Source organism: Chiloscyllium punctatum, chromosome 12 (assembly GCF_047496795.1).
Source record: "Chiloscyllium punctatum isolate Juve2018m chromosome 12, sChiPun1.3, whole genome shotgun sequence".
NCBI classification, from domain to species: Eukaryota; Metazoa; Chordata; class Chondrichthyes; order Orectolobiformes; family Hemiscylliidae; genus Chiloscyllium; species Chiloscyllium punctatum.
Genome location: NC_092750.1, coordinates 65,537,571 through 65,609,659, shown reverse-complemented (window position 1 = coordinate 65,609,659; position 72,089 = coordinate 65,537,571). Strand labels below are relative to the sequence as shown.

The 72,089-nt window shown below is 44.8% G+C and overlaps 2 protein-coding genes across 3 annotated transcripts; both read left to right on the top strand.

Moving 5' to 3' along the window:
- The first annotated feature begins 3,852 nt into the window (after positions 1–3,852).
- On the top strand, positions 3,853–24,132 carry LOC140483886 (caveolin-2-like). Its single transcript, XM_072582678.1, has 3 exons — positions 3,853–4,151; positions 14,311–14,498; positions 23,656–24,132. The coding sequence occupies exons 1-3, from the start codon at positions 4,008–4,010 to the stop codon at positions 23,804–23,806; spliced, it is 483 nt and encodes a 160-aa protein (XP_072438779.1). The 5' UTR covers positions 3,853–4,007; the 3' UTR covers positions 23,807–24,132.
- Positions 24,133–41,443: 17,311 nt separating this feature from the next.
- LOC140483486 (caveolin-1-like) lies at positions 41,444–71,621 on the top strand. Of its 2 annotated transcripts, none has more exons than XM_072581679.1 (3): positions 41,444–41,664; positions 58,421–58,531; positions 71,078–71,621. In XM_072581679.1, exons 1-3 carry the CDS (start codon positions 41,647–41,649, stop codon positions 71,417–71,419), a joined length of 471 nt encoding a protein of 156 aa, XP_072437780.1. In that variant the 5' UTR covers positions 41,444–41,646; the 3' UTR covers positions 71,420–71,621. The 2 variants fall into 2 exon arrangements, with proteins under 2 accessions (XP_072437780.1, XP_072437779.1); XM_072581678.1 differs by lacking the exon at positions 41,444–41,664 and adding an exon at positions 58,117–58,162.
- Positions 71,622–72,089: the final 468 nt, after the last annotated feature.

The window sequence follows — 72,089 nt, the reverse complement described above, 5'->3', positions numbered from 1 at the left end:
CCTTAGCAAATTCGTTGATGCAATGCCTGTGGCTGCATGAATCAAATAAGTACTGTGACAGCTTGGTGTCTGGCAAGACTGTGGACAGTCTATTCAAGCCAGCCTTCAGAGTTTGGACTGCTCTTTCTGCTAGACTATTGGATGATGGATGGAATGGAGTTGGCCTTACATGTTGAATCCCATTTGACTTTAGGAAACATCCAAATTCCCTGCTGTAAACAATGGCCCGTTACCGGTGACAAATATTTCTGGGACTCCGGGAAAAGGACGTGTGCAGTTTTTCTATCGCTGTCCCCGTGTTTGACAAATGAACACTATGCACATCCAGCCACTTTGAATGAGCGTGCACAATGACTAAGGACATTGAGCCCATGAAAGGATCTGCGTAGATTACTTTTAACTGAGTCCACGATTCACCCAGCCATTCCCACAAATGTCGGGGTGCTGCTGGTAACTTTTGCCCTTGTTGGCAATCTGGGCACTGCCCCACCCACACGGCTATGTCTGCATCCACGCATAGCTCCTTGCCAACATCTTTATTTTGTCGACCCCGGATCGCCCTGGTGGCCTTCAGCCATTACCTAGCGGAGACCTTCGCTTGGAACATTCATTCTTGCTCCCCATAACAAGATACTCTGTCCCCATCTTTCTGGGTCCAAAACAATTTTAATTCTGGGTGTGAAGACCTTTTGGTTTCCCCCATTAGTATCAGTTATTTTAGTTTTGAAAGGACTGGATCTTTCTGTGACCAAAGTGTGATATTGTCAGCTGTGACTGGGGGTGCATTCAGAAAATTTAATACCAATATAGACTGTTCCAACTGCGGCACCACCGGTGGTGTATCTGCCATTGGGAAGCAGCTTAGTGCATCTACATTCGCTATTTGGCCTCCTAGACTCTAAGGTGAGGTGTCACATGTCAGTACCAAATCTTTCTTGGGATCATAGTGTGCCAATACCTGAAAGCATGATCACTGCTTCTTTGCTTCATGGAAAGCTAGGGCTTGTTTATGTGACGATTTCCAAGGTTGATCATTTTTTAGGAGTTGATGCAAAGGAGCCAGGATGGAGACCATGTTCTGTAATAATTTACCAGGCCAAGAAATGACCTAAGCTCTTTGACAGATGTGGGAGCTTAGGTCAGTCACTTGCTTTCACTTTATCTTTCTCTGTAGTCCAAGTAGGTTACTTGGGGGCCTTGAACACACATCTTTCCCTTCTTAGGCAAAAGCTTGCCTTGGAAAAATGCTTTTGAACGATATCCCAATTCTCTCAGTGTTCCTCAACTATGTAAGTCAATTCTTGAAAGTTTTAGTATCCAGTGCCTCAGGGAAAGTTAGGCTCCTAATGACAGAAAAAGCTGCAGCTGCACAAGCAGTCAGGAAAATTATGTTGCTTTTCTGCCTTACTTATTGTCTGGCTGGAAAAAAAAAGCATTCTTTCCACATGCTGGGCTGAGTCCTCAATGGCAGGGTAGAATGTGTCGAGCTTCCCAAACAATGGCATGATGTAAGAAAATGCTTATCCCACTCAATTGTTGCAAGGGAGCTGTTTCAGGAGGGTGCTTTACTCTCGTCACCACTGAAATAACTCCACAGAGGCCAGTGTGCCATCACCAAGTCACCCTTTATTTACAGATGAACAATCCTTGACCATGCTGCCTCATACAGAGTCAGGCACCAGAGTATCAGTATCCCCGATGCTCCCCTTTTTATATCAGCCAGGGCTCCCTGATTGGACCAGATTAACAGCCCTAATCATGGAACTCATATTCTATGAGGTCCAGCTGGCTGACTGCATTCCAATCACGACAGGGACTTTGGATAATGAGGATGGAGGAGGTGAACAGACAAGTGGAGGAGTGGACCAGGATGTCGCAGAAGGAATGGTTCCTGAGGAACACTGACAGTTGGGAGGGGAGGAGAGGAAGATGTATCTGGTGGTATCCTCATGCTGAAAGTGATGTTAATGGAAGAATACGATCCTCTGAATGCAGAGACTGGTGGGAATGGAACTGCGTAGAGAGCCAAAATAATCTGAAATGTGAGTGGGGAGAGACTGTGCAAGGGGAGAAAGAAAACGGTCAAGAAAGGAAGAAATAGGTTCACTGGGACAGGGACAGGCTGGAGCAATGGGTCAGTCCCGTGTGGGGGTTTTGGAAAAGAAGTAGAAGTGGGATATAAAGGATTGGGGAGCTATGAGATGGAAGCTGTGGAGGGGATATGTCCAGAGGAGATGAGGCCAGTGATAGTCCTGGAAACTACAGCCTGATGTTCAATAGTGGGTGGGGGGTGGGAGGGGGGGGGGGGGGGGCTGTGGTCCAAGGGGACATAGGAGGATGGATCTGAGAGTTGGATCCCAGCCTCTTTCAGTTGGAGGTTAGTATGGCAGACAATAACAGCAAACCTCTTTATCAGCAGGTTTGAGAATGAAGTCAGGGCTGGGCAAGTTAAAGGAAGGGTTTTCGAATCATCCAGCATGGAAGCTGGCTCTTCGGTCCATCCAGTCTATGCCAACCATAATCCCAAACTAAACTAGTCTCTGTGCTTGGCCTGTATCCCTCCAAGTATCTGTACCTGCATCCATCAGTTCATCTGGAAGTTTATTCCACTCACCAACCACTCTCTGTGTAAAATAATTACCTCTCGTATATTTTTAAAATCTTTCTCCTCTCATCTTAAAAATATCTCCTTTGGTCTTGAAATCCCTCCAGGGAAAAAACCTCTGCCATTCATCCTTTCTATGCCCCTCATTACCATATAAACCTCGATAAGGTAACATCTCAATCTCCTGTGCTCCAGTAAAAAAAGTTTTGGCCTCTCCTTATGAGTTAAAACCTTCATTCCTGGGAACGTGCTGGCAAATCTTAAAGTTCAAAGTGATAATAAGTTCAATTCAGAGCATGAATACTGTTTTGCATTTTGATTTTAACAACCTCTCCAAAACTACCGCCCCCACACACACAAACATTCATGCACGGGCAGGCATACACACACACACACGCACATGCCATCCTCTTGTGTCTTGTTGGCTTTACTTTTGCAAAGCTGTGCTGCTATTTTAAATCTCAATCCATCCTTTACCACCAGTACCACTACCTTTGTATTTTACCCTGAGCGCCCCCACTGTTCCTCCTGTCCCTTTTATCAACAGCATAAAAACCATTTTATTCCACCTCCTTCGATTCCAAATAAGAGCCTTTGGACTCAAAACGTTATCTGTTTCTCTTACCACAGATGCTGTCAGAGCTGCTGAGTTTCTCCAGCACTTCTGTTTTTATTTCAGGGTCTATCATCCACATTATTTTGCTTCAATCCTACCTTAAAGACTGTGCCCCTTTAAGCTCAATATCTCTTTAAAGACAGTGTCCCTTTGAACTCAGTCCAACTTTAAAGACAGCGTCGCTTTAAAAACAGTACTCCTTTAAAAGCATTGCCCTTCAAACTTAGCACCCCTTTAAGTGCAGAACCCGTTTAAACTGAATGCCCCTTTAAAGGTAATAAATAGGGCAACAGCCAATAAATAGAATCAGTGGTGGGGTGGGACTGAGAAACTATGGGAAAGTTATAAGCCGGGTGTAATGTTACAGGAGTGTTTAACTGTTGGAATATTGCACCCTGTCACAATTTGCTCCGAGTTTCATTAGCATCTGAAGGAAGATGTCTATATTTAGTGAGAGAATTTGTTCACCTCTCAAAACAATTGGGATTTATTCAGCGCTGGTCTGAAAGTGCAAAAGCTGGCTGCCATTGGTGCAGAGGCAATCAGGCATTCCTTTCCCCGGTATGTCAGAGGCAGAATATTCTTCACTGCTTTTGAGAACAGCTGATGCCAGTGTCAGGCCGATCACATAGCGCAGGCTGTCTGCGGGAGCGATAGATTTACATGGGCTGGGTCTGCAGCATCTGCAACTTCAATCAGACCTCTGGCCACACCCGTGCCGCTGCCGCTGTTGCTCTGTAGCCCTCCTGCCCTGACAGCCCCAGCTCTGCCGTCGGATGTGTAAGCATGCTCGCGGGTGAACACTTGAATGAGACCAAAGTCGACCTCGGTGAGGGGCAAGGGGAGCCAGATCAAAGTGTTCAGGTGCCCAAGGGGCAGCCCTCGTCGCTGGAAGACCGGGACCCCAGAGGCATCAATGCCCACTTAAAGGTAAAAGGCTCTTACCCCGTATCGTAAGCAACGTTCAGGCAGAGCTGAAACGTTTCAATCAACAGAGTGCAGGACCCTTGCAGAAACCTGGAGCAGATGACTGTATGTTTACAAAACAAAACCCCTCTGCATGGCTTGTCAATGAAGGGTGCATTTTCTGAAACCCCACCTCCCGCCCCCAGTTGTGGTCTATTTTTAACAGAAGCAAAATCGAGCACAGAGCTTCATCCAGCTCATCCAGGTCCTCCCTCTTGCCTGGGCACCATGTTTCATATTGAACATTTCCGACATCTCTCCAGTTGATCTCTGAGCCTAGTCCTCTCATTGTGCCTTGCAACTAAAATAACAATTCACTGGACAATTGTCCTTTGCTCACTGGGGAGGGCAGAAGAGGTTTGGCAGGAGCTCCACCCAGCATCAACAATTTGGTGCTGTCATTCAGTGACACAGTCCATATTGTGTGCAGGAAACAATCCATAAAGACCCACTCAATGCAATCGTTTATGTATGCAGCCAGATACTGCACTTTAAATCCCCTTGTGGAGTTATGGAGGAAGGGTTTTGGCAATCAGGTGTCAGTTTGTAGGACCAAGGTGAATGGGAAGTAGCCAATCACTGTGCTGTGACTCAGTGGGACCTGCCCGGGTAAGATCTGAGGTCCCAGTCTCGTTTTAGGTCTGAGCACAAAAGGCAAGGCTGACCTTGCACTGCAGGGCCAAAGGGAGACGTTGTCTTTCCGATGAGATGTGAACATGTTTTGGGGCAGGAGGAAGCTGAATCATTTTTGCAGCTAGGACCAGAGGGTGGTGAGCCTGTGGAATTCACTACCACAGGAAGTGGTTCTGGCCAAAACATTTTGTGTTCTCAAGGAGAGGTCTTACTGCTAAAGGGATATGGAAAGTTGGCAGAATAAGTATATGGTGCTAAATGATCATCCATAATCATATTGAATGCTGGAGCAGGCTTGAGGGGTTGAATGGCCTACTCAAACTTCTATGTTTTTATGTTTCTATGTTTTACAGAGATTTTTGAGTTTGTATTTCTAAAACTTGTGTCTATGAGATTCATGTTATGAGGTATTTCATACAATGAGCATGATAAAGTTGCCCTTATCAACTCCAGGTTTATAAGTCTTTCATTTAATTAAAATCAGATCGGAAAATAAGATTAAACCACCCCACAATGAGGTGAGACTCAGGAATTCCCACCCTTTAAATCATTTATGCCATCAACTTCTATTTCCACCTTGAGAAACAGCCTCAAAAGCTCTCTAATAAATTTATCTGAGTCTTCCATCCCTATTCTTGTATAGGGCTCCTTCCTCTACTGTGAAGTTGCTTACTCCATGAAAGGGATTAAACAAAGTGCTAAGGTAGTGAGGCAGAGCAGTGTAGTGGGTATGTCACTATGAGGGTCATCGTGAGGACTGGTTTTATAATCCAGAGAGTTTCAGTTCAAACCTCATTGGAGGATTGTTCTCCACAAATAACCCCATATTCAATGATCTGATAGTCCAGCCCATCAGTGCAAAGGACAAGACTGAAATATTTGCATTCATTTGCAGCCAGGAGTGCTGGGTGGATGATCTGTTTCAGCCTCCTCCTGAGATCACAGAATCATAGATGCCAGTCTTCAGTGAATTCGATTCACTCCCAGGGATATCAAGGAACGCCTGAAGGCCCCAGATATTGGAAAGACCATGGGGCCCCGGCAACATTCATTGAGTCACAGAAGCCTACAGTGTAGATGGAGGCCATTTGTCCCATCGTATCTGCACCAGCTCTTCAAATAAGCATCATTACCTAGTGCCAATCTCCTGCTTTCTCCCGAGATCTTTGCATATTACTTTTGTTCAAATAATCATCCAACCCTCTTGAATGCCTCAATTTGATCTGCCTCCACCACACTTCTCGGCATTGTATTCCATATTTCAACTACTAACCAACTGACAACATTTTTTCCCACATCACCCTTGCTTCATTTGCACACTGTTTTAAAGCTATTCTCCCTTATATTGTTTGTTTGAACAGGTGGGAAATATTTCTCCCTAAGTACTCTGGGTGGCACGGTGGCTCAGTGGCTAGCACTGCTGCCTTACAGTGCCAGAGACCTGGGTTTGATTCCAGCCTTAATGACTGTCTGTATGGAATTGGCATTTTCTCCCTGTGTTCGCCTCCTGGTGCTCTGGTTTCCTCCCACAGTCCAAAGATGTGGAGATTGGGTGGATTGGCTATGGGAAATACAAGTTTATAGGTCTGAGTAGAATGTACTTTGGAGATGTGTGTGACTCAATGGGCTGAATGGCCTGCTTCCACACTGTAGTAATACTGTGATATTCTGCCTAGTCCATTCATTATTTTTGAAAATCTCAATCAGTACCCCTCCTAGCCTTCTGCTCTCCAAGGAGAATGGACCCAAGTTTATCAATTTGTCCTCAGAGCTGAAGTTTCTCATCCTTGGAACCATGCTTGCAAACTGCTCCTATACTTTTTCCAATGCGTTAACATCCTTGTTACAATATGGTGCCCACAACTGTACACAAAACTCAAACTGAGGTCTTATCTGGCAATAGTACTCCAGAACTAACCACGCCCCTGTTTAGCTATTCCAGGAGCCCTAGCAAAACTGGAGTCAATAGGAATTGGGCGAAAACGCTACACTGGTTGGAGTTATAAGTCGCACAAAATAAAGTGGCTGGAGATCAATCATCACAGACTCAGGCAATGGCCATCTCAACAAGAGCAAATCTAACTCGATGTTAAATAGCATTACGATCGCTGAATCCTCCACTAACAACATCCAAGCAATGGGCAATAAATGCTGGTGCAGCCAGCAATGCCTACATCTAATGAGTATAATAAAAATATTCAGGAGTGGGATGGAATACTGTCCACTTGCCTGGATGCTCCAATGACACTCAAGAAGCTTGATGTCCTCCAGGATAAAGCCTGCTGGATTGTCATCCTATCCATCAACAACATTCACTCCCTTCACCAGCAAGGCACTGTGGTAGCGGTATGTACCATCTGCAAGGTTCACTACAGTAAGTCACCAACTGCAGATTCCAAATTTGCAACTTCTACCATGCAGAAGGACAGGGCAGCAGAAACATCAGAACACGACCATCTTAAAGAACCATTTCCAAGGCATTCACCATCCTGACTTGGAAGTATATCATTGTTCCTTAAATGTTGTTGGGTCAAAATCCTGGAACTCCCTCGCTAATGGCACTGTGACCTGAAACTGAACTGGATTAGATATTATAAGTAGTGTAGAGACAAGAGCAGTTCAGAGGCTAGAGATTCTGCAGCATGTAACTGACCGCCTGACTCCCCAAACCTCGTGCATCATTTACAAGAAACATGTCTCATCGCTCCAAGCCACCCTCCATCCTGACTTGGAAACGTGTCACATCCCTTTACTGTTGCAGGGGGAGGGCTAAGCAGAGGTTTTTTTTAAAGTTCCCAGAACAAGTAAAAGGACAAAGGATGAGAAAAGGCTCAGAAATCTAACTTCAGGCACAGCAGTTAAGGGGACACCTATGAGGAGGGTTACAGTCAATGCAGGGTGTTGTACTTAAATGTACACAGTGTACGAAACAAGGTGATAGTACACATTGAAATTGATGTTGATGTTTGGGGTATCACAGATACATAGCTGAAAGGGGATCAAGGCTGCGAAATAAATATCCAAGGGTATACATTCTATGGAAAGGACAGACCGATGGACAGAGAAGGTGGACTTGTTAGTAAGAAATGAATTTAAATCGATTACAGGGAGTGATATAGAGTCAGAAAGTGTAGAATCTACGTGTGTCGACTTGAGGAACCGTGAAGCAATAAGATGCTGCTGTACAGGCCTCCTAGCAGTAGTTAGGATGTTGGGCAGAAACGAATCAAGAGATAGAAAAGGCATGTAAGAAAGGCACTATTATGATAATCATGGGGACCTTCTATATACAGGGGGACTGGAAAAATCAACTAGGAGAAAATGAGCACTGCTGGAGATAAGAGTCAAGAGTTGAGGTGCTGGAAAAGCACCGCAGGTCAGGCAGCATCAGAGGAGCAGGACAATCAACGTTTCGGGCATAAGCCCTTCATCAGGAAACACTACATCATTCCTGATGAAGGGCTTATGCCTGAAAAATTGAATCTCCTGCTCCTTGGATGCTGCCTGACTTGCTGTGCTTTTCCAGCACTACACTCTCGACTGGGAAAATCTGGTTGGTAGTGGATCCCAAGAAAAGGAATTTATGGAATGTCTGCATGATGGTTTCTTTGGAGCAGCTTGTGGCGGAGCTCACTAGGGAATAGGCAGTTCTGGATTTGGTGATGTGTAATGAGGCAGAGTTAATTGGGAGGTTAAGGTGAAGGAACCAATAGGGGGCAGTGACCATAATATGAGAGAACTCATCCTGCAGTTTCAGAGGGAGAAGCTGAAGATGTAATTGTATTACAATTGAGGAAAGGTAAGTACAAAGACATGAGGGAGGAGTTGGCCAGAGTTGATTGGAAGGGGACCCGAGCAGGGAAGGCGTTGAAGCAGCAATGGCAGGAGTTTTTTTGGGGTAATTTGGGAGGCACAAGAGAAATTCTTCCCAAGGAAGAAGGAAACATATAAAGGGGAGGTTGAGGCAACCGTGGCTGACAAGGGAAAGGAGGATCGGCATATAAGCAAAAGATAAAGGATACAGTGTGATGAAGATCAGTGGGAAGCCTTTAAGAACCAGCAGACAATAGCTAACAAAGCAATAAGGGGGAAGAAGATGAAATATGAGGGTAAGCTAGCCAGTAATATAAAAAGAAGATTGCATGAATATTTTTAGATTTATAAAAGTTAAGAGAAAGGCAAGAGTGGACATTAGACTGCCAAAATATGATTTGATTTGATATAATTTGTTATTGTCACAAAGATCTAAGTACAGAGGAACCTCAAATATCAGATTATCTGGCAAGACCGTAAGGTGTCGATGCTTGGCTAAACAATGTTATCTGGCCTTCGATTATGCGGAATTCGACTAACCGAACGAAATACACCCCGCCTGTGTCCTTCGGATAATTGAGGTTCCTCTGTAGAGTTAAAAACTTTGTTTTACATTCAGTATTGGCAGATCATAGGGTGATTGACCAGAGCGAGGAATACAAGGTCACGGTTGCAAAGGAGGTGCGCAAAAAGCAAGATCAATCTTAGATGAGGCTGGAGAAGTAGTAATAGGGGACAAAGAAATGGCAGAGGAACTGAATAGGTATTTTGCATCAGTCTTCATGTTGGAAGATAACAGCAGCATACCAGAACTTCAAGACAGTCAGCGAGCAGAGGTGATCCAGTGGCCATCACTAAGGAGAAGGTGCTGTGGAAGCTGAAAGGTCTAAAGGTGGATAAATCACCCAGACCAGATGGACTACACCCCAGAGTTCCAAAGGGGATAGTTCAGGACATCCTAGAGGCATCAGCGATGATCTTTCAGGAATCATTGGAGTTAAGGAGGGTCCCAGAGAACTAGAAAACGTGTAATATAACACCCCTGTTTAAAAAAGGGCAGGAAGTAGAAGACAAGACGTTATAGATTGGTTAGCTTGACATCAGTTGGTAAGATTTTCGCACCCATTATTAAGGATGAGATTGAGGAATACTTGTAAGTGCATAGTAAAATAGTGCTGAGTCAGCAAAGCTTTGTCAAGGGGAGGTCATGCCTGAATAATCTGTTAGAATTCTTCGAGGAGGTAATGAGCAAGTTAGACAAATGAGCAAGGAGCCAGTGGATGTGAGTTATTTGGATTTCCATAAGGCCTTTGACGCTGTGCCGCACAGGAGGCTGCTAAATAAAATAAGAACCCATGGTGCTCAGAGCAAGGTACTGGCATGGATAGAGGATTAGCTGACTGGCAGAAGGCAGAGAGTAGGGCTAAGGTTGGTCTTTTTCATGATGGCAGCCAGTGACTAGTGGAGTTCCATAGGAGTCAGTGTTGAGACCGCAACTATTCACATTATATAGTCACGATCTGGATGAAGGAACTGCAGGCATTGTTGCTAAGTTTGTGGATGAAACAAAGGAAGGTGGAGGACCAGGTAGTGTTGGGGAGGTGGGGAGGCTGCAGAAGGACTTAAACAGGTGAGGAGAGTTGACAAAGAAGTGACAGATGGAACACAGTGTGGGCAGGTGTGAGGTACATGAGGTTATGTACGTTGGCAGGAAGAATAGAAATGTGGGCTAGTTTCTAACTGGGGAAAGGCTTCAGAAATCTGAAGCATAAAGTGACTTGGTAGTCCTAGTTCAGGATTCTTTTACTGTTAGGAGGCTTGTACATAATTCCCAACAGAATCTTTTTTTACTTCACATTTCCTCAACTCTACCCTCTCCTCTAACATACAGGTTAGGCAGTTAGGAAGGTAAATGTAATATTACCATTCATTTCAAGTGGGCTAGAATCCAAGAGCAGAGATGTATTGCTGAGGCTGTTTCAGGTTCTAGTCAGACTGTATTTTGATTATTTTTTTAGCAGTTTTGGGCTCCGAATCTAAAGAAGGATGTACTGGCATTGGAGGGTGTCCAGAGTAGGTTTACAAGAATGATCCCAGGGATGAAAGGCTTGTTATATGAGGAGCAGTTAAGGACTCTAGGTGTATACTCAATGGAGTTCAGAAGAACGAGGGGGAATCTGATTAAAACCTATAGAATACTGAGAGCTCTGGATAGAGTAGATATGGAAAAGATATTTCCATTGGTAGGAGAGACTAGGGCCTGAGGGCACAGTCTCAGAGTTTACAGCTGAGTTTAGGAGGAATTTCTTCAGTCAGAGAGTGGTTAATCTGTGGAATGCATTGACACAGAGGGCTGTGGAGGCCAAGTCATTGAATGTATTTAAGACAGAGATAGATAGGTTCTTGATTGGTAAGGGGATCAAGGGTTATGAGGAGAGGCAGGTGAATGAGATTGAGAAACACATTAGTCATGATTGAGTGGTAGAGTAGACTTGATGAGTTCAATGGCCAAATTTTGGTCTTATGGTTTATGGTCTTAAATCCCACCATAATAGCATTATGGATCCACTTGTACTAAATAGACTGTAGTGTTCAGGAAAACAGCTCACACCACCTTCTCAAGTGTAACTACTGATGGGTAAGTGCTGGCCCAGCCAGCAATGCCTTCAATCATGGTTATATAAAAATAAATCAGGAGTGTGATATCAAACTCCCCACTTGCCTGGATGGATGCAGATCTGATAACACTCAAGAAGCTTGACGCCATCCACATCAAACCAGGTCACTTGATTGGCACCACATCCACCACCTTCAACATTCCCTCCCTTAACCACTAAGGCATTGTGGTAGCAGTGTGTACCATCTACAAGAAACACTACACCACAGTAACTCACCAACGCTCCTCCAACACTTCCTTCCAAACTTGCAATCTTTACTATGCAGAATGATAAGGGCAGCTGATACATGGGAACACTGCAACTTCCCCTCCCAGCCACCCGCCATCTTGATGTGTGGAAATATATCACCATTCCCTCACTGCTGCTGGATCAAAATCCTGGATCTTGCTTCCTAATGGAATTGTAGGTGTCCTTCCACCTTAAGTACTGCAGCAGTTTAAGAAGGCAGCTCACCACTATATTCTCAAGCTCATTTAGGGATGTGCAATTAATGCTGGCCTAGCTAGTGACTGCCATATTCCACGAATGAATAAAAACTCTGTATTTAACCCTTCTCACTCCTACTGCACCTTACAAAAAGTGAACAGAAATGCTTTCTGCTTGGGAGATAGAAAATACCATCAAAGCAGTGACACATGCCAAAACACTGTGGGGTTTTGTCCAGCATTTGGAATTACAGCAGCATTTTGCCCATTCCCTCTAAGCAGAATATTGAGTCTTTCCACCCAGAGCATACAGAAAGTCGAAGACTTGAGGTGGAAGTTGGTTTTGGTGATACTACAGGATGGGTACATAACAGGCTGGCGTGACATTTCTCTGCATGCTATTTTAATACAGCAGCAAAGCATGTATTTTAAATGGGGTAATGCTTCCCTCGAAAATAGCAGACCCTGGAATGCCATCTGAGCACATTAGCAGCAAATGATAATTTATGGATTGGTCGTGATACATTCCCGTGGGTGAATGGAAGCTCACCATGTAATCAGTGCTATAGCTTTGGAAGGACAGTTCATGCTGTAGCCTCTTGCATGGGATTCCATGACATTACACATGGCACAAGAACAATGTTTTTGGCTCAATCAGTCCAAGATAGTGTTTATATTGCACTCCTCTCCTCTTACCTTTTCTCACTTTTATCTGCCTTCATAAACCTTGATTCCCCTCTCTCTTAATTGTTTGCCAAACTTCCCCTTAAGTGCATCTGTACTATTCTCTTCAATTACTCCCAGTGTTAGTGATTTCCACATTCTTTTCACTTTTCAGGTTCATTTTGAATTTCTGATTGGGTTTTCTGGTGACTGGCCTGTATTTATGACCTTTCAGTTGTGACCTGGAAGTCTTGGGACATGGTGATACCTCTTAGTCAGAAACTTTGGGTTCAAGACCCCTTTAGAACTTGATGATATATTTTGAATGTGGCCAACTATTTGATTGTCAGCCTACACATCCTTCTAATATACTGACAGCAAACAGTATCCTGGTCAGACGTATTTGGTGTGCAGTGATATTCCTTGAAGATGTAAGCAAGTACACTATCTAGCTAAAACACTATAAGAGGGAAGGAGATGAAAGAAGTTATGGTGTCTCCCACAGAAAGATATGGTCATTGTCAGAATTTTCAGAATCTTAAAGACCACCCTAATCCAATCACTCCTTTCCTGATAAACTTACTCACACGTTCTGGTGCCATCCTTATTAATCATCGCTCCACCCTTCCAATGCCTCCACACCCTTTTCTTAATAACACAACAGCTCACGTTCATGTAACACATTTACTGACTTAAAAATGTCCCAATCTCACAAAAGATTAAGGTAAAATACTTGCTCACCAAAGAAGATGATACTCAAAGTGGTGGCTGAATCTTTAGTCATGAGTTGCAGGGGTTAAGATGATGAGGCTAAAGGGTTAATGGAGGGAATATGAGAGTGTTAGATTTTGATAAATAGCCAATGCTTGGGCAAACGAACGGGCAATATACAAAAGAGCCATGACCAGAGGGAACAGAGAGGCTGAAAGGGGTGTCGGCATGGAATAGGTTAGTAGATAAGGAAATCTTCAGATGGATTGAAATACAAGAATTGAAATGTTACTTTGAAGTATTGGGAAATTGGAAGCTAATGCAGATCAGAGAATGTGGGAGGGATCAGTGGAATGAGATTTGGTGCAAAGCGATGATCCGAAGAGTTTTGGATAAATTGTGGTTCCATGAGGGTGAAGGATGCAATACAGTCAAGGATGAATATTAGGTGTTGAAAATAGAGATATAAAAGATGTGCATGAAGATTACAATGTTAACTGGAAGGGTGTAAGTAAACAATATTAATGAGATGGATATAGGCAGTGTTGGTGTTAGGGAGCACATGGGGTCAGGAAAAAAACTGCACAGATTAGCCCTCTACCTGGGTTAGCCCTATACTGAGGGGGGGGGGGGGGGGGGGAGGAGGGCGGGAGGGTTTAGAAGAATGAGAGGTGATCTTATTGTAATAGATCCTGTGACTACTTGACAGGGTGGATTCTGAGAGGTTGTTTCTCCTGGAGGAAGAACAACAACTAGGGGACACATTTAACCATAGGGAATCTCCCATTTAAGACTGAGGTGAGGAGAAATGCTGTTCTCTCAGAGGGTCATTGGTCTGTGGATCCCAGAAAACAGCTGAGTTTGCTCACTGAATTTCTTCAAGGCTGGAACAAAATAGATTTTTGAGAGGCAAGGGATTTCAGGGTTTTGGCATGCAGGCAGGAAAGTGGAGGTGAGACCACAACCAGATCAATCGTGATTTTATTGAATAAAGGAGTAGATTTGAAGGACTAAATGGTGTATTCCTTCTCTGAGGCCCTATATTCTTAAGGTCTGGTCAAGATAATATCATGAGAGTACGGACAGCAATAATGTGGGAGAAGATTTGAATCAGTGACAAGTGCCTGAATGGAAGGTATATTTCTACCTTGCTATAGGTAGATCCTCAATGAACCCTGCTTTATTTTTGTTTCTTTACAGGTAAACTTTGAAGATGTGATTGCAGAGCCTGATTCGGTGCATAGTTTTGACAAAGTCTGGATTTGGAGTGATGCATTGTTTGAAGTATCTAAGTTATGGTGCTATCGAATCATCTCACTTATATTTGCTGTGCCAGTGTCTTTAATCTCTGGACTCATTTTCGCTCTTTTAAGCTGCCTGCATATCTGGTGAGTGTAAATCAAAATTGAATGTTGTCAGTGTGACATTTTACATTTTCCCATTCAACAGCTGCAAATATTGAGCACAGATTCAACTCTGCAAATTTACTTATGGGCACCTTCCATTTCCTTCCCCTCCTGTTCTGAAGGTGTTGACTTCTGATGGAGAGTGAAGTAGGCAGTGAGTTAACAGTATGAATTCTCCTGAGGATGTAGTACAGAGTGGGTCCTTTGCAATTCTGAGAGAGTGTGGCCCTCAGCTGGGGCAGGGCTGACTGTAGAGAGGTTAGGTGCCGGCGCATTGCTGCAAGCGTGGAGCGGAGGATCTTGAAGGAGAACTGTTGCTGGTGTTTTTGAATCTGTAGTCTATACTGTTTGTCCTGTTCGGGTCTGAACTCAGCTGGTTTATAGGTGGTCCGGAGTCCGTGTGGGATGAGTTGGTTACGGAGGCAGGCACTGAGGAAGCAAATGTGGCTGTGGTAGCAAGTTTGTTTCACGACATGGTTGAAGAGCTTCAGGGCAGAGGAAATGACCTGGGAGTTGCAGTGGGAGAGGGACTCCCTGAGATTCTTGTAGAGAGTGGAGGAAAACTTCTTCAAGGCAGGCATCCTTGCAAGAGGATTCGCAGTAGGGTTAAAATCAACAAGGTAAAAACAATGACTGCGGATGTTGGAAACTAAATACTGGATTAGTGGTGCTGGAAGAGCACAGCAGTTCAGGCAGCATCCAACGAACAGCGAAATCGATGTTTCGGGCAAAAGCCCTTAATCAGGAACAAAGGCAGTGAGCCTGAAGCGTGGAGAGATAAGCTAGAGGAGGGTGGGGGGGGGTGGGGAGAGAGTAGCATAGAGTACAATAGGTGAGTGGGGGAGCGGATGAAGGTGATAGGTCAGGGAGGAGAGGGTGGAGTGGATAGGTGGAAAAGAAGATAGGCAGGTAGGACAAGTCCGGACAAGTTATGGGGACAGTTACTGAGCTGGAAGTTTAGAACTAGGGTGAGGTGGGGGAAGGGGAAATGAGGAAACTGTTGAAGTCCACATTGATGCCCTGGGGTTGAAGTGTTCCGAGGCGGAAGATGAGGCATTCTTCCTCCGGGCGTCTGGTGGTGAGGGAGTGGCGGTGAAGGAGGCCCAGGACCTCCATGTCCTCGGCAGAGTGGGAGGGGGAGTTGAAATGTTGGGCCACGGGGCGGTGTGGTTGATTGGTGGGGGTGTCCTGGAGATGTTCCCTAAAGCGCTCTGCTAGGAGGCGCCCAGTCTCCCCAATGTAGAGGAGACTGCATCGGGAGCAACGGATACAATAGATGATATTGGTGGATGTGCAGGTAAAACTTTGATGGATGTGGAAGGCTCTTTTAGGGCCTTGGATAGAGGTGAGGGAGGAGGTGTGGGCGCAGGTTTTACAGTTCCTGCGGTGGCAGGGGAAGATGCCAGGATGGGAGGGTGGGTTGTAGGGAGGCGTGGACTTGACTAGGTAGTCATGGAGGGAACAGTCTTTGCTGAAGGTGGAAAGGGGTGGGGAGGGAAATATATCCCTGGTGGTGGGGCCTTTTTGGAGGTGGCGGAAATGTCAGTGGATGATTTGGTTTATGCGAAGGTTGGTAGGGTGGAAGGTGAGCACCAGGGGCGTTCTGTCCTTGTTACGGTTGGAGGGGTGGGGTCTGAGGGCAGAGGTGCGGGATGTGGATGAGATGTGTTGGAGGGCATCTTTAACCACGTGGGTAGGGAAATTGAGGTCTCTAAAGAAGGAGGCCATCTGGTGTGTTCTGTGGTGGAACTGGTCCTCCTGGGAGCAGATACGGCGGAGGCAGAGGAATTGGGAATACGGGATGGCATTTTTGCAAAAGGTCGGGTGGAAAGAGGTGTAATCCAGGTAGCTGTGGGAGTCGGTGGGTTTGTAAAAAATTTCAGTGTCAAGTGGGTCGTCATTAATGGAGATGGAGAGGTCCAGGAAGGGGAGGGAGGTGTCAGAGATGGTCCAGGTAAATTTAAGGTCGGGGTGGAATGTGTTGGTGAAGTTGATGAATTGCTCAACCTCCTCGCGGGAGCACGAGGTGGCGCTGATGCAGTCATCAATGTAGCGGAGGAAGAGGTGGGGAGTGGTGCCGGTGTAATTACAGAAGATCAACTGCTCTACGTAGCCAACAAAGAGACAGGCATAGCTGGGGCCCATACGTGTGCCCATGGCTACCCCTTCGGTCTGGAGGAAGTGGGAGGATTCAAAGGAGAAATTGTTCAGGGTGAGGACCAGTTCGGCCTACTGTCAGGTAGCCATTCCCCCCCATAAGAGTTTTGGCACTGAGCATCACAGTAATGATCTGCAATAACATAGCACCCTTGACACATTTCACTGCCCCACTCTCTCCTTTTCATAAAATCTTTCTCTTCATTTAATACATATTTTGATATATGATTGACCATTCCGTCACCATACTCTCAGACAGTGCAATCTGCATCCTAACAACTTCCTGCATGAGAAAGAGTTTCCTGATGGTGTTGTTCGTTCTTCCGTGGATTAATTTAAACTGGTGTCCTCTGGTCACAAACTCACCGCCAGTTTCTCTTTATCTACTCTGTCTAGAGTCATTATAATCTATCAAAGGTACTCGATTCTGTTAAATCAACAATTGAACATCATTACCCCCACATCTCTTGATAGGGCTAGTGAATGGTGATAACTCCACCTCTGGACCAGGAGGCATCAGTTTAAGTCTTCCAGAGGTGTGTCATAATATATCTGAACAGGTTGATTAAAAATATGTGCCATCCTCACTTTGTACGTGAGCTGCTATGTCTACATCCCTTAATAGGGCTGTTGCAGCACAGTTGGAGTGTTCCTCCCTCTGAGCCAGGAGGCCCAGGTTCAAATCCCATTTGCTCCAGAAGTGTGTCATAACAGCCTGATTAGCAAGCATCTTCTCCTTGATACTTGAACTAAATTTTAAAAATCTCTCTTGACTTCGCATTTACTGCTCCGTAGGGGTGAGAGTTCCAAATCTCTATGACCTTCTGCCTGAAAAAGTACTTCATAATTTCTCTCCCGAATTCATCCATTTCTCCAAACCATGTCTGTTCACCTTTAATTCTTTACCTCTTAGGAAATTGGTCTATTTAAAACGAAGTATCCCATAGCATTATTGAATGTCAGGTCCATCCCTATAATTTAATTGATCTTGATGAGGTTGGTCATGGTCACCGTAATCAGGGAAGGAGGAACAGCAAAATCAGACAGGGTTCCCAGTCATGGGCAGGGAATCTCCCTGGATAGTCTTGCTGTTGTACATGAAAGTGCAAAGGATGGTATTTACAGACAATGAGGAGAGAAATAGAGAGAATTCCACTTCCACACAGTCAAGATCACTGCAATCTCATGTCACCAAAACAGTTGGTTATAGATGAAAAATAATTTCAACTATTTAGCTAGTAGGAGATGAACTACTAATTACTCCAACAGGATCAGCACTTATAAGGCCATAGCTTGTTAATTGCTTCTTTGCTTTTTGTTTAAGAGTCACATTGTAAGGACAATGGGTAAGATAATCTAAAGTTGCTATTGTCCCAGAGGACCATAGGGCTGCCCTGTCATTAAAGAGGGATGCCTAGTGATGGTTTAACCTGAAGATCACTAAGCCTCAGGTGAATTGAGAAATGCAACCTTCATGATAACCTCATATCCAGCTTTAAATTGACAAGTGGCAAGTAATATTCACACCACACAAGTGTCAGGTAATGACGATTTCCAATAAGGGAAAATCTGGATCCTTAATATTCAATGGTATTACTATCACTGAATTCCCTTCTATCAACATCCTGGAGTTACCACTGACCAAAAACTGAATTGGTTTAGCCATTTAAATACTGTGGCTACAAGAGCAGGGACTAACAATCTTGCAGTGAGTAACTCACCTCCTATCACCCCAAAGCCTGTCCACCATCTGCAAGGCACAGATTAGAAATGTGATAGAATATTCCCCATTTGCTAAATGAGCGCAGCTTCAATAAGCATTACACCATCCAGGATAAAGCAGCTTGCTTGATTGGTACCCTGTCCACAAACATTCATTCCCTCTGCAGTGTACCATCCACACAATGCACTCAGAAATTCATGACAAAATTCCCCAGAAATTAACCTGAGGTAGCACCTTCCAAATCCATGACCACTTCCATCTAGAAGGACAAAGGACATGGGAACACCACCATCTGTAAGTTCCCCTCCAAGCCACTCTCCATCTTGACTTGAAAATATGTTGCCGTTCTTTCGCTGTCATTGGGTCAAAATCCTCAAAGTCCCTCCTTAACAGAATTGTGGGTGTAGCTACAGCACATGGAATGCAGCAGTTCGAGAAGGCAAATCGCCATCACTTTCCTTCATCCTCACCACCACCACCACCACCACAGACAATGGATGCTAGCCTGACCAATGATTCTCACATCCAATGAATGGATATTATAAAAAAAATGATATGGTAGTTGAAAAGATGTTTCCTCTTGTGAGTGAGTTCAAAACTAAGAGACATAAACATAAGTTAGATGTTAATAAATCCATTATGAAGGTCAGGCGTATCCTCTTTATCATAGACTGGATTTAGTAAGTTCCTTCACTGACATGAAATGACATCCATTAGGTGGCCTTGCTTCACTTAACCATTCAAAGTGTGTGAAATTTTATGGGATGGGTCAGGCATCAGGAGGCCCCACCTACATTGGGCCTATTGAGGTCCTTAGCTGGACAATTGATGGCAGCCTAAGGGCCTCGTCACACCACTGCCCAGAATTCTACCCCTGCCAGGGGATGCCATATGATATGGGAAGCTTTAGCTAAGCAGGCTGGTGTCAGGCAAAGTGTTAACCTCTCAGTCTCCTCCCCTGTTGTTGTTTCCCCTGAGCAATCATTCCCCGGCCTCTTAAAACCTTCGATCCCATTGCCCCACTCATGCTCCTGACCTCTTGAAGAGCTGTCTGATTCTGGATTTAACTGGCTTCCTCAGTGCTGAAGACTGCCTGTAGTTCCAGCAGTGGCCACTGAAGCTGGATGGTGCTACAACCACCGTGGAGTTGCTGGCCATCTAATTGGCTGGCATAAGGGCTCCACAAGGGCTTACTCGTGAGATAGCAGAAGTCTTGCCTCAAGGCAAATCACACTGCTCCCCACACTGCATTTCTACACAGTATCACAGGGAAGTTCTGAATGACATGGGGGTCACTTGGAAGTGGGAACTGTACTGGCCTGTATAATGTAACCCAATGGTCAGCTAAGGGAGTGGCTGGGGTGGAAGCATGGCACTATCAAAAGGAAGCTAGACATATTCATTAGGGAGAAGTGATAGAAACGTACACTGAAGGGTTGGATGAGGTATCGTAGGAGATTGATGTGAAGGATAAATGTCAGCGCAGACTAACTGGGGAAAATGATCAGTTTCTGTTGTTGTAAATTTTTCATCATATGCAAAATCGGTACAGGATCACACATAAGGGCTTAGAGTTCTGTATATTTTAGATTAGAGTGGTGCTGGAAAAGCACAGCAGTTCAGGCAGCATCCGAGGATCAGGAAAATCGATGTTTCAGGTAAAAGCCCTTCATCAGGAATAGACACAGAGTGCCTGAAGGGTGGAGAGATAAATGAGAGGAGGGTGGGGGTGGGGAGAAAGTAGCATAGAGTACAATAGGTGAGTGGGGGTGGGGATGGAGGTGATAGGTCAGGGAGGAGGGTGGAGTGGATAGGTGGGAAGGAAGATAGGCAGGTAGGACAGGTCATGGGGACAGTGCTGAACTGGAAGTTTGGAGCTGGGGTGAGGTGGGGAAGGGGAAATGAGGAAACTGGTTCCAGATGCTCAAAGGCCTTCATTCAACTGGCACTGTCAGTTCAAAATGTTAAGATTCATCTTAATTCATCTACTTCATGTCCACTGCCCCACCCCCAGCAATGACCACTCTAAGTCCCATCTTCCATATGAACTCCCCTACCCTGTGTCCATGGCCACTCCCTCCACCTGGCTATCTCATGTAGGCTGTCTACTTCTACTGTGTCAATGGGATATGGTAATCTTGATGCAATTCACTGTCACTCACATCCCCCATCCCACCATGCTCAACCATGATTCCTTCTAATGTCCCTTCCTGCAAAAATGTCTGCCCTAGGTCACTTGGAACAGATGGACCAAATAAGTGACTGTTCTATCTTTCTGCCCTCTGGTAAACAACCTGTAAAGTGCAGATAATTTCTGTCTTCTGTCCACCACTACAAACTGCTTTCCTGTCTCCTCTACTCTCATCCCCCAATAACTAGTGTGTGACATTCACCTTTCGTTTTTGTCATTAAAATTGAGGCCATCCAATCAGTTACCTCAGCCACTTCCATCCTTTCCCTTTCTGACTAAACCAAGCTTCCTTTTAATTTCTCTGAGCCCAGCCTGATCTTGCGCCCTTCTCTCAATCCGCTCTTATCTGCCCTCTGGAATCCCATGAGTTCACCTTGTTCATGTGACTCATCTTCAGCTCTCTCAATCCTATCCACTAAATAGTTGACCAGGCAATTGCCCTCCCTTGCCTCTCATGGTTATTATCTCCCATCCTGTGATGTACTTCCTCCTTCAATTCCAATGTCATCTCACCTCCCTCAAGAACCCCATCCTTAACCTCTCTCTGTCTCTGAAAATTTACTGCCCTGTGTTCAATCGTCTTTCCCTACTCAAAGTCTCTGAAATGTGCTATTTGCCTGTGTTTCCTGGATCTCCCTGTTTGAATCCCTCCCACTTAGATTTCACAGGAGTGTTATCGAACAGAATTAGATACCATGACACATAAGGGAACATAAGGGAGGTGGGACACAGGGCTAGACACCATGGTTTTGAGATTGAAAGCCATTTTTAGAACCTGCATGTGTCAAAATGCTTCAATGCTGTCACTCAAAATGGCACTGTCAATTCATGATATCATCATTTCTTGGGATTTCAATGTACATTTCAACTCACTCTGCCTCCTCTCCTTAGTGTTCACTGCCCTCTGATCCTACTCTAATGGTCAAAGGGATGGATTTTGAGGCGGTGCTTGAGATAATGGTGTGAAAGAGTACCTTGGCACATTGTGTGCTTCAGTGCCATTTGAATCTCCAATTTAAAATTGGAGATTCTAAAGAGGCGAGAATTGGAGGACAGCACAGGGCAGATGACTGGAGGAAATTCCTGAGTTAGAGTGGGGCTAATTGGAAGCAGAGGCGAGCACATTGTGTGATTGAGAACTTGATAAGCTATTCTTTCTCAAACTTCTGGGTCTATTTATAGCCCTCTTCTAGCAGGAAACATAACAGCCAATTTGTGCACATCCCATAAACAGCATTGTGATAATGTCCCGATAAGTGGATTAGTAATGTAGATTGAGAGATAAATCTTGCTCAGTATTGTCATCGTATTTGACCCTGAGATTAGCTTCTGACTCGATATCACCTCTATCTCCCAAATCAGGGACTGTTCTTACCTCAGGTTATTTGCTGCTGAAACCTTCATCCATGTTTTTGCTCCCTTTAAACTGTACTATTTTACTCTCAGATAGTCCCCTGGCTTCCACCCTCCAGACACTTTGTATCCCAACAATTATCAAATTCTGTTTGTCCCTCACCTCTGTGGTCACTGACATTCAGTGTTCAGCAATGTCTCAAATATCAAACTCACATCCTTATCTTCAAATCCCTCTATTGCATAAACCTCCCTATCTGTATAACTTCCTTCAGCTGTACAACCACCTGAGATCTCCAGCCCGGTCCTGCACTCATCCCCGAATTGAATCACTCCACTATTGGCAGCCATGCCTCAGTTGCCCAGAAATTCTGGAATTCCCTCCTTAAAAAAAACTTTGCTGCTTGACACCTCTCTCTCTCTTCCTATTTCAAGGCTGTTTCACTTACATTTGATCACATCATTTGATCAGTGATGTGGCATGACATCAATTCTTCTTTGATAATATCTTGAAGGGTAACTCACTACATAAGAGATATATAACCGAGAAAGGTTAAAAATCACACAACCGCAGGTTAGAGTCCAACAGGTTTATTTGGAAGCACTAGCTTTCGGAGCACTGCTCCTTTGTCAGGTGAATGAAGGAGCAGCACTTCGAAAGTGAGTGCTTCCAAATAAACCTGTTGGACTATAACCTGGTGTTGTGTGATTTTTAACTTTGTCCACCCCATCCAACATCGGCTCCTCCACATTATAACTGAAAACTCCCTCAGTTTCGTTTTGTTTTATTCATTTTATGGGATGCTGGCCAGCCAGCATTGATTGCCCGTCCCCAGTTGACTTTGAGAAGGTGGTGGTGAGCTGCTTCTTGAACCTCTGCAGCCCACCTGCTGTAGGTTGATCCACAATGCCGCCAGGGAGGGAATTCCAGGACTTTGACCTAGCGACAGTGAAGGAACGCCAATATATTTCCGAGTCAGAACGGTGAGTGGCTTGGAGGGGAATATGAAGGTGGTGATGTTCCCATATTGCTGGTGCCCTTGTCCTTCTAGATGGAAGTTGGTTTAGAAGGTGCTGTCTGAGGATCTTTGGTGAATTTCTGCAGTGCATCTTGTAGATAGTACATACTACTGCTACTGAGTGTTGGTGGTGGAGGGAGTGGACTTTTGAGGATGTAGTACCAATCAAGTGGGCTGCTTTGTCCTGGATGGTGTCAAGCATCTTGAGTGATTGTTGGGGTTGCACTCATCCAGGCAAGTGGGGAATATTCTAGCACATTCCTAACTTGTGCCTTGTAGATGTTGGACAGTTTTTGGAGAGTCAGGAGGTGAGTTCCTCGCCACAGTATTCCTAGCCTCTGACCTGCTGTTGTAGCCATTGCATTTATGCGGTGAGTCCCGATGAGTTTCTGATCAATGATAACTCCCAGGATGTTGATAGTGGGGATTCAGTGATGGTAACACCATTGAATGTCAAGGGGCGATGGTTAGATTGTCTCTTATTGGCGATGGTCATAGCCTGGCATTTGCGTGCCACGAATGGTACTTCTGAGGAAGGGTCCCAAAACACTAACTCTGATTTCTCTCCACAGATACTGCCAGACCTGCTGAGCTTTTTCAGCAATTTCTATCCTTATTACTGTAAATTGTTGCTATAATGAACACAAGTCGTTAATATTCTGATGATAATATTGGCATTTTGTCACTACTTTCCAGGTGTGTCATGCCCTGTATCAAGAACTTCATGATGAACATGCCTTCCATTCAGACCATCTGGGGGAGTATTGTGGACCTGATCATTTCCCCTTGCTGTGAGAGTATGGGGAGATGTTTCAGTGGCATCAACCTACACATTTCCCGCGATTAAAATTCCACCTCATTGCGAGTAGCTGGATCCAATTGATTTAACAATCTGGATACTACATCAGCATTCTGACCACAGTGCCATCGCTGTACAGGAACTCGTACAGAGCTGTAAATTCAAAGCCGTGACTTCTTTCGAACAGGTGCACAATACGCAAACTGGGTCAGCCATTTTAAAGTGCTCGGTTTCCATGGCAGCTTTGAAATTCTTTTGTATTAACTGCTGCAAATGTTATTGCAGGCAAAGCTGGAATAAATATTAAGGAATGCGTCCAGCTGTATCATAAGTCATTGTATGTTCTGAAATAAACTCAAAAGTGCGCTTGTTAAGTTGTGATTTTTATTTTGAGTGGAAATCTGCAGCAGCTCTCAACCCTGTTCAACCAGAGTTCCTTTAATGCTTGCTGTTGTTTTGGATTAAGTAACTATCTATAACTTTTTAATGTCCTTAAAGCTTCTCAGGGAGTAACCTCAAACCCATTGGCTGCTTTAAATACTGTAATAGTATCCCAGCTGTCGGGCGCCTGGCTGTTTATGGAAGCATCTAGCGATATTTTTAAGTGATCCCTTTCAACTCTGTACTACTCTGCTGGTAAAGGTAGCCATTTTCATCCATCTGAGCCAGGAACGGTGGAATGGGCATCTACCCACGCTGTATGATTCTTTAGTTCAATTGTTTTTAATAAATAGTGGTTCTTGCTTTTTACCCTGAACCATGTTTTGTTTTCCTTTGAAGCTTCTAATTGTTCACTTTTATAAGATCACCTACAGTCATACAGCACAGAAACAGACCCTTTGGTCCAAACCGTGGATACAATCCATTTTCCCAAACTAAACTAGTTTCATCTGCCTGCACATGTCCCATACCCATTCAAACTGTTTCTGTTCATGTACTTATCCAAATGTCTTTTAAATGTTGCAACTGTCCAACGCATCCATCACTTCCTCTGGAAGTTCATTCCACACACAAATCACTCTCTGTATAAGAAAGTTGCCCCTCATGTCTTCTTTAACTCTCTTTCCTTTCTCCTAAAAATATCTTGCTAGTCTTGAAATCCCCCACCCTAGGGAAAAGACATGTGCCATTCACCTTATCTATGCCCCTTGTGACTTTATAAACCTCTATGACATCACCCCTCAACCTCCTACGCTTCAGTGAAAAACCAGCCTCTCCCCATAACTCAAACCCTCCATTCCCAGCGACAACCTGGTGAATCTCTTCTGAACCACCTCTAGCTTAATAATATCCTTTCCATAATATGGTGACCAGAATTGAGACAGTCCTCCAGAAGAGGCCTCACCAACATCCTGTACAACCTCAACTTGACATCCCAACTCCTATACTCAAAGATCTAAGCAATTAAAGCACTTGTGCCTTGTCGATGGTGGGCAAGCTTTGGGAGTCAGGAGGTGAGTTACTTAGAGTCATAGAGATGTACAGCACGGAAACAGACTCTTCGGTCCAACTTGTCCATGCCGACCAGATATCCCAACCTAATCTAGTCCTACTTGCCAGCATTTGACCCATATCGCTCTGAACCCTTCCTATTCATATACCCATCCAGATGCCTTTTAAATGCACAGTAGAAATTCACCCAAGATCCATAGACAGCACCTTTTAAACCCATGATCACTTCAATCTAGGGCAGAAGATACATGGGAGCATCAGCACCAGCAGGTTCCCCTCCAAGTCATTCATCATCCTGATTTGGAAATATATTGGCGTTCCTTCTTTATAGCTGGGACAAAATCCTGGAATTCCCTCCCTAATTGCATTGTGGGTCTACCTATAATATATGGATTGTAGTGTTTCAAGAAGGCAGCTCACCACCACCTTACCAAGAGCAGCTAGGGATGGTCAATAAATGACCCAAATCTCATGAGTGAACAAGAAAAGAAATATGCAGATCGTGAAATTGAAAGAGGCGGCGATGGTTGTCAAGCTTGCATTGAGGTTCAGTGAACAGTGTAGGTGATTGACAACAGAGAGATTTGAGTGGGAATGAAGGGAGAACTAAAATGACAGGAAAGTCAAAGCTGTGGTTACACCTGGCAGCTGAATTAAGATTTTCTACAGAATGGTCACACAGTCTGTATCCAATCTCCCCAACATGGAGGAGTGCATATAGTGAGCAGCAAATTCAATCGAGTAAACATAAATTTAATGTATCATTTTCTGCTGTGCAAAGGTTGTGATAACCTGAATCAACAACTTGCAGCAAGTTACCTACTGCAGAATATATGGCAATTCCGCCTTGTTCACCTACTTGTGAGAATGCAGAAAAATATTACCTTAAAAATGCAGATTAAACTATTTATTCAGGTTTGTTTACAGATAAATTTACAGAGGAACCTCGATTATCCGAACGAGATGGGTGGGCACTATTTCGTTTGGATAATTGATTATTCAGTAAATTGATTATTCAGTTAATTGATTTCCTTGGGGCTCAGAGATTTCTGTGAGGTCTGCTCCCCATTCAGGAGACTAGGCAAAAGCACACTGCGTGCGAGACCCCTCCCTCCCATCCTCCCCCTGCCTGCTCCCAACCCCGCTCACCCATCTACCCCCACCCACTGTCCGACCCCCGTCAGCCCTCCGTCCGCTCCCCACAACCCCCACACCCTCTGAGGCAGACGGACTGTACACCAACAGTAAGATTGCTGCTGCCTTTGTGGGGTAAATCTCCAAATCGCATGCGTATATACACACACACACACACACGCACACACACACACACACACCTTTTTGACTGTTCCTACCTCTGCCCTCTGCAGGACAATGTTAGAGAGGGTATCTGGGGAAATGTGGGGTTTAGGGTTCACCCCTGTGTAGAACTCCAGGGAAAGTGTGGGGGGTGTGGGGGGGAAGGCGGAGAGAGAGAGGGTGGGAGGCAGTCATTTAGAGACGGTGCCTGGACTGTCCAGGACTGTTCTCGGCAGTATTTCAGTGAGAGAGTTCATTTATAACCACTGTACCTGTAAACAAAGGACCCAATCAGGGTTAAAACAGCTCTTTGACGCAATGTTTCTATGGGGACCTTGAGATACCCTTCGGATAATCCGATATTCGGATAACTGACATTCGGATAATCAAGGTTCCCCTATATAAACAAAAGCAGAGATTTGTTAAGGTAAAATTTGACTCAACATTAAGCGAGTGAATTAGCAATACTCCAGAGTGTTAAAATGCTCTTTTATCAGAAAAGTACTTCTTGCAGACTATTCGCAGACAACAGCTGTTTTGGATGAACAGTTTTCTGTTCATATTTTGTCCTTCATGCTTCAGATGAGATTTTGTACCTGGATTATGTGTTAGCTGCACTTATATCAGAATTCCACATGAACAGTTACCCTCCACAGTATATAATCCACAGGCCACTTTTGACAAAAAAAATCATTTCTTTTGAGCAAATCAGTAGCAGAAAGGCCTTTGGCAGAGTTTCTTCTTGAATGCTCTTGTACCGATAGGGAAGGTGAACTCTACAGAATTTCACAGCCCTAAATATTCCTGTGCTTTTTACTTATGGAAAATAATGAAAACTAACTCCATATATGCTCTCTCACTTCTCTAATTAATTCTTTTAATGCTAACTTTTGAGGTATTTTTCATTAACCTGTTTAGAGATGTTGTAGCGCACCTCTGGTGCAGGAGGGACTTGAACTCAGGCCTCCTAGCCCTGAGGTAGGGACACCACCACAGTGCTAAAAGAGCCCTAAAGAAACTTCCTGCATGGTTTCGAACAAGAGCCCATTCATTTGTAAAAGTGAATGGGATAACCACTTCACCGATAGAAATTGTGAGCTAAGCTTTGAGGTTTAACGTGTATATTCTTGTCTGTTAACCACACAACTCACTTTATCAAGGAGAGAGAGAGAGAGAGAGAGAGAGAGAGAGAGACAGACAGACAGAGAGAGAGAGAGAGAGAGAGAGGCAGAAGGAGAGGGTGAGGGTGTGTGTGTGTGTGAGAGAGAGAAAGAGGCAGAGTGTGTGTGTGTGTGAGAGAGAGAGAGAGAGAGAAATTCTTTATTGTCCTCTACTAATGCTGACTCCAGCAAAGTCTTTTCAAGAAAAGCTACATGGGCGCTCACCCTAGACAATTGGACTCCCTCCAGTATAGCTGCGTGCTTGTGTTCATAGAGTGACTAACAGCTTTGTGCTGGCAGCAGGAGACAGCCATGAAACCAAGGAATGGGCCAAGACCAGAGAAGGAATGCCTGAGCTCTCTGGAGGAGGAACTGGATGGACAGTATGGAAGTTGCTCCACCACAGAACTCGAGACAGGATTGCTGACCCAGAGCAAGTCAGTGCAAAGCCCACCGGAGCGTCTGGACCACCACCAGAGACACAGAACACCACACTAGGGGGCAGCTGGAAGGTCACAATGGGAAGCCATCAGACAATCTGATCTCTCATGAAGGGTCAGGCTGAAGAAAAGCTAGCCATCCAACTCTATAGCGAAACAGGGATTCTCAGAGCGAGCAATGTCGCAATATTCCCTCACATCACCCACAAGAAACTCTCACAGATTTATGGAATATTTATGCAGAAGGAAGCCTTTGGCCCCCTGAGCCCTCTGTGGTTAATGTTGGTCTCTAGGTTTGGGTCCACAACTTGGTAAGAACTCCACGGACTTGCCCAAGTAGCTGCCCTTGACGTTGAGGGAGATGGCACTGATGTTTAGGGGTGGATGGGGGTGGTAGTGGGGGGAGCGGACAGTGGGAGGCTAGGCCCATGCTGAGGCCCATGCTAATTATGTGCCTTTGGAGTTGGCTTCAACAAAGTGTGTGCTACAGCCGTGGTGAGAGCCAAGGAGAACATCAGGAGGATCTCCAAATTGACAAGCAGCCATATGCAGAAAATGGAACAGTTCCTCCAGGTCTCGAGTGTCGCCGTGTCTCAGATAAGTCAACTGTGTCGAGAAATTGCTGACTTTTGTGCATAGGATGACCCAATGGACACTCAGTGGAGCTAGGAGATGTACGGCAGAATCTTGACCACGCAGCAGTGGCAAGCCAAGAGGGGGGACAAAGCATCTGGTGTCTCTGCCAGGAACCCATTCTTCTCAGGTCAACAGGGCTGACCTGTATGCAGTTGACCTGTGAGGGAAGAAGAATGGTAGCTTTCCCATTCATAGTCCAAAGATGAGCAGATAAGGCAGATTGGCCATGCTAAATTGCCCATAGTGTCTAAGACGAGGTGGGTTAGCCATGGGGAATGCAAGGTTACAGGGATTGGGTAAGGGGTTGAGTGTGGGTGGGATGCTGTTTGGATGCTAGGTGTGAACATGATGGGCCAAGTGGCCAGCTTCCACACTGGAGGGATTCTATGATCTGGAGGCTCCTTCCAGGGCACTTCCAGTGTGGGCAGCACCCCTCATACCTCTGCCAGTGATGCCAGGGCCTCTAGCAGAAGTGACAACAGAGGCTTCTGTACCCACTTCTGTTACCCCTCAGTGTGTGGTCTTCTGGCAATCAGCCACGGGATGGCAGTCAAGATCACACCAAGCCATGAGCTTGGCTCCAATTCAGCTACTAATAAAGAGGAAACAACAAGACAGCAGTCACAGTATCACAAAATGGTTATGGTGTGGAAGAAGGCCATTCGGCCCAACACGTCTGCACCAGGCCTCTGATGGAGCATTGTGATTTAGTGCCATTCTTCCCTTCCCCATAACTCCCACACTGTCTCTGTTTAAATAATCATCCAATGCTCTCTTGAAATCCTTGACTGTACCTGCCTCAAACTCATTCCCAGGCAATGAATTCCAGGCTCAAGGCAGTCACTGCGTGGAAATGTTTTTTTCTACCGTCATATTGACTTCTTTTGCAAAGCACTTCAAACCTGACCTTGATCCCCTCACAACTAGGCACAGTTTCTCCCTGACTACTTTTTCCAAACTTCTCATGAGCACATAAACTTCAACCACACTCCTCATTGCCTCTCCTCCAAATAAAAGAATCCCAACCTCTCCAATACAGTCATAGAGTCATAGAGTCCTACAGCACAGAGACAGGCCTTTTGGCCCAAACTGCTCCATGCTGACCAAAATGTCCGTCAATGCTAACCCCATTTCCTGCACCTGGCCCATATCCTTCTAAACGTTTCTTATCCACGTATTTGTCCAAATGCCTTTTAAATGTTGTTAATGTACCCGCCTCAACCACTTCCGTTGAAAACTCATTCAATATGCGTACCACCCTCTGTGTAAAAATGTTGTCCCTCAGGTTCCCTTTTATTCTTTCCCCTCTAACCTTAAACTGATGCCCTCTAGTCCTCGATTCCCCAACCCTGGGAAAAAGACTGACTGCATTCACCCTATCCTTGCCTTTCATGGTCTTATACATTTCTATAAGATCACCCCTCAGTCTTTTACATTCTACCTTGTCCAACCTCTCCCTATAGGTCATAGAGTCATAGAGATGTACAGCACGGAAACAGACCCTTTGGTCCAACCGGTCAATGCCGACCAGATATCCCAACCCAATCTAGTCCCATCTGCCAGCACCCAGCCCATCTCCCTTCAAACCCTTCCTATTCATATACCCATCCAAATGCCTCTTAAATGTTGCAATTGTACCAGCCTCTACCACATCCTCTGGCAGCTCGTTCCATACACGTACCACTCTCTGCATGAAAAAGTTGCCCCTTAGGTCTCTTTTATATCTTTCCCCTCTCACCCTAAGCCTATGCCCTCTAGTTCTGGACTCTCCGACCCCAGGGAAAAGACTTTGTCTATTTATCCTATCCATGCCCCTCATAATTTTGTAAACCTCTACGAGGTCACCCCTCAGCCTCCGATGCTCCAGGGAAAACAGCCCCAGCCTGTTCAGCCTCTCCCTGGAGCTCAGATCCTCCAACTCTGGCAACATCCTTGTAAATCTTTTCTGAACCCTTTCAAGTTTCACAACATCTTTCCGATAGAAAGGAGACCAGAATTGCACGCAATATTCCAACAGTGGCCTAACCAATGCCCTGTACAGCCGCAACATGACCTCCCAACTCCTGTACTCAATACTCTGACCAGTAAAGGAAAGCATACCAAATGCCTTCTTCACTATCCTATCCTATCTACGTGCGACTCCACTTCCAAGAAGCTATGAACCTGCACTCCAAGGTCTCTTTGTTCAGCAACACTCCCTAGGACCTTACCATTAAGTGTATAAGTCCTGCTATGATTTGCTTTCCCAAAATGCAGCACCTTGCATTTATCTGAATTAAACTCCATCTGCCACTTCTCAGCCGATTGGCCCATCTGATCAAGATCCTGTTGTAATCTGAGGTAACCCTCTTCGCTGTCCACTACACCTCCAATTTTGGTGTCATTTGCAAACTTACTAACTGTACCTCTTATGCTCACATCCAAATCATTTATGTAAATGACAAAAAGTAGAGGGCCCAGCACCGATCCCTGTGGCACTCCACTGATCACAGGCTTCCAGTCTGAGAACCAACCCTCCACCACCACCCTCTGTCTTCTACCTTTGAGCCAGTTCTGTATCCAAATGGCTAGTTCTCCCTGTATTCCATGAGATCTAACCTTGCTAATCAGTCTCCCATGGGGAACCTTGTCAAACGCCTTACTGAAGTCCATATAGATCACATCTACTGCTCTGCCCTCATCAATCCTCTTTGTTACTTCTTCAGAAAACTCAATCAAGTTTGTGAGACATGATTTCCCAAGCTCAAAGCCATGTTGACAATCCTGAATCAGTCCTTGCCTTTCCAAATACATGTACATCCTGTCCCTCAGGATTCCCTCCAACAACTTGCCCACCACCGACATCAGGCTCACTGGTCTATAGTTCCCTGGCTTGTCTTTACCACCCTTCTTAAACAGTGGCACCACATTTGCCAACCTCCAGTCTTCTGGCACCTCACCTCTGACTATCGATGATACAAATATCTCAGCAAGAGGCCCACTAATCACTCCTCTAGCTTCCCACAGAGTTCTCGGGTACACCTGATCAGGTCTTGGGGATTTATCCACTTTTAACCGTTTCAAGACATCCAGCACTTCCTCCTCTGTAATCTGGACATTTTGCAAGATGTCACCATCTATTTCCCTACAGTCTACATCTTCCATATCCTTTTCCACAGTAAATACTAATGCAAAATATTCATTTAGTATCTCCCCCATTTTCTGTGGCTCCACGCAATGGCCGCCTTGCTGATCTTTGAGGGGCCCTATTCTCTCCCTAGTTACCCTTTTGTCCTTAATATATTTGTAAACGCTCTTTGGATTCTCCTTAATTCTATTTGTCAACACTATCTCATGTCCCCGTTTTGCCCTCCTGATTTCCCTCTTAAGTATACTCCTATTTTCTTCATACTCTTCTAAGGATTCACTCGATCTATCCTGTCTATACCTGACATATGCTTCCTTCTTTTTCTTAACCAAATCCTCAATTTCTTTAATCATCTAGCATTCCCTATACCTACCAGCCTTCCCTTTCACCCTGACAGGAATATACTTTCTCTGGATTCTTGTTATCTCATTTCTGAAGGCTTCCCATTTTCCAGCCATCCCTTTACCTGCGAACATCTGCCTCCAATCAGCTTTCAAAAGTTCTTGCCTAATACCATCAAAATTGGCCTTTCTCCAATTTAGAACTTCATCTTTTAGAACTGGTCTATCCTTTTCCACTATTTTAAAACGAATTGAATTATGGTCTCTGGCCCCAAAGTGCTCCCCCACTGACACCTCAGTCACCTGCCCTGCCATATTTCCCAAGAGTAGGTCAAGTTTTGCACCTTCTCTAGTAGGTACATCCACATACTGAATCAGAAAGTTGTCTTGTACACACTTAAGAAATTCCTCTCCATCTAAACCTTTAACACTATGGCAGTCCCAGTCGATGTTTGGAAAGTTAAAATTCCCTCCCATAACTATCCTATTATTCTTACAGATAGCTGAGATCTCCTTACAAGTTTGTTTCTCAATTTCCGTCTGACTATTAGGGGGTCTATAATACAATCCCAATAAGGTGATCAGCCCTTTCTTATTTCTCAGTTCCACCCAAATAACTTCCCTGGATGTATTTCTGGGAATATCCTCCCTCAGCACAGCTGTAATGCTATCTCTTATCAAAAATAGCACTCCCCCTCCTCTCTTGCCTCCCTTTCCATCCTTCCTGTACATTTGTATCCTGGACCTTGAGTCCTGGCAACACCCTTGCAAATTTTTTCTGCATTCTTTCCAGTTTAATAACATCTTTCCTATAGCAAGGTGACCAAAACTGAACACATACTCCAAATGCAGCCTCACCAACATCCAGTACAACTGCAACATAACTTCCCAACTTCTATACTCACTGATTGAACTCCCTGACTGATGAAGGCCAGTATGCCAAAAGCCTCCTTCACCTGTGACTCCACTTTCAGAGAACTGTGCTCCTGAACTCCAAGGTCCCTCTGTTCCACTAACACTCCTCAAGGCCCCACCATTCACTATGAAACTCCTACCTTGATTTTACTTTCCAAAATGCAAGACCTCACACTTTTCTATATTGAACTCTATTTGCCATTTCTTGGCCCAATTCTCCAGCTGATCAAGGTCCAGCTGCAATTTCTGATAACTTTCCTCACTGTCAATACTACCACCTATTTTAGTGCCATCTGCAATGTGGATATTTTCTCATCCTTGGAACCATTTTCCAAAGTATTCACATCCGTAATAAAGTGCGACATCCAGTAAACATAAGAAATTTCTAAGAAGAGTACCCAACTATACTTGGGTTTGTGGAGTGCCAAATTGAGGCCTCACAACTCTTGGGTGTGTGGAAAATCAGTGCTACAGTGACCTTCATTGTTACTGACATTTTGTCAGCTTCAGTGCCACTGGCATTGTGTGACCTTCAGTGGCACTGGCATTGTGTGACCTTCAGTGCCACTGGCATTGTGTGACCTTCAGTGCCACTGGCATTGTGTGACCTTCAGTGCCACTGGCATTGTTTGACCACCAGCTCCCATGAGGCTCAGCCTGTCTTCCATCTTAGCACACAGAAGTGAGGGCCTCCTTGGAGAGGTCAGCATGTGGAGACACAGCCATATGGATATTTGTGTGTAGTTGATCCTCGGACAGTGGGGGTGGTAGTTTCTTCTGACTGAAGGGGGTTGGTCCTCTGGCTCTCTGTGCTTGTTCTGTCAGACCTCACACTGAGGCAGCATCTCTAGCTAGCCATCGGTGCTGACACCTGAACCTCTCTCCTTCTCTGTAACCAAGCTTCCTGAAGCCTGGGTGAATGAGCTCCAAACCTGGACACCTCATTTCTCAGCTCCACACACCCTTTTCTCATGGCCTATCCCTTGTGCTCCAATGGCACCATCATGATAGGGTCCCAATGACCACTGCCCACATTGTCGCATCCTTTCCTAGCGTCCTGCTTCCGATTGCCAGTGCCCACCCTGGTCATCCACATTGGCCCTCACAAGCTCTCATTTGGTTTTTCTGGCTCCCTCCTGCAAGCCCACAAGCTCCTGTACCCTGTTCAAAAACATTCAAAGCAAGCCACGCAGAACTCATCTCAATTAGCCAAATCATTGGCTTTGTTCTTTGCCCATTGCATTTTGATTGATTGATTGATTGTTTTTATTTCATCACATGTCCTAAGATACAGTGAAAAGTGTTGTTTTGCATGCTACACAGACAGATTGCACCACACAAAGTGCATCATGGTAGCAGAACAGAGTGCAGAATACAGCTACAGAGTAAGTGCAAAGAGATAGAGATCAGAATTAACATTCGAGAGGTCCACTCAGAAAGTCTAATAACGGTAGGGAAGAAGCTGTTCTTGAATCTGTTAGCATGTGTATTCAAACTTTTATATCTTCTGCCCAGCAGGAGAGGGTGGAAGAGAGTGTAACTGGGGTGGGAGGGGTTCCGAGGCAGAGAGAAGTGTAGATGGAGTCAATGAATGGAAGGCTCGTTTGCATGATGGACTGAGCTGCGATCACAACTCTCTGTAGTTTCTTATTGTCTTGAAAAGAACATTTGCCAAGCCATACAGTGATGCATACAGACAGGATGCTTCCTATTATGCATCTATAAAAATTGGTAAGAGCGGTTGTGGACATGCGGAATTTCCTTAACCTCCTGAGGAAGTAGAGACGTTGTTGTGCTTTCTTGAAGTGTCCGTTTGACTGCTTTCCTCTTGATATTCCACAACTGCGCCATCCCTATTTTCTGTTTCTGAACCTATTCTCAAAAGGCCCAGGAAATGCTGGCCTCTGTTTTCCTCTCCGCAAATGTGGCCAGACTTGCTGAGAGTCATAGGCACCCACAGCACGGAGACAGGCCCTTTGGCCTAAACTGGTCCATGCTGACCAAAATGTCCATCAATGCTAACCCCATTTCCCTGCACTTGACCCCATATCCTTCTAAACCTTACCTATCCATCTTTCGAGAGCTTCCATTCCTAGAGCTTCCAGAATTTTCTCTCTGTGGTTCAGGTTTCCAGCATCTACAAAATTGTGCTCCTGATGTTGTGGCCATACTTACTCTCGTCCTTGCTCAGCTTGAACGCTGAGTTCACCTCTGGTTTCTATGATGTGAGACTCAAACCTTGTGGGCTGTGCTGTGAGGAGCCATGAGGTTGATTCTTAGTATCGACATGGCTCAAAGATAGAAGACAGAGGGTGGTGGTGGAGGGTTGTTTTTCAGACAGGAGGCCTGTGACCAGTGGAGTGCCACAAGGATCAGTGTTGGGTCAACTACTTTCCATCATTTACATAAATGATTTGAATGTGAGCATAAGAGGTACAGTTAGTAAGTTTGCAGATAAAACCAAAATTAGATGTGTAATGGACAGCAAATAAGGTTACCTCAGATTACAACAGGATCTTGATCAGATGGGCCAATGGGCTGAGAAGTGGCAGATTGAGTTTAATTCAGATAAATGCGAGGTGCTGCATTTTAGCAGGACTTATACACTTAATGGTATGGTCCTACGGAGTGTTGCTGAACAAAGAGACCTTGGAGTGCAGGTTCATAGCTTCTTGAAAGTGGAATCGCAGGTAGATAGGATAGTGAAGAAGGCGTTTGGTATGCTTTCCTTTCTTGGTCAGAGTATTGAATACAGGAGTTGGGAGGTCATGTTGCGGCTGTACAGGACATTGGTTAGGCCACTTTTGTAATATTCCGTGCAATTCTGGTCTCCTTCCTATCAGAAAGATGTTGTGAAACTTGAAAAGGTCCAGAAAAGGTTTACAAGGGTTGGAGGATTTGAACTATAGGGAGAGGCTGAACAGGCTGGGGCTGTTTTCCCTGGAGCGTCGGAGGCTGAGGGGTGATCTTATAGAGGTTTATAAAATCATGAGGGGCATGGATAGGATAAATATATGAAGTCTTTTCCCTGAGTTGGGGTGTCCAGAACTAGAGGACATAGGTTTAGGATGAGAGGGGAATGATATAAAAGAGACATAAGGGGCAACTTTTTCACACAGAGTATGGTACGGGTATGGAATGAGCTGCCAGAGGAAGTGGTGGAGGCTGGTACAATTGCAACATTTAAGAGGTATTTGGATGGGTATATGAATAGGAAGGGTTTGGAGGGATATGGGCCAGGTACTGGTAGATGGGACTAGATTGGGTTGGGATATCTGGTTGGCATGACGGGTTGGACCGAAGGGTCTGTTTCCATGCTCTACATCTCTATGACTCTAAATGCCTTACTGAAATCCATACACACCACATCAACCACTTTACTCTCATCCACCTGTTTGGTCATCTCAAAAAATCACGAGTGGTGGTTACCTGTATTGTTACCTGTGGTGATTACCTGTGGTGGTTACCTGTGTTGTTACCTGCGGTGGTTACCTGTGGTGGTTACCTGTGTTGTTACCTGTGGTGGTTACCTGTGGTGGTTACCTGTGTTGTTACCTGCGGTGGTTACCTGTGGTGGTTACCTGTGGTGGTTACCTGTGTTGTTACCTGCGGTGGTTACCTGTGGTGGTTACCTGTGTTGTTACCTGTGGTGGTTACCTGTGGTGGTTACCTGTGTTGTTACCTGTGGTGGTTACCTGTGTTGTTACCTGCGGTGGTTACCTGTGGTGGTTACCTGTGTTGTTACCTGTGGTGGTTACCTGTGTTGTTACCTGCGGTGGTTACCTGCGGTGGTGATAAAGTGTGCCGCTGGAAATAGTACAGCAGGTCAGGCAGCATCTGAAGAGCAGGTGAGTCAATATTTCGGGCAAAAGCCCTTCAGCTGGACTGATGCCCGAAACATTGACTCTCCCGCCCCTTGGGTGCTACCTGACCTGCTGTGCTTTTTCCAGCACCACATTTTATCAACTCTGACGCTCCAGCATTTGCAGTCCTCACTATCTCCCACTTGTGGTGGTTAAATGTGGTGGTTATATGCGGTGATTATCTCTGTTATCCATAGTGGCTACCCATGTGGTGTTTCTCCATGGTGGTTACCCTATGGAGGTTACCTCTAGTGATTACACGTGGTGATTACCTTTAGTGGCTACCCATGGTGGTTACCTGTGATGGTTATCTGTGTTATTACCTGTAGTGATTACCTGCAGTGGTTACCTGTGGAGGTTACCCATGGTGGTTACCTGTAATGGTTATCTGAATTAATATATGTACTGATTACCTGCAGTGGTTACCTATGGAAGTTCCCCATGCTGGTTACCCATGGTGGTTACCTGTGGAGGTTACCCATGGTGGTTACTGGTGGAGGTTACCCATGGTGGTTACCTGTGGAGGTTACCCATGGTGGTTACCTGCAGAGGTTACTTATGGTGGTTACCTGTGGAGGTTACCCTTGGTGGTTACCTGCAGAGGTTACTTATGGTGGTTACCTGTGGAGGTTACCCATGGTGGTTACCTGTGGAGGTTACCCATGGTGGCTACCTGTGGAGGTTACCCTTGGTGATTACATGTGGAGGTTACCCATGGTGGTCACCTGTGGAAGTTCCCCATGGTTGTTACCTGCAGAGGTTACCCATTGTGGATATCTGCGGAGGTTACCCATGGTGGTTACCTGTGGTGGCTACCCATGGTGTTTACTGGTGGTGGTTACCCTTGGTAGTTACTGGTGGAGGTTATCTGCAGTGGTTACCTGCAGAGGTTACCCTTGGTGGTTACCTGTGGAGGTTACCCATGGTGTTTACTGGTGGAGGTTATCTGTAGTGGTTACCTGCAGAGGTTACCCATGGTGGTTGCCTGTGGAGGTTACCCATGGTGGTTGCCTGTGGAGGTTACCCATGGTGGTTACCCATGGTGGTCACCTGTGGTGGTTACCTTTCGTGGTTACCTCTGGTGGTTACCCTTGGTGGTTACCTGTGATGGTTAGCTCTGTGGTGGGAGTGTGCTGTTTGTCATTTATACAGTCCTGAGGAGCTGCATCTGAATCCTGCTCACAACCAACTGGGTGAAAAAAGCACTGTCCTGATTGTACACAGTGCTGATATCCAACTGATATTGACTGTTGGGTCACAGGGTAATGGAGCTGATTGAAATCACCTTTGGGGGTGGGTAATGAAATGCCTAACCCCATTTTGTCCGTATAGTTTGGAGGGGGGAGAATAAGACTCCCGTCCCATCCCACATTGTCATGGGCTGGTGGGGCAATGACACCCCCCCACCTCCTCCCTCCAATCCCCCCCCACCAACCACATCCCCCGCCCAACTTCTCTGAGAAATCCAAGGCTGTTGCCACCCAGTTGAATACTGCAGGCAGTGTTTTAGATGGGCGAGCTGTGAGCTGGCCTTTCTACTGCTGCAATGAGCAGTGTGATGCTGTGTGAAATCCAGGCCAGGATACTCTCGTTGGACAAAACCTGCCCGCGCCTTCCTCTCTGTTTAAAAAGGAGACGGTGAGGTGGGAGCTGCAGCCATTTGAAGGGGAAGGCACCAAGACTGCAGCTTTGTGAACGATACACAGAGTCCTACACCACCAAGAATCTGCAAGTGTTTGTTTATTTGGAGATGGTTTGGGTGTACTTGCCACATCCTCACAGAGCTTGCCCACTTCAAGGCCAGCTGTGGCATGGCCTCGGGGTCCATAGCTCAATGGGGAGCAGGGGCTGCAGAGAAGGCAAGCTCTCTGTGAATGCCATCTGGAGCTGGACCCTTCCATGCTCCTTGGCAGCGATGGATGCAGTTCGCCCATTATTGATTTCCTCCATATGGAATACCTGTCAGGGTTTCTCAATGACTCCCCTGGAGCAGTGAGGTGACAAGGGAAGCTTGCCTTACCCCAGCTCAGGCTGTTCCCCACTCATGCTCAATGACTCACCATAAGACCATAAGACACAGAAGCGGAAATTAGGCCATTCTGCCCATCAAGTCTGCTCTGCCATTCAATCATGACTGAGATGTTCCTCAACCCTATTCTTCTGCTTTCTCCCTGTAACCTTTGATCCTCCAGAATGTATCTATCTCAGTTTTAAATATACCATGACCTGGCCTCTACAGACTTCAGTGGCAATGAATTCCATAGATTCACCACTCTATGACTGAAGATGTTTCTCCTTATCTCTGTTCTAAAATGTCTTCCCTTTACTCTAAGGCCTCGCCCTCGGGTCCTAGTCTCTCCTACCAAAGGAAACATCTTCCCAACATCCACTCTGTCCAGGTCATTCAGTCTTCTATACGTTTCAATTAGATCCCCCCTCATCCTTCTAAACTCCATCAAGTATAAACCCAGCGTGAGTAAACATTCCTCATAAGTTAAGCTTTTCATTCCTCGGACCATTCTTGTGAACCTCCTCTGAACATGCTCCAGGGCCAATGGGGTATGGGGCCCAAAACTGTGCACAATACTGAAAATGTGGTCTAACAAGAGCCTTATAGAGATTCAGAAATACATCCCTGCTTTTATGTTCAAAATAAATGCGATCATTGCATTTGCCTTCCTAACTACTGACACAACCTGCAAGTTTACCTTGAGAGAATCCTGGACTAGAACTCCCAAGTCTCTTTGCACTTCAGGCTTCTGAATTTTCTCCCCATTTAGAAAATAGTCCTTGCCTCTATTCTTCCTACCAAAGTGCATGACCTCACACTTTGCCATGTTGTACTCCATCTGCCACTTCTTTGCCCACTCTCCTAACCTGCCCAAACCCTTCTGCAGCCTCTCTGCCTCCTCAATGTTACCTGTCCATCTATCTATCTTTGTATCATCAGCAACCTTAGCCAGAATGCCCTCAGTTCCTTCATCTAGTATAAAGTGAAAAGTTGTGGTCCCAAAACAGCTTTGCAGAACACAACTTGTCACCGGCTCTCATCCTGAGAAGGACCTTTTTATCCCCACTTTCTGCTTTCTGCTAGACAGCCAAGCTTCTATCCATGCTAGCACCTTGCCTCTGACACCATGGGCCCTTATCTTACTCAGTAGCCTAATGTGCGGCATCTTGTCAAAGGCCTTCTTGAAGTCCAGGTAGATAATATCCATTGGCTCTCCCTGGTCTAACCTGCTCGTTACCTCCTCAAAGAATCCTAGCAGATTTGTCAGGCATGACCTCCCCTTAATGAAACCATGCTGACTTTGCCCTATTTTACCATACACTTCCAAGTATTCAGCAATCTCATCCTTCAAAATGGATTCCAGGATCTTACCCACAACCGAGGTTAGGCTAATCAGTCTGTCATTTTCCATCTTTTGCCTTACTCCCTTTTTAAACAGGGGTGTTGTCATTTTCCAGTCCTCTGGGACCCTCCTTGATTCTAGCAATTCCTGAAAAATCAGCACTAATGCCTCCACTATCTCTTCAACTATCTCCCTTAGAGCTCTGGGGTGTAGTCCATCTGATCCACCTGCAGGCTATTCAGTTTTTCTTGCACCTCCTCCTTGGTGATGGCCACCATACTCAACTCTGCCCCCTCACTCTCTTGAAGTTTTGGGATATTATTTGTGTCTTCCACTGTGAAGACAGACAGAAAGTAATTATTCAGTTCCTCAGCCATATCTTTGTTCCCCACTACTATCTCTCCATATTCATTTTCCAGTGGCCCAATGTCCACTTTTGCCTCTCTTTTGCTCTTTATATATTGAAAGAAACTCTTGCAGTCTTCCTGTATATTACTGGCTAGCTCACCCTCATATTTAATTTTCTCCCTCCTTATTTCTTTTTTTGTTGCTCTCTGTTGGTCTTTGTAAGCTTAGCAATCCTCTGGTTTCCCACTGCCCTTCATCACTTTTATCCTATCCCTGACTTTCCCTAGTCAGCCACGGTTGCCTCATCCTCCCTGTACCATGCTGCTTTTCCCTCGGGATGAATCTCTGCTGTGTCTCTTGAATTACTCCCAGAACCTCCTGCCATTGCCGTTCCACTGTCTTTCCTGCTAGGCTCCTCTCCTAGTCAAGTCTCCCCAGCTCTTCCCTCATGCCTCTGTAGTTGCCTTTATTCAACTGCAATACATTACCTCTGATTCTATCTTCTCTCTCTCTCTCAAATTGGTGCGAGGAATTCGAGCTATTGTTAAAATTGCTTATATAAATGCAAACCGCTCTTTCCATCCCAATGTGCTCATGTTGTGGGGTTTTCATATTTTGGTAAACCTCGTTTCTAACTTGCCTTTAAGAGGCTTGCTGCCTTTAAGAAATGGCAGGCTGCTTGTACCATGTGATTGGGAAACAATGTTGCTGGGCATGAGCTGCAGTGCGCTGACAAACTTACAGTGTGTGCTGAAACAAGCTGGCAGCTTAGAGAGGAGGAGACCAGCACCAGGGTTTATCGAGTTAAATTCATTCCGATGCGTTGATCCAAACTACACCCTGCCTCACCCACCGGGATCCAAACAGGGCGCAGGCAGGCCGTAAACTACCTCTCTACCCCACCCGTCCGGAATTAAGTTGGGAACGAATATCTCCGGGACCCTTAAAACAGCCACGATGGAGAAGAAATTGCCGGTGAGTGTTTGGTGTGAGCGCATTGAGGGAAAACAGATGGGCCCAGGGATGTTTCACTCAGTAGATAAATGGTGACCAAGGTCTAGGCTCTGGAATCCAGCTCTGTGCCACTGATGGGTTTGCCTTTACGAGAGGGCTGGTTAAAGTGACAACTGACGACAATACTCTGGACTATGTCTGCTGCATTCCTGCCTATTAGCATATTGCTCAGTCTGATAGCACGTGGGCACTGGGACCAGACAGGAGTAGGCCTTTTGACCACTTGAGGCTGCTCAGCCATTCGTTTAGGATTGTGGCTAATTCGAAAGTCAGTGAGCCCCCGGCAGACCCCCACTTTCTGTTTGATTTTTCAAAAACTGGTCTAACTCAGCCTTGAACACGTTCCATAACAGCAACCCACTGCTCTCTGCAGGAGAGAATTTCAAAATGAATGACCCACTGAGAGAAGAGATTGCTGCACACCTCCGTTGGGGGTCAGCACATCTTTAAACTGTTTCTAGATTCCTCGACAGGATGATGTTGGGGCGTTGGATTTGGTGAATAACAACTTTCCTTCATGATCCAGTAAACGCCCTTACTTTAAAGTTGGATGCAGAAGGAAACACTGCAGACCTGGTCAAATTGACCTCTGACCTGCAGTTTAGCTGCATGTTAGTTAGTATCAGCTGGCTTGTGCACTGTCTTGGGGAGGACTGCGTTATTGCAGGAGTTCTGAAGTGCTGGTAAAGTGTTGGCAGCAGTGCTGCCAGGTGTCAGGGAGCTACTGGATGTTACTGAATGACCTCCGGGTACAGCTTGTGGGAGGTTATTGTCATGGAGCTGCAGCAACAGAGGGGTTTGGAGCAGTAGAGAGGATGAGCTGTTTGCTGAGAGAGAGAGAGAGAGAGAGAGAGAGAAGCCCTTGCCCCTGTAGATTCTTCAGGGACCACTGTGACCTGCACCTACAACGGTTACAGCAGGGAAGCAGGCCAGTCAGCCTGTTCTGCTTGTACTTGCAACCCTTTCCTCGTAACCCAGCAACTTCTTTCCTTTCAGGTTCCCTCTTAATAGCCACGATTGACTGTCAGGTCAAATACCACAGACGCCCCCACCCCACTGCCGAAGTGAGTCACCATTCCTTCTTCTGTCATTGACCTTAAACCAATGCCACCATCCCCCCCAATCTACCAAGGTTCTCAACCATAGGAACAGTTTCCGTCCATCCACTCTGTGCAGAAGGTATTTTCTCATCAATCTGTTCAACGATGTTATTACACACCTGTGGAGCAGGTGGGACTTGAACCTGACCCTCCTCGCTCAGAGTTAGGGGCAGTCTATCAAATCTCCTCTCAACCTGCCCTCCTGTAAGAAAAAAGGCCTCAGCTTTGCTAATTCAATCCACATAACCTATTCCAATCGCTCCTGGAACCCCTTTCCATTTATCTCTCAGCCCCCCCTTGACCCACAAGCCTCATTCCTGATGAAGGGCTTATGCCTGAAACGTTGATTCTCCTGCTCCTCAGATGCTGCCTGACCGCCTGTGCTTTTCCAGCACCAGACTCTCGGCTCTGATCTCCAGCATCGGCAGTCCTTACTTTCTCCTGGTAAATATTTCCTGCACACTCCTCAGCAGCCTTCACCTCCTTCCTAAATTGCAGTGCCCAGAATATTCCAGATGAGATCAAACTTGTGTTTTAACCAGGTTAACCACAGCGTCCTTGCTTTGTACTTGACACCTCTGTTCATAAGCCCCTGGAACCCATATTCCTTATTAACTGCTTTCTCAGCCTGTGCTGCCACGTTCAGGGATTACCCCCAGCTCTCTCTGTTGTTTAGAGTTGCACTCTTTATTTCTTTATCTCTCTCTTGTGTCATTAGTCTGAGAAAATGCATCACTTCATCTGACATTTCATCTGACCTATGACTGTCAGTTGCCAAACCTGCCTAAAATTGGGTTTTTCCTTAATTTGTTGGTGGTGCTTACTTGTATCAATGAAAAAGGAGTTGCTTTCCACTCCAGTGTGGGAGTTGGCTTCTGCACATAGGATCATCCCTGGAGGGAAATGTGGAAACTGACAGTCTAATACTAAGGTGGACCATGAAATTGATGAAAGGAAGATCAAATAGAACATGAATGTAAAATTATAAGAAATATAAAATCTGATTGCAAAGCATTTACAATAAAAGAACAGCAAAGCCAAAAATATAGGTCAACTACAGGACAATTTATAATAGAAAATGGAGAAATGGCAAAGATGCTAAATAAGTATAAGTCTTTCTAGAGGAAGACATAAGTGTCCCTGGATCCCTGAAATAATTACGATACAAGGTACAGTGAGAGAGTGGAACTGAATTAATCAGTATTAGTAAGAAAGTAGTCTTGGAGAAATCAATGGAACTGAAAGCTGGCACCTCTCCAAGACTCACCAATCTTCATCCTAAGCCATGACTATGGAGGCAGTGGATCTATTGGTAATCATCTTCCAACATTCTGTTAGTTTTGTAACAATACATGCAGACTGGACAGCACTGTTAGAGAGAAAGAAAAGGGAACTACAGACCTGATAGCCTGACGTCAACAGTAGAGAAAATATGAGAATCTATTGTAAAAGATGTAATTACAGGATATTGAAAAAAATCATTTTCTGATAAGGCTGGGCCATTATAGATTAGTGGGGAAACCGTATTTAACAAATTTTAAAGAGATTTTTCGAGGATATTACAACCAGAGTCGATGAGGAAAATGTGGTGGATTGGGATTTTTCAAAGACTTTTGACAAAGGAGTTTAGGAAACAAAATTAAGTTGCATGGATTAAAATTATAGGTAAAGCCCAGCTATTGCAGCAACTGGGGGTAATATACGAGCAAGGATTGTTTTCTTCACTTATGGGAAATGGGCGTTGCTGGGTGGCCATCATTTATTGCCCGTCCCTAGTTGCCCTTGAGAAGGTGGTGGTGAGCTGCCTTCTTGAACCACTGCAGTACATATTCTGTGGGTTGACCCACAATGCCATTAGGGAGGGAATTCCAGGATTTTGACAAGCAACAGTGAAAGAATAATGATACATTTCCAAGCTGGGTGAAGTGCTTGGGGGGAACTTGCATGATGTAGTGTTCCTATGTATCTACTGCCCTTGTCCTTCTAGATGGAAGTGGATGTGGGTTTGGAAGGTGCCATCTAAGAACATTTGATGAATTTCTGCAATGCATCTTGTAGATAGTACACACTGCTGCGACTGAGCATTGGTGGTGGAGAGAATGGATGTTTGTGGATGTGGTGCCAATCAAGGGGGCTGCTTTGTCCTGGATGTTATCAAGCTTCTTGAGTGTTGTTGGAGCTGCACCTGTCTGGGCAAGTGGGGAGTATTCCTTCACACTCCTGACTTGTGCTTTATGGTTATTGGACAGGGAGTGAGGAGGTGAGCTGCTCACTGTGTACTCCTAGCATCTGACCTGCCGTTGTAGCCACTGTATATGGTGAGTCTGGTTGAGTGTTGGGTTAATGGCAATGGTTGATAGTTGGGTGTTCTGTAGCGATTGTAACAAGGCCAGCCAGGTGGACCTCATATAATATGACCTTCCTGACTGGGGTTGTTAACCTGGTCCAATCAGGGAGCCCTGGCTGACAGATATAAACAGGAGTGTCAGACAGCCTGTTCACTCTGAGCTGGCTCTGAGGGCTGGATCAGTGTCAAGGAGTTTCTAAATAAAGGGTGACTTCTTGTAAGCTCACAGCCTCTGTGGAGTTAGTTCAGTGGCGATGAGAGCAAAGCATGCTTCTGAAGAAAATTGTTCCAACAGTTGTTGTTGAGTTGGGATAAGCATTTCTGGGCATCATGCCAATATTTGAGAAGCTTGACTTATTTAATCCTGCCGTCAAAGACTGGGCCTGGTTTGTGGAAAGAATGCATTATCGTTTCTGGGTGGGCAGATGAAAAGCAGCAAGTAATTCTCCTGACAGCTTGTGGACGTGCAGTATTTTTTTCAGTTATCAGGTCTTAACTTTCCCCGAGGCACTCGATACTAAAATCTTTCAAGAGTTGATGGATTTAGTTAAGAAATATTATGGGATCCCAAGCCTCCTGTAATTCTGAGACACTGAGGTTTTTGATTGGCAATTCAAGAACCAGGGAATTCATTTCAGGATTTTTGATTGGTTAAGATGATTGGCAGAGGCATGTGACTTTGGTTCAAGCCTTCATGAGATGCTGAGAGACCGTTTATTGTGTGGGATTAATGATGTGATCATGCAAAAGTGCTTACTAGCTGAAGCCTAAGTAGACTTCGAACAACACTACAACTGGCTTTATCGTTGGAATATGTGGCAAATGGAGAATATGACTGGCACGGTATTCCAATGGAAGTGAACACCCTCACCAGTCTGACTGAACTTGGGGAACACCACTTGAGTGAAGGTAATTCATAGCCTCACTCAGGACATATCCTGAACAGAGGGACACTAGGTCAGCCCACACAAAGCCCCAAAACAATGCAAAGCCTTGGCCAAATGATTGAAACTTTCTTCAAGATCCGGGCCGGCAAGCCATTGTAGTTGCTGCCAGTATACAGACTCAAGACAGCAAAAGAGCTCTGCATTACCTAATGTGAGTAAGAGCATTCATAGGTTGGTATCCAGGACAGTGCACACCCTGGAAGCTCCACCTATATCTAGTTTGTTTAGCAACTTCCAAATTGGAACCAATCAAAATAAACATCTGGTTAAATGGTCACCCAGTTCCAATGGAGGTCGATACTGGCACAGCCATTTCGGAATGGTTGCAGAACCAGTCTTTGTCAAAATTCACTCTGGATTCCAACCCTTAAGTTTGCGCAAGACCTCAGCTAGACTGAGAACTTCTACAGGGGACCTTTTATAGATCAAGGGTACAACTTTGGTTCTGATCTCTTATGAGAACCAGCTTGTTCAGTTGCCACTGATAGTAGTAAAAGGCTTGGGCCCAAGCTTGATGGGGTGAAAGATTTACCTAAATTGTCTCAATATCAGAGACCAGATTGCTGTAGAGGATGGCATATTACTATGGAGAGCAACAGTGGCTATCCTGAGCATAGGTCATCGCCAGATACTCAGTGAACCCCACCAGGCTCATCAAGTATTTCCAAGATGAAGATGTTGGTGAGATGTCACGTCTTGAGGTCAGGAAGCAGACATAGCTGCATTGGTGTGGCAGTGCCCAGAGTGCGAACAAGGACCAAACTTACTGAAACTTTGTGGGAATGGCCGGGTAAACACTGGAGTCAGTTGAAAGACGACTATGCAGGCTCTTTCATGGGTTCAATGCTCTTAGTCATTATGGATGTCCACTCAAAGTGGTCAGACATGCAAAGAATTCATTCATCAAACACCAGGATGATAATAGAAAAACTGCATGAACCTATTGCAGTGAACAGACTCCCAGATTTGTTGGTCAGAGATAACAGACCATCATTTTTCAGCAGGGAATTTGAGTGTTTCCTAAAGTCGAATGGCATTCGACATATAAGGACAGCCCCATACCATCCATCATCCAGTAGTCTAGCGCGGCACGGTGGCACAGTGGTTAGCACTGCTGCCTCACAGCGCCAGAGATCCGGGTTCAATTCCCACCTCAGGTGACTAACTGTGTGGAGTTTGCACGTTCTCCCCGTGTCTGCGTGGGTTTCCTCCGGGTGCTCCGGTTTCCTCCCACGGTCCAAAGATGTGCAGGTCAGGTGAATTGGCCATCCTAAATTGCCCGCAGTGTTAGGTAAGGGGTAAATGTAGGGGTATGGGTGGGTTGCGCTTCAGCGGGGTGGTGTGGACTTGTTTCCACACTGTAAGTAATCTAATCTAATCTAATCTAAAGAAAGAGCTGTCCACACTTTGAAGGCAGGCTTAAAGAAACACCCTACAGCTTCACTCGATACCAAACCATCCCGGTTCCTATTTGATTGTAGGATCATCTCTCATACAACTCCAGGGAAACTCCAGCAAAGTTGCTAATGGGGAGAAGGCTCTGTACCAGGTTAAATCTGATCTTCCTGGATCTGCGGAGGATGAAATGGCGTCAGAAACACTGACGCCTGACACAAAACCTCGCTGAGGAAGAGAGACAGTTTACTTCAGGATAAGGCCCATAGGCATGTCCTTGCATGGGCAAGGGCATGATCAACACAAGGTCAGATCCAGTGACGGATAAAGTCCAGGTAGATGCAACAGATCATATGAAAGCTGCAAATTGGCAAACCAGGCAGGGACAAGATGTGCCCAGTACCCTGGAAAAGTTGGAACGGTTGGTGGAACCCACGTTTTCTCCCTCTCTGACAAGCGTTGAAGAGACCTTGGAATCTGAGAAGGACACGGCAGATGTCGCCACCTTGATGCCTTTGCCTCCTGAAGAAGAGAATTATTTCTTCCAAGACTTACTGGGTGCAAGACACAAACTACTGTGCATTACATGCTGTCCTTATCCGAGGCAGAGTTGGAGGAGCGTGGCCCAGTGCTAAAACACCCCAAGAGGAGCTGGGAAGAAAAGAACCAACCAATGTCCTCGGACTCAGAGAGGGAGGGATCTAGTGATTGTACTGAAGTCAGCCTGGTGGAACTTATAGAACATGAGTTCCTTCACTGGGGCTGTTAAGAACATAGAACAGTACAGCACAATACAGGCCCTTCGACCCTCGATGTTGTGATAACCTTTTATCCTACTCTAAGATCAAACTAACCTGCATAGCCTACATTTTAGTATCATCCATGTGCCATTAAGAGTCGCTTAAATGTTCCTAATGTATCTGACTCTGTTATCACAGCTGGCAGTGCATTCCACGCACCCACCACTCTCTGTGTGAAGGACCTACGTCTGACATCTCCCCTAATCCTTCCTCCAATCACCTTCAAATTATGCCCCCTCATGACAGCCATTTCCGCCCTGGGAGAAAGTATCTGTCTATCCACTCTATCTTTGCCTCTCACCATCTTGTCCACCTCTATCAAGTCACCTCTCATCCTTCTTTGCTCCAATGAGAAAAGCCCTAGCTCCCTCAACCTTTCTTCATAGACATACCCTCCAGTCCAGGCAGCAGCCTGGTAAATCTCCTCTGCACCCTCTCTAAAGCTTCTACATCCTTCCTATAATGAGGTGACCAGAACTCAACACAATATTTCAAGTGTAACCAGGCTTTATAGAGCTGCAGCATAACCTTGCGGCTCTTAAACTCAATCTGTCTGCTGATGAAAGCCAACACCCCTTACACCTTCTTAACAACTCTATTAACTTGGGTAGCAACTTTGAGGGATCTACGGACATGGACCCCAAGATCCCTCTGTTCCTCCACACTGCCAAGCCTTTAACCCTGTAATCTGCATTCAAATTCAACTTTCCAAAATAAATCACTTTACATTTTTCCAGGTTGAACTCCATCTGCCACTTCTCAGCCCAGCTATGCATCCTGTCAATGTCCCATTGTAACCTTCAACACTCCAACACTCCTACCCACAGCTCCACCAACCTTTGTATCATTGGCAAACTTACTATCCCACCTTTCCACTTCCTCATTCAAGTCATTTATAAAAATCACAAAGACCAGGGGTCCAAGAACAGGTCCCTGTGGGACACCACTGGTCACCGAGCTCCAGAGTGAATACTTTCCATCTACTACCATCCTTTGTCTGCTATGGGCCAGCTAATTCTGGACCTAGACAGACAGGTTTCCCTGTATCCTATACCGCCTTTCTTTCTGAATGAGCCTACCATGGGGAACCTTATCTAACAGCTTGCTAAATTCTACATACACCACATCCACTGCTCTACTTTCATCAATGTGTTTTGTCAAAATATTCAATAAGGCTCATGAGGCATGACCTGCCAATCACAAAGCCATGCTGACTATTTCTAATCAAGCTTTGCTTTTTCAAATAATCATGAATCCTGTCTTTCAGAATCCTCTCCAATAATTTGCCCACCACCAACATAAGACTGACTGGTCTGTAATTCCCAGGGTTATCCTTATTCCCTTCTTGAACAACCTCCAATCATCTGGTACTATTCCAATGGACAGTGAGGATGCAAAGATCATTGCCAAAGGCGCAGCAATCTCTTCCATCGCTTCCAAAGAAACCTTGCATATATTCAGTCTGGCCCAGGGGACTTAGCTATCCTCATGTTTTCCAAAATTTCCAGCACCTTCTCCTTCTTAACATCAACCCAACAAACGTATCATCCTGTTTCACGCTGTCTTCACAAATGACAAGGTCCCTCTCATTAGTGAATACTGAAGCAAATTCATTAGGACCTCCAGTACATCCTCTGACTCCAGGCACAAGTTCCCTCCACTATCCCTAATCACCCCTATCCTCACTCTGGCCATCCTCTTGTTCCTCACGTAAGTGTAGAAAGCCTTGGGGTTTTCCTTAGTCTTACCAGCCAAAGCTTTTACATGCCCCCTTCTACCTCTCCTAAATCCATTTTTCAGTTCCTTCCTGGCTACCTTGTTACCCTCTAGAGCCCTGTCTGATCCTTGCTTCCTCACCCTTAAGTAACTTTTCTTCTTCCTCTTGACTAGATGTTCCACATCCCTTGTCACCAAGGTTCCTTCACTCTACCATCTTTTCTTTGCCTCAGTGGGGCAAACCTATCAGCACTCACAGCAAGTGCTCCCAAAACAACCTCCAATTTCTGTCATGCATTTCCCTGAGAATATCTGTTCCCAATTTATGCTCCACACTTCCTGCCTAATAGTTTTGTAATTCCACCTCCCCCAATTAAATACTTTCCCATACCTCTGCTGCTATCCCTCTCCATGACTATAGTAAATGACAGGGAGTTGTAATGACTATCATCGAAATGCTCTCCCACCGAGATATCTGACACCTGACCTGGTTCATTGTCAAGCACCAAATCCAAATGGCCTCCCCTTAGTCGGTCTATCTACATTTTGAATGAGGAATCCTTCCTGGACACACCTGACAAAGGCTGCTCCATCCAAACTATTTGCACGAAGGAGGTTCCAATCAATATTAGGGAAATTGAAGTCACTCATGACAACAACCCTGTTACTTCAGCACCTTTCCAAAATCTGACTCCCAATCTGCTCCCTCCCCCTCCCCCCCATCTCTGTTGCTATTGGTTGGGGGGGAAAGGGAGCTATAGAAAACTCCCAATGAAGTGACTGCTCTTTTCCTGTTTCTAACATCCATCCATACTGACTCTGTAGACAAACCCTCCTTGATGACCTCCCTTTTGGCAGCTGTGATACTATTCCTTGATTAGCAATGATGTGGAACCGGTGTTGGACTGGGGTGGACAAAGTTAAAAATCACACAACATCAGGTTATAGTCCAAAACTTTAATTTGGAAACACTAGCTTTTGGAGCGCTGCTCCTTTATCAGGTAGCTACCTGATGAAGGAGTGGCGCTTCGAAAGGTAGTGTTCTCAAATAAACCTGTTAGACTATAACCTGGTGTTGTGTGATTTTTAACTCTGTTTAGTGATGCCACTCCCCTACCTCTTTTACCTCCCTCCCTACTCCTTTTGAAACATCCTCCAACCCTGGCAACATCCTTATAAATCTTTTCTGAACCCTTTCAAGTTTCACAACATCTTTCCGATAGGAAGAAGACCATAATTGCACGCAATATTCCAACAGTGGCCTAACCAATGTCCTGTACAGCCGCAACATGACCTCCCAACTCCTGTACTCAATACTCTGACCAATAAAGGAAAGCATACCAAACGCCTTCTTCACTATCCTATCTACTTGTGGCTCCACTTTCAAGGAACTATAAACCTGCACTCCAAGGTCTCTTTGTTCAGCAACACTCCCTAGGACCTTACCATTAAGTGTATCAGTCCTGCTAAGAGATTTGCTTTCCCAAAATGCAGCACCTCTCATTTATCTGAATTAACCTCCATCTGCTACTTCTCAGCCCATTGGCCCTGGTCAAGATCCTGTTGTAGTCTGAGGTAGCCCTCTTCGCTGTCCACTACACCTCCAATTTTGGTGTCATCTGCAAACTGTACCTCTTATGCTCGCATCGAAATTATTTATGTAAATGATAAAAAGTAGAGAACCCAGCACTGATCCTTGTGGCACTCCACTGGTCACAGGCCTCCAGTCTGAAAAACAACCCTCTTACCACCACCCTCTGTCTTCTAGCTTTGAGCCAGTTCTGTATCCAAATGGCTAGTTCTCCCTGTATTCCGTTAGAGGGCTGTTTTTCCTGGAGCGTCGGAGGCTGAGGGGTGACCTGAGGTTTACAAAATTATGAGGGGCATGGATAGGATAAATAGGCAAAGTCTTTTTTCTGGGGTCGGGGAGTCCAGAACTAGAGGGCATAGGTTTCGGGTGAGAGGGGAAAGATATGAAAGAGACCTAAGGGGTAACCTTTTCACACAGAGGGTGGTATGTGTACGGATGAGCTGCCAGAGGAAGTGGTGGAGGCTGGTACAGTTGCAACATTTAAGAGACATTTGGATGGGCATATGAATAGGAAGGGTTTAGAGGGATATGGGCTGGGTGCTGGCAGGTGGGACTAGATTGGGTTGGGAAATCTGGTCGGCATGGACGGGTTGGACCATCTGTTTCCATGCTGTACATCTCTATGACTCTTATCTAAATCCTGGGAACATCCAACAAACATTCCTGCCCCTGTGACATCCAAGTCTCCATAATGGCCACAACATCGTAGTTCTAAGTACTGATCCATGCTCTAAGTTCATCACCCTTATTCCTAACATGTCTTGCGTTAAAATACACACACCTCAACCCACCACACTGACTGCAACTTGGCCCTATCAACTATCCATCCTTCCTCACAGACTCTCTGCAAGCTGTATCTACCTGTTCATCAGCTACCCCATCCTCTGATCCATATCTCCCATTCCCATCCCCCTGCTAAACTAGTTTAAACTCTCTGAAGAGCTCTAGCAAGTCTCCAGCCCAGGATATTGATGCCTCTGCAGTTCAGGTGCAACCCATCCTCCTTGTCCAGGTCTCGCCTTCCCCAGAAGGTATCCCAATGATCCATATATCTGAAGCCCTCCCTCCTACACCAGGTCTGCAGCCACATGGTCAGTTGCACTCACTGTCTGTTACTATCCTCAATAGCCTGTGGCAGCAGCAGCAATCCTGAGATTACTACTCTGCTCATCCTGCCTTTTAGCTTCCAACCTAATGCCCTATATTCACTTTTCAGGTCCTTATCCCTTTTCTTAGCAATGTCATTGGCACCGATGTGTACCACGACTTCTGGCTGCTCACCCTACCCCCTAAGAATCTTGTAGACTCGATCCAAGTCATCTCTGACTCTGACACCCAGGAGGCAACATACCATCTGGGACTCTCGTTTGTGACCACAGAATCTCCTGTCTATTCCTCTAATTATTGAATCTCCACTAATCTGCTCCAATCAGGGACCTCTGGCTGACAGATAAAAAGGAGAGTTTCAGACATCTGAGGGAGATGGATAAGTGTCAAGAGCTTTTCACTATAAATAAAGGGTGATTTGGTGACAGGATACTGGCCTCTGTGGAGTTATTTCAAATCATTGATGGTAATGCCTTTGAATGGCAAGGAGTGTTTGTGAGATTGTGTTTTATTGGAGATGGTCATTATCTGACATCTGTAAGGTGTGAATGTTACTTGCCACTTTTCAGCCCAAGCCTGGACATTGATGCATTTGGACACAGAATGCTTCAGTATCTGAGGAGTCGCGAATGGTGCTGAACAATGTGCAATCATCGGCGAATATCTCCACTCATGACCTTATGATGGGTGGAAGGTCATTGATGAAGCAGCTGAAGATGGCCTTAGGACACTACCCTGAGGAACTCCTGGATCTGAGATGACTGACCTCCAACAGCCACAACCATTTCCCTATGTGCTAGGTACATGATGGTTTGAGGATTGATTAACAGGTTGAAAGCAGAGTCATAGAGATGTACAGCATGGAAACAGACTCTTTGGTCCAACTTGTCCATGCCAACCAGATATCCTAAGTTAATCTAGTCTCATATTCCTCTAAAACCTTCCTATTCATATACCCATCAGATATCGCTTAAATGTTGTAATTGTACCAGCCTACACCACATCCTCTGGCAGCTCATTCCATACATGCACCACCCTCTGCATGAAAACGTTGCCTCTTACATCCCTTTCCCCTCTCACCTTGAACCTATGCCTTCTAATTCTGGACTCCCCCACCCTAGGGAAAATACCTTGTGTGTACACCCTATCCATGCCCCTCATGATTTCTTAAACCTCTATCAAGTTATCCCTCAGCTTCCGACGCTCCAGGGAAAATAATCCTAGCCTATTCAGCCACCCCCTATAACACAAATCCTCCAATCCTGGCAACATCCTTGTCAATCTTTTCTGAACCCTTTCAAGTTTCACAAATCTTTCCCATAGTAAGGAGATCAGAATTGAACGCAGTGAGTGGAAATAAATGGTTTGTCCTTGGATTGGCAGGCTGTGACCAGTGGGGCTCTACAAGGATTACTGCTTGAACCCCAGCTGTTCACAATCTATATTAATGATTTGTGTTGCGGACCAGGCTATGCCCCCCCTCAAAACATTTCAAGAAGGTAGCCCAGACCCTAACTTTGCTAGTTGTTTTCAGCAGGAGTGAAGTGGATCTTCCAGGAGAGAATCAGCTGCTCAAACCACTTAGTTTTAAACAAAACAGAATTTATTTACAACATTGCTGAATGAAACAAGAAGAACAGAAAACAGAATGCCGAATAACGTAACCTATCTGAAAACCCAATGGACTATTCCAACTCAATGGTGCTGTTCTAAATACATGCAACAATCCCCTTAAACACCCTTTGGCACAAGTTCTTCCAGGAAGTCAGAGAGAGAGTACCAGACTGGACCTGCTTCTGGGTTCAGCAGCTTTACCACACTACTCTACTGAAAAAAAAACAAACCAGAGAAAAGATCAGCTGGGAAAGCTGGCCACACCCCTTTCAATGTAGAAGTGTTTTTTTTTAACTTGAAAGCCTCCTGCCTGAGATAGTATCTGTTAGCTATTATCAAATCGGCCCTAAAACCCTCCAACCTCCAGATTTTTCGGAGTGTGTGTCGTTTACCAGCTCTCTGAAAAGAAAACCAAGGGCTGGATAATCTTGTTAATGGAGCAGCTTCGTCATATTTGGATGTGGGAATCAATTGTACTATTTCTAGGTTTGCAGATGATCCAAAACCTGACATGAATGTGAGTTGTGAGGAAGATGTCAAGAAACTTCACGTGCATTTTATCAGGCTGAGTGAGTGGCCCACTGTATGACACTTACAATGTGAAGAAGTGTGAAGTTGTCCATATTGGCAGGAGGAACAAAAGCCCAGTATATTTCATAAATGATTCAGAGTTCTAAAGCTATTGATATCCAAATGTTGATATCAATCTAGGTGTCCTTGATCAAAAGTCACTGAAAGCAAACATGCAAATACAGCAAGCAGCCTGGAAGGGAAATGGTGTGTTAGCCTTTAACACAAGAGCATTTGAGTACAGGATTAAGGACTTTTTGCTCCAACTGTTTGGAACACTAATGAGACTGGACCTGGAGTTTTGTGGTTCTGGTACCCTTGCAGGGCTCCCCTATTTACGAATGTCCAATTTAGGACTGCTTATACTGAGGAACACAATCCCATACAGGGATTTAATGTTAAAGTCCTGACATGCAAATATTTCCCTGACTTACGAACAGCTGCTTTACATTGTCCTGCATCGTGTTCTGAAACAAGTCGATTTGCAAATGGTCTCCAGAATGGAACCTGTTTGCAACCGAGGCAGCGCCTGTACTTGCCATAGAGGGAGTGCAGCAGATGTTCACCAGACTGATTCCTGGGATGGTGGGATTGGCCCTGTATTCTCCAAAGTCTAGAAGAATGAGAGGAGATCTCATAGACACTTCTAATATTCTTAAAGGGATAGATAGAGTGGATGCAGAAAAGGTGTTTCCCATTGCTGTGGGGTCTAGATCCAGGATTCACAGTCTCAGAATAAAATGCACAACATTTATGACTGAAGTGGTGAGGAACTTCTTCAATCAGAGCTGGTGAATCTTTGGAGAGGGCTGTGGAAGCTCAGTCATTAAGGTAGTTCAACACAGAGCTTGATAGATTTCAGATGAACAATGACATCAAAGGATATGTGGATAGCATAGAATTCTGGCATTTAGGCAAATGATAAGCCATGACCTAGAATGGTGGAGCAGACTTGATGGGCTGAACTGCTTGCTCTTGTATCCTATATCCAATACCCAACACCCTACATCCAATCCCAACACCCTATATCCAATAACCAACACCCTACATCCAATCCCAACACCCTATATCCAATACCAACACCCTATATCCAATCCCAACACCCTATATCCAATAACCAACACCCTACATCCAATCCCAACACCCTATATCCAATACCCCACACCCTAATCCAATCCCAACACCCTATATCCAATACCCAACACCCTACATCCAATCTCAACACCCTATATCCAATACCCAACACCCTACATCCAATCCCAACACCCTATATCCAATACCCCACACCCTAATCCAATCCCAACACCCTATATCCAATACCCCACACCCTATATCCAATCCCAACACCCTATATCCAATACCCAACACCCTACATCCAATCCCAACACCCTATATCCAATACCCAACACCCTACATCCAATCTCAACACCCTACATCCAATACCCAACACCCTACATCCAATCCCAACACCCTATATCCAATAACCAACACCCTACATCCAATCCCAACACCCTATATCCAATACCCCACACCCTAATCCAATCCCAACACCCTATATCCAATACCCAACACCCTACATCCAATCTCAACACCCTATATCCAATACCCAACACCCTACATCCAATCCCAACACCCTATATCCAATACCCCACACCCTAATCCAATCCCAACACCCTATATCCAATACCCCACACCCTATATCCAATCCCAACACCCTATATCCAATACCCAACACCCTACATCCAATCCCAACACCCTATATCCAATACCCCACACCCTAATCCAATCCCAACACCCTATATCCAATACCCAACACCCTATATCCAATACCCCACACCCTATATCCAATCCCAACACCCTATATCCAATACCCAACACCCTACATCCAATCCCAACACCCTATATCCAATACCCCACACCCTAATCCAATCCCAACACCCTATATCCAATACCCAACACCCTACATCCAATCTCAACACCCTATATCCAATACCCAACACCCTACATCCAATCCCAACACCCTATATCCAATACCCCACACCCTAATCCAATCCCAACACCCTATATCCAATACCCCACACCCTATATCCAATCCCAACACCCTATATCCAATACCCCACACCCTAATCCAATCCCAACACCCTATATCCAATACCCAACACCCTACATCCAATCTCAACACCCTACATCCAATACCCAACACCCTACATCCAATCCTAAAATCCTATATGCAATACCCAACACCCTACATCCAATCCCAACACCCTATATCCAATACCCCACACCCTAATCCAATCCCAACACCCTATATCCAATACCCAACACCCTATATCCAATACCCCACACCCTATATCCAATCCCAACACCCTATATCCAATACCCAACACCCTACATCCAATCCCAACACCCTATATCCAATACCCCACACCCTAATCCAATCCCAACACCCTATATCCAATACCCAACACCCTACATCCAATCTCAACACCCTATATCCAATACCCAACACCCTACATCCAATCCCAACACCCTATATCCAATACCCCACACCCTAATCCAATCCCAACACCCTATATCCAATACCCCACACCCTAATCCAATCCCAACACCCTATATCCAATACCCAACACCCTACATCCAATCTCAACACCCTACATCCAATACCCAACACCCTACATCCAATCCCAACATCCTATATGCAATACCCAACACCCTACATCCAATCCTAACACCCTATATCCAATACCCAACACCCTACATCCAATACCCAACACCCTACATCCAATCCCAACATCCTACATCCAATACCAAACACTTAATGTCCAATCCCAGCATGTCTAATCCAATATCCAATCCCACTGTACCCAAGCCCACAACCCCACATCTATTACCCAAAACACTGCATCGCATCCCACACCCTCTACCCAATACAAATACCCCTTCTCCCGTCCTAACGCTAAACCCAATCTCAGATACCAATATCCAATACCAAATACCCTGTATCGATTACCAGCAATCGGTCTCCGAGAATTTCCCCGTCCGAGTTTAATTAATCGAGGTAGTTTGCTGGCTATATCCTCGTTTCTTTTTCGGGAATTATGGAAACAAAAATCACGGGTGCAGTTCTGTTTTGGGACTCCAGTGTTATTATCAATGCAGCGGCGGGGAATGTGCTACAATATAGTGTGAGGGGTCGGTGATGTCCCTCTCCCTGTGTAATAGACACTCGGACTCCGGAAGGAATGCCCATGGCTGGTGGTAACAGCGAGCAAGTCAGTGATTGTCAGTGTCCTCTCTCAGAGCTCAGAGCAGTGTGAGGGGGGTGGGGGGCTGCCCTAATGTCAGCCTGACATCCAGGGTGGAGCTATAAGAGTTGAGAAAGCCCGTCCACTTCTGTCACACCTCTCTCACCTGCCCCACCCACAAATCCAAGACATTTCCCGTTCACTTTGGCAGAGTGCAGCAGAACGCTCAAGCCATTTGAGTTGTAAGCTTTTTTTTTTAATTTCCCCCCACCCCTTCCCCTGCAGGCCATGACTGAGACTGGGAGTGATTCTTCCCCCAAGTTCAAGAACGGAATCACTAAAGAAATCGATCTGGTCAACCGGGATCCCAAACAAATCAACGAGGATGTGGTTAAGGTAAAACATTTCCCTTCTCTTTTTATCTTGTAACGTGCATATAGTGCCAGCAGCCCTTGATTTTGACAGCACAACGATCCTTAGAATGCACAAAGTCCAATAAAGTCCCTTGAGTTTGCTCACTTAAAAAATAGCTGAAGTTTAGTTTAAATCCTTTCCAAAAATACTTTTTTTTAACAAAAAAGAAATCCACGTTGCCCAATTGATTAACCCCTTTTAATATCCAATCCACTCCAATTTATTTATTTTGGGAGGTAAGGTGAAATGTGTGTCTGCTTTAAATATCCCGAGCCTGAAGTGTTGACAACCGCTCTATATTTACCCGGCTGTGTGCTGTGTTATGAATGTACAGGCTCTGCATTGCATTGTACTGACTGTAGACGCTTTGATAGTGGTCACGCTGTTGTTCAATCAAAACGCCTTTGAACATCCTACCTGTACGAGTTGCTTTGAGCTGTAGACTGAACGGAGCTTCTTTTTCTGAAATAGTTGCAGGGCAATTTTTTGAAAAAAAAAGTCACAAAATAAAAATCAGTTTTCTTTGCTGCACTTGTACCTACTAATTGTCACAAACACAGCATGCCTCCAAGCCTTTCCTTCCACTTGAGTCCGTTCTTTGTTGAAGTTGTAATATGGGAAAATTCAGAATCAATTTGCATACAATGACAATGCGTTGATGACACGTGGATTATCTATTCCAGTGCTGTGGTATTAGGCACCAGGGAGAGCGCCCTTTAACTTGCTTGCCTGAGAGCTGTGGGATCTTTTCATATTTACCCGGAGGAACATAGGGGTCTCAGTTTGACGTTTTTCAGAGGGATGATCCCAGAATGCAGGTTTTCCTCCAGTGTCCATGTTTTCACCACTGATATCTCTACCTGTTTTTTAAACTCTAGACGGGAGCCTGAATCCACAACTGTCTGGCTCCTAGTCTAGCCTTAGTGTCCCAGTCCCATTTATGCATGTCAGTGTACAGAATACACTGTATAACCACACAACAGAAGTCTGTAGCCCAGTGGTAGTGTGCCTACCTTTAAGCTAGATGGTCAATGTTTAATTCCTACCCGCCTGGAGGTGTTTAATAATGTGTCCAAACTGGCTGACCAAACAAGTACTTTATAATCGCACCAAGAAGAAGGATTTGAGATTGCAAGCAGCTCAGGAATGACGATGACTTGGAGTGGAGTCAGCAATAGGCTAAAGTCTCAGCTACATTCTTGATTCAAGAAATTGATCATCTTAAGGATGAGTTAGAGTCTGCATTAACAATCTGGATGAAGGAACTGAGGGCCTTGTTACTATATTTGCAGATCTCACTCAGACACATGGAGAGACTGGTAGTGTTGAGGAATTGAGGAGGCTGCAGAAGGACTTGGATGGGATCGGAGAGAGGGCATAATTGTGGCAGACAGAATGTAATGTGGGAAAGTATGAGGTTATGCACTTTGGCAAGAAGGAAGGTGTAGACTACATTTTAAATAAGGAAAGGCTTTTGGGAAGCTGAAGCACAAAGGGACTTGGGAGTCCAAGTTCAGGATTTTCTAAAGGTTAACATGCTGGTTCGGTTGGCAGTTAGGAAGCAAGTATAATGTTCACATTCATTTTAAGAGGGCTAGATAACAAGGGCAAAGATGTATTGCTGAGGCTGTATAAGGCTCTTGGCAGAGTGCTTTTGAAATATTGTGAATTATTTTGGGCCCCATATCTAAGGAAGGACTTGCTAGCCTTGGAGGAGATCGAGAGGAGGTTTACAAGCATAATCCTAGGGATGAATGATTGCATTTGAGGAGCGGTTGAGGACTCTGGTTCTGTACTCGATGGAGTTAGAAGGAGAGATCTGTTTGACCCTTACAGAATACTGAGAGGCCTGGATAGAGTGGACGTGGGAGAAGATGTATCCACTAGTTGGAGAGACCACGACCTGAGGTCACAGCCTCAGAGTGAAGGGACGACCCTTTCGAACTGAATGAGGATGAATTTCTTCAGCCAGAGAGTGGTTAATCTGTGGAACTCATTGCTGTAGAAAGCTGTGGAATGAAGTTATTGAGTGTATTTAAGACAGAGATAGATAGGTTCTTCCTTGGTAAAAGCATCAAGGGTTATTGGGAGAAGACAAGAGAATTAGCTTGAGAAAATATAGCATCCATGATTGAATGGTAGAGCAGATTCAATGGGCCAGATGGTCTAATTCTGCTCCTATCTCTTATGGTATTGTGGAGAATGGAATGTTGTCAAGCCAATGATAACTCAACAAATTGTAGAGAGCCTGAAAATTTCTTTGTGTTTTGCCAATTGTATTCATCAACTATTTAGAAATGACCACTCATGTAACTGATCTGAGTACACAATCCAATAAGCTAACACTGAATAGTCATGAAGGAGCCAAAGACAAGTGAAATACGACTGAACATCCATTCTGGTTGGGGACAATAGGTGAAACATGAGTCCTGAGGAAAGCGTATGAGGTCTAAAATGTTTGATGGACATGACTTGTTGTTTTTCTGCTAATGCCATCTGATCTATGGAGTATTTCTAGTGGGTTTACCCTCTGTGTCTGCAATTATACCTTTCACCATTTTGATTAAAACATATTGCACATGGCTTTCAAATATTTTAAGAACTGTGGGCTTGATAGTTAGCTGGTAGTCAACCCTTTCCTGATGTTGTTTGTTTTAATTTGGATGAGGTACCCAAATAAAGCAGCTCGTGGCCTTGTGAGATTATGTAAGTCCGAGTTCTAATGTATCCATGGGACCCTGATTTTGTTTTACCTGTGCCCTAAGTAAGGAATCTGCCTCAACATTCCTTCAGATTTTTATTAGGTATGGGTCTTAGTTGTTACACAACCTAGATAGGTAAACAAAGCTGAGATACAGATTACCCATGTTCCCCTTGAATGGCAAAGCAGGCTTGATGGGCTGAATGGCCTACTCATGTTCCCGTAATCCTCTTTACAGCCTGAAACAGGTCTGCAGCTGACCTGCAAACAGAAAAAGCCCTGCAAGACAAGTGGAAAATCCCTCCTTTCTAAGGACAGGAAATGCAAAATTTCCTCTACCGAATCCCTTGAGGAATGCTGTGACCTCAGTATCCTGCACTCTGCTAACCTACTCCATAGGTTTCCTGAAACTCTCTTCCAGTGGCATATTTTGTCCTTGCATGTGTTCCTCTGTTGCTAACCAGCAGTGTCTTTACCATCTAAACCTTTACTCCTTTCTACTGGCTGCCACTTTCTGCTCATTCCATGAGCCATTAGAACGACAGTGTGCCCTTGAATGCTCAGAGTTAATGTACTTCGTGACACCGGTCTGAATTAGTAAGAGGACTTGGTGCTCGACCCCACTTCTCCCCAACCTCTCCCCCAATTCCATCCTACCCTGCTTACCCCAAACCCACTGGGTGTTAAAATTTCATTACTTTGGTACAGCGAGTTTGCACTTGATCTTTGCTCACATGCTGCTCTCTCCCTGGGCTGGAAAGAACAACACAAGCACCCTCAATGTTCAGAGTTCTAATCCAACCAGTAAGTTCACTGGACAAAAGCACCACATGATTTGGTACAGAACCATGTTAGCTGTGGGTCCATAGTGTGCTTTCACTGGCCGAGGCATGAATCACACAATCCCTACTGTGTGGAAGCAGGCCATTTGGCCCATCAAGTCCACACCGACCTTCCAAAGAGCATCCCACTCAAAAGCAACGTCCCTACCCAATCCCTGTAACCCTGCATTTCCTGTGGCTATCCTACTTAGCGTGCACATCCCTGGACACTACAGGCTGAAACTGAACCTGGATCCCTGGTGCTGTGAGGCAGCAGTACTGACTACTGAGCCACTGTGCTACAGAGTCTTGCCAGGGTTCCTACAAAGTATCCCTTTCCAGAAGCCATTATTGGAAACAGATGACGGCAAGATCCATTTATTATCCTTGGAGTCCTATCCAGTCTCACATGCCTGGTTATGTTTTCTTTATTCTTTCATGGGCTGTAGATGTTGCTGTTAGTATTTGTTATTGATTCTAATTGTCCCTTCTAAGACATTTCAGAAAAAGGTGGATTGCAAACACATGTAAATTGCATCAGGTAAGGATGGCAGATTTCCTTCTCTAAAGGACATTGATGAACTAGATTTTTTAAACAATAAATGACGATAGTTGAGACCATAATTGAAACTAGCTTTTGCTCTCGACTTATTAATTGAACCTAACATCTGCTGAATGCCACAGTGCTATTTGAAACCATTGGTCCAATCTAGCATTGGTCTGGGTCTCTGAATTATGAGTCCAGTGACTTTACCATGTTACAGACAAGAAGAAGAGGTGGCTTAAATTATTTTATTTTATACTTCTCCTGCCAATAAGCAGAGGTGTTTTTAGTTTATCTTATACTGCTTCCCTCTTGAAAGAAACATGTGTTGTATTTCCACCTAATTTCTTTCTGTCAAGTCCATTTTCTTCAAGTGACCTGCAACAAAGACTGAAATTTGGGTTACTCATACATTCAAACTGGTGGGGTTTGAAGGGGTTGGAACGTGAAGGTTGGAATCTGAAACAAACAAAAACAGAAACTGGCAGAGAAACTTAACAGCATCTGTGAAGAGAGAAATGTTTTGAGTTCAGTGACTCTTTGTCAGAACTTCAGCCCAGAGTCTGGTTTCGGTTGAGGGTCTTGTAGACAGTGTTGTTAATTGCAGGCAATCTTTATTTAAATTTTAACCTATTTTTCCAAACCAACCTTTTCAGAGGTGTAATTATACACCTCTAGAAAAGGTGGGATTCCAACTCCCAGCCTCTCAGTCATGAGGTAGGGACATCACTACTGTGCACAAGAGGGCCCCTAACCTATTGCCCTGGTATACCCAGGACTCATCCAAGTCCTTCCAAGGTCTGAGTCTGCTTCTGAGATCAGAAAAGTTCGGGAATTTTCAGATTAGTCGGCCAAACTATCTTTTTAACAGACTGATGCAGTGAGGTGCAGGATTTATAGTTAACTTCTTCAAAAGGCATGAACGAGGGGAAGGGTATGTGAAGATTGACCTTTTGATAGGTCCATTAAGAGCTCAGTTTAAGATTATATTTTGAGTTATAGAGTCATAGAGTCCTACAGCACAGAGACAGGCCCTTTGGCCCAAACTCCTCCATGCCGACCAAAATGCCCATCCACGCTAACCCCATTTCCCTGCACTTGGCCCATATCCTTCTAAACATTTCCTATCCATGTATTTGTCCAAATGCCTTTTAAATGCTGTTAATGTACCCACCGCAACCACTTCAACTGTCAACTCATTCCATATGCGTACCACCCTCTGTGTAAAAATGTTGTTCCTCAGGTTCCCTTTTATTCTTCCCCCTCTAACCTTAAACTGATGACCTCTAGTCCTCAATTCCCCAACCTTGGGAAAAAAGACTGAGTGCATTCACCCTATCCACGTCATGATCTTATACATTTGTATAAGAAAGTGGGCCTCTGTCTCCTATGTTCTAAAGAAAAATGTCCTAGCTTGTCCAACTTCTCCCTGTAGCTCAGACCGTTGAGTCCTGGCAACATCCTTGTGAATTTCTTCTGTACTCTTTCTAGTTTAATAACATCCTTCCAATAGCAAGGTAACCAAAACTGAACACAATACTCCAAGAGTGGCCTCACCAACATCCTGTACAATTGCAATATAATTTCCCAACTTCTGTATTCAGTGCCCTGCCTGATGAAGGCCAGTGTGCCAAAATCCTTCTTCACTGCCCTGTCTATCTGTGACTCCACTTTCAGAGAACCGTGCACCTGAACTCCAAGGTCCCTCCATTCCACGACACTCTTTAAGGTGCTATCATTCACCATGAAACTCCTACCTTGATTTGACTTTCCAAAATGCAAGACCACACACCTATATTAAACTGCAGTTGCCATTTCTTGACCGACTTCCCCAGCAGCAATTTCTGATAATTTTCCTCACTGTCCACAATTCTGCCTATTTTAGTGTCATCTGCAACCTTTCTTCATGCATTGTACAGTCTCATCCAAATCATTGATATAGATAACATACAGCAATGGGTCCAGCACTGACCCATGAGCCACTCCACTAGTCACAGGCCTCCAGTCCGATAAGCATCCTTCCACTATTAGACTCTGCTTCCTGCCATCAAGCCAATTGTGTATCCACTGGATAAAAGCAAATTACTGTTTCTTTTTTTTTTGCCTTTAACCTCTCCATCCGTCCCTATCTGGGTAAACGTCTCCAGATCCTACAACCTTTCCTTATCTGTGAAAAATTCTTCAGTCCATTGAGCTGTCCCAATCTGTGTAATCCCTTCCAGACCTGAAATACCTCCCTGTCTCTGTAACAATGTCAGGATCCTACCTGAGAAAGCGTTTTGACAAAGGGTCAGTTAGACTCAAAATGTCAGCTCTTTTCTCTCCTTACAGATGCTGCCAGACCTGCTGAGATTTTCTAGCATTTTCTCAATTGTGTATCCAGTTTGCCAGCTCCCCCTAGATTCCATGTGAATTAACCTCCCTGAGCAGCCTACCATGTGGAACTTTATCAAAGACCTTACTGAAATCCATATAGACTACATCTACTGCCCTGCCTTCGTCAACCTTCCTGGTCACTTCATCAAAGAACTCTGACAAATTTGTGAGGCATGATCTCCCATGCACAAATTCATGTTGACTATTCCTAGTCAAACCATGTCTTTCCAAAGCCATAGAGATGTACAGCACGGAAACAGACCATTCAGTCCAACCCGTCCATGCTGACCTGATATCCCAACCCAATCTAGTCCCATTTGCTGGTAGTTGGACCATATCCCTCTAAACCCTTCCTAATCATGTACCCATCCAATTGCCTTTCAAATTGAACCAGCTTTCACCACTTACTCTGGCAGTTCATTCCATTCATACACCACCCTCCTCATGAAAAAGTTGCTCCTTCGGTTCTTTTTAAATCTTTCCCCTTGCACTTCTAGTTTTGGATGACCCTACCCTGGGGAAAAGACCTTTATTATTCATCCTGTTCATTAGATTATAAACTTCTACGAGGTCACCCCTCAGCCTGCAACGCTCCAGGGAAAATAGCTCCAGCCTGTTCAGCCTCTCTCTATAGCTCAAACCTTCCACCCTGGCAACATCCTTGTACATCTTCTCTGAACCCTTTCAAGTTTCACAACATCTTTTCTATAGCAGGGAGACCAGAATTGAATGCAGTATTCAGTACATACTGCAATGTGTTAGCCTATTCTCTCGCTCACTTTAGGAGATTAATGCCCACTTCTGTGGATATGTGTGAGATGAATGGGGAGCCATTTGCACCACTTTAAGTAAATTCTCAATTTCTGCTGGGCAGGCATGACACTCTGCTGTTCTGGTTTGACGACAATGTCCACACAATACAAGGATGTGATATTCCAAGAATTGTGGCCTGGTTAATGCTGATTTGAATCCTTCCCGAAATTATGTTCGTTTGTGATTGGCAATGGGCCAGCAAAGATAATTCTAAAATTTAAACAACGAAGTGGGAGCTTTCAACCAACTTCTGATATTCTTTCATGTTTTTTTTGGCATTGATACCTCTAAACCACCATCTGTCCGCCATGTTGTTGTGATCTGGAATGCACTGTTTGAAAAGGGACAAGATTAAATATCTACCTGAAAAGGGACAAGATGTAGGACTAAAGGGGGGAGACTGGGGCTAAATGACAGCTGACTTGAAGAGTCAGCACATTCACAATAAGATAAAAAGGCCTCTGGTTGTATAATTCTCTAATTCAATGATTCTGTCAGCATTTGGGAGAGATAAGGGTCAGTGTAGAAATCTGATTATCAAAACTTTCCTTTCCTGTACGTGAGCGTCACTGGTAAGGCCAACATCTATTCCCCATCCTGAGCTGCCCTGAGCAGATGATAGTGCAACAAAGTTTCTTACAGAGACAATATCAGAGGCAGACTGGACTTAAACACATTGGTGTGGGACTGGAGTCATATATCATGGAATCCCTGCAGTGTGGAAGCGGGCCATTTGGCCCATTGAGTCCACACCGACTCTCTGAAGAGTATCCCACCCAGCCACACCCCATCCCTGTGACCCTGCATTTCCTACGGCTAACCCACTTAGCCTGCACATCCCTGGACACTATGGGCAACTTAGCACGGCCAGTCCACCTAACCTGCACTTTGGACTGTCAGAGGAAACTGAAGCGCCTGAAGTAAACCCAAGCAGACACAGGGAGAACATGCAAACACTACACAGACAGTCGCCCGAGGCTGGAATCAAACACTACACAGACAGTCGCCCGAGGATTTGAACAGCTTTTGGCCACTTTTATAGTCTTTAATTGCCAGATGCTTGCTAAAAACAGCATTTGGATTGTCATCCATCAGGTGGTGTTGAGGGAAGAAGGTTTTGAACTCTCATTTTATTGGATTAGTCTCTTTAAACTTTCATCAGCTGCTGACCCTGTAACATAGCTAGCACATCATATCCCAGCAACATCTGACGTCAGGAAGGACAAAAATACACTTCGACCCCAGTCTGTAATCCACCAGCAGCTTGTCATTTCCTGTCAAGTGGGTTGGGGTGAGGGTGCAGCGAGGTGGGTGAGGTCAAATGCATGCAGGTGCACAGTTCACTGTCAGCCAAGGGATTGGGCTTTCTCAGGAGCTGGTGGAATGTTTCAGTCACACACACTGCAGTGCCCAATGGCATTACACAGGTTCTGAGCAAGTGGAATCGACTGAGCCACTGAGCCGCAGCGTGACCCCAGTGAACCTACTGTTTTTGGAGCCAGAGCTCAGCACTTTCACTGATGTTTGGGTCGCCTAGCAACATGCAACACTATAAACCACTTGCTTACAACCCCTGTCTCATTCACTTTATATTCTGGAAATGAATCAGTCAGGAAAAGTGATCGTGAAGCTGCTGAGTTTGTATACATATAACAATTAGATTCCTTCCACATTCAGGCAAAGGAAGTAGTCATCCCTGATTCATACTCTAGGCATAAATGGTCAAATTATACAGCTCTGTCCAAGATCTTTCTGAGATTGGTACAAGTCTCTGGAAGTTGCTTACCTCTGGAATTGATCCTCTGTGCACCCTTTGGTAAAGCTTCTGATTTTCAAAAAGATCAGACATGGCTTTTGTTGCAGACTTTGTTTTTAGTTTTGAAAGTGGATTGGCTTGCTTGGAGGGGTGGGGATTGATGGTGGAAGGGGAGTTGCGGACGTGAGCTGGCACTTTTATCATTCCATCAGGGTTTCAGCTCCACTGCACCAACACTATGTTTAATTTCACAGACTTCCTACCACGCGGACGCAAGCCATTTGGCCCATTGAGTCAACACCGACCCTCCGAAGACATCCACCCCCATCCCTGTAATCCTGCATTTCCCATGGCTAACCCACCTAGCCTGTACATCCCTGGACAGTATGGATAATTTAGCTTGACCAGTCCACCTAACATGCACATCTTTGGAATGTGGGAGGAAACCAGAGCACTCAGAGGAAACCCAAACAGACACGGGGAGAATGTGCAAATTTAGCCCCTTTAAATAAACATTCTTGCTAGTTCAGCAATACAGAAGAATACCTACTGGAGGGGAACTAGTAGGGAGAAGAATAAAACATTGTATCGCGTTTGGAATACTGTATACAAGAGAATAGGGAGAGTCTTTGAAGAAGCCAGCAAGTCTGTATCAGGGCTTAAGTCACTGGGACATGACAAGGACTTCATTGAAAGAGAAGATGAGCAGGAAACATGTGCCATGGTTTAAGAATCCCAAAGAAACACAACAGGGTTAATTTGAACTGAATAGTTTAGAGGGATAAGGACCAAATTCTGGCAAATGGGACTAGATTAATTTAAGGAGTCAGGCTGGCTTGGATGAATTGGACTGAAGGATCTATTTCCTTGCTGTACAACTCTATGACTCCATGAAGCTGATATTAGAAACTAGGGCCTGCTAGAATTTCAAACTAAATGTATCTTCTGAAGCAACTAATTGGTACTTCAAGTTGATAGCTGTGGCTCAGTATTTGCACTCTCATAGCTAAGTGAGAGCATTGTGGTTTCAAACCACACTCTGAGAGACTAGAGTTTATAATCTATGCTGATACTCCTGTGACATACTGAAGGAGTGCTGTACTGTCACAGATGCTGTCCTTGGGATGAATTGTTAAGCTGAGGCCTGTCAGCACCCTCAGATAGATGTAGATGGTGAATGGTAAGATTTTGGTAACTACTTTAATCAGAACAAACGAGAGTTCAAAATCCAAAGACTTTCATTGATGACATCTACAGACTGATGGAAAACTGGCTGTTTGAAGTCAGAATTTATAAGTGTTGATTCAACAGTTGTTGTTGAAATTATTGATGAGTCTTTGTAAGATATACGACGGTCCAAAAAGATTTGACTCCGCAGAAAGCTATTCAGGTTGTGCTGGATGCAAAAGCCAGGAAGACTCACACACAAATGCTAATGGAAAAATAACAACCTTTCTCAGGAAACCAACAGAACCTGTACAAACGCTCTGAGGATGCATGTGGCAAGGCAACACAGAGAGTAGATCAAACAGCAGATACTAAGAGTCAATGTCAACACTGTGGCACAAACAGTCCCCACAGCAGAAGCAATGGCCAGTTATGACAAAAGACTAAAGCATCTGTAAAATGATAGGTCGCCTCTAGGAGATGTACAGAGGTAGGGCACACTTTCAGAGAAACAAAAATGGTGGTGACTAGATATGCAAATAACTCAATTCAGGACAGCAATCACCACTAAACTCTCAGAACATTTTAGAAGTATTTAGACATACACTTGCAAGACCAGGCATACACGGCTATGGGCCAAGTGTTGGAAAACGGGATTAGAATAATTAGGCAGTTGTTTTTGACCGAGGTGGACACAGCGGCCAAAAGGTCTTTTTCTGTGCTGTAGATCCCTATGAAGCTATAACATTAGAAAAGATTACTGAGGCATCCTTCGGGGAAATCTGGAGTCTGACAGGATGAATATCAAAAACCATGGTTGAAGAAACAGGAATTTTAATCTACAGAAATGAAGCTACGTGGTACAGATGGCATAACTGTCAACATTAAACATATGCACCAATATTAACATTACATTCAGATAGAATACATATTCATTATCAGGAAACCTCAATCTTGAGCAGGAAGATGTGTTTTGCCTTCAATTATAATCAAACAGTCGAGAAAAAAGAGGAACTGAGGAGTGAAAGTTCCTTTGAGGTGGTTTACCCTAAATTTTAGGCAAATTTGGGGTAGCACAGTGGGACAGTGGTTAGTGCTGCTGTCTTACACCGCCACTGACCCAGGTTCCATTCCAGCCTTGGGTGACTGTGTAGAGTTTTCACATTCTCCTCTTGTCTGCGTGGGTTTCCTCAGAATGCTCTGGTTTTCTCCCACGTTGCAAAGATGTGCAGGTTAGGTGGATTGGCAATGCTTCACAGTGTCCAGGGATGTGCAGGCTAGGTGGATTAGCTATGGGAAATGCAGAACTAGAGGGACAGGGTGGAGAGGGCTGGATCTGGATGGTATGCTCTTCTGCACCAATGCAATGGGCTGAATGGCCTCTATTTGCACTGTAGAGATTCTATGATTGTATTTAGTTCAATACAGAATGAAGCATCATGTTAAGGAAGAAATCAAATTCATTGTACTTTTGCAAACCCAGGAAGATTCTGGAACCCTTCATAAATCAAGTTCAGAGGCAACTTGAGGAAATTAGCAAAAGGGGCATTGTTTCCCTGGTGGCCAAACCATTTGATAGCTGCTCAAGCAAGGTTACCATACCCAACCAAATAGGTCTACCAGAAAATGGGCAAACTTAACACAGTTCAATAAAGTGCTAGTGTGGAAATCCACCCAATGGCTACAGTCAATGAGAGTTTAACCAAAGTAAAGTTTCTTTTCTACCAAATGCAATGCCAACAGTGGGGTCTGGCTGTTGTCATTAGTTGTGCTTACTACATTAATTATTCTACTATTAACTATCATGATGGGGTCAGATCTGGATCTGTCATACTAGACAATGCAACTTCCACCCATTGCTCCAGTGCAATAAACTACACTTTGTTAAGACAAGTGCCTCTTCTTATTAAGACTCGCCAGTGGCTAATCCTCCGTGACTCTTAACCAAACAGAACCTTAAACCAGTGTAAAAAGAATTGATTACAACACTTGACCCAGTCATTACCTAGTAGTAGTTGGCTCTGCAAAACAAACAGAACTATCCATCTCTTCTAACATTTAAAATGCTTTAAAATTTGAAATATAATTTAATCAGCAGGTCATTATTTCCCAGGAAAGTTGGCCTTAACTGGTAACAAAATAAGAAAATTACTCCAATTCCCTCAATCAACATGCTTGATCCTCATTGCCATCAAAATGCATTCAAGTACTTAAACAAACCAAAGGTGTATGCTCATCTCCCCAAAAACGTGTCCATTGTTTTAAAACTAAACTTGGAGCAAACAGGTTGAACGGAGGCTCAGAGTTTAACACCTGGAGTCTGAAAATGTGATTTTTATTGTGTCCGCAGATAGATTTTGAAGATGTGATTGCAGAGCCCGAAGGAATTCACAGCTTAGACGGTGTGTGGAAAGTCAGCGTCGCAACCTTCACTGTGTCAAAATACTGGTGCTATCGGATACTCTCTGCTCTCTGTGGAGTCCCCCTGTCTGTGTGCTGGGGTCTCTACTTTGCCTGCCTCTCCTTCTGCCACATCTGGACCATTGTGCCCTGCATCAAGAGTTTTGTGATTGAAATGCAGTGCTTCAGTAGGCTCTACTCTCTCTGCATTCACACCTTCTGTGACCCCTTTTATGAAGCCCTGGGCAAATTATTCAGTAACATTCGCGTCACTTTACAAAAGGACATTTAATTTCTCACTATGTCTTCTGTCAACCCCTGTACCCTTGCAGAAGGCTTAGCCACTCAATTGCTATATTTCATTCAGAACTTTTAAAATTGTAATTCACTTCTTTTTTTGAAATGGTTGTTTTACCTCACCAATGTTCCTCACTTTTGATTATTGTGAAGTTCTAAAAACATCTAAGAATTCAGAGACAGATATTACTGTTCCACCCAATATTGTCTGAGTCATTCTTGTCTGCTGTGTCTACTTTCAACAAAGATCAGCTCATCATCATGGTGAGGGTGTTTAAGTATCTCTGCTTCAAGTTCATTACCAAGGCTCCCTTAGTGTCGCTCCAGCCCCCTCACAGAGACTGAACCAGGCTCCATCCTGAGTGAACTTCCCACTCAATCACACAAACTGCCTACTTCCACCTCTGCCAAATCTCCTGTCACCTTCTCCTCTTCCCCGACCCATCCACCACTGGGAACAATATCTGTGTCATCTCCCGTTCTCCGCTAACAAGTAAGATACGGGAGTTGGCAACATCACCCCCTTCCATTCCAATCCCCCCCCTACAGATGCCCCTGTAACATGAAATCGACAGTCCGCCCACCAATTTTACATCAATGAGAAATGGTGAATAGATTTGTTACCAAGTCAAATGAGTGAATCAATTGTTGCCCACACCACAATG

Coding starts and splice junctions, on each gene's coding strand:
- LOC140483886 (XM_072582678.1), top strand. CDS start 4,008: ATGCTCGCGGGTGAACACTTGAATGAGACCAAAGTCGACCTCGGTGAG. Junction 4,152..14,310: donor GCATCAATGCCCACTTAAAG/GTAAAAGGCTCT, acceptor GTTTCTTTACAG/GTAAACTTTGAAGATGTGAT. Junction 14,499..23,655: donor TTAAGCTGCCTGCATATCTG/GTGAGTGTAAAT, acceptor ACTACTTTCCAG/GTGTGTCATGCCCTGTATCA.
- LOC140483486 (XM_072581678.1), top strand. CDS start 58,133: ATGCCCATGGCTGGTGGTAACAGCGAGCAA. Junction 58,163..58,420: donor CTGGTGGTAACAGCGAGCAA/GTCAGTGATTGT, acceptor CTTCCCCTGCAG/GCCATGACTGAGACTGGGAG. Junction 58,532..71,077: donor TCAACGAGGATGTGGTTAAG/GTAAAACATTTC, acceptor TTGTGTCCGCAG/ATAGATTTTGAAGATGTGAT.